The sequence below is a fragment of the Chenopodium album genome, chromosome 1 (genome assembly GCF_948465745.1).
Source record: "Chenopodium album chromosome 1, dcCheAlbu1.1, whole genome shotgun sequence".
Lineage (NCBI taxonomy): Eukaryota > Viridiplantae > Streptophyta > Magnoliopsida > Caryophyllales > Amaranthaceae > Chenopodium > Chenopodium album.
In genome coordinates this window covers 35826190-35898278 of record NC_137834.1, presented here as the reverse complement: position 1 = coordinate 35898278, position 72089 = coordinate 35826190, and the positions used below count along the sequence as shown (strand labels likewise).

Genomic DNA, 72089 nt, shown 5'->3' with positions numbered 1-72089 from the left:
TTGTTTGGTTACTCTGCATTACTCTTTCTCTTCTTTGTCTTGATTGAAGCAATTTGTATGCCTGTTATTTCTTTCTATGCCATGGCTAATCATTTTAAAATGCTTGTCTCCCTGACAGAATGTTGGTGCTGTTACGTCAACATCTACTCGTACTCCAATTTACAAAGCATTTGCTAAGGGTGAGAATATTGGAGATGTTACTGCTAAAGGCGAATGTGTTGGCAACATTGCAGATCTGGTATGCTCTGTGCTGTGGTTCATTTTAATGCTTCTTGCACTTTTATAATCAGAAGTATGGGAATATGCTCCAGTCCTTTTTAGAGATATGAATACGAAGTATATATTTGTCATCATACCTGCAGTTTGTTGCTTATGCAGTTCTTTGATACCTTTTTATTTTTGCTTTCAGACCTCAATTTGTTTTATAAAATTACTGCATGCAGCTCATATTGTGCAAATTGATCTATTATATTCTCCTGTATCAAGAGTTGGATAAATCTCTTTGAATAACTCCATGAGCTTTATTGTATCTTACAAAGAGATTATGTACCACTCGGAGGAGCAGCAACATTCTTTAAAATTCCATGTAGATAGAAACCCGATTTAGTGTTCAAATATACTTAAGAACTAGCAGCTGTGAAAAGTCTTGCTGCATGAGCCTAAAACTTTAAAAGTGGAGCCCTGATCAAGGTGTTATTTTATATGGACAAAATTATTGGGTAATTATTGTTCAAGTTATTATGTAACAGGATCCTGTCATTATGGAATAAATACAGAACTGCAAAGCTACATTAATAGCTATGAGAGTTACATAGCAATATAGCATTACTTGCTGATGACAGATTTTGAGCCTGAGCATCTAAGAATGCGAAGACCAGAGTTTCCATGTGAGCCATGAAGCTTTTAATTTCTATCTAATTATCGTATTATCATATTAATCAGTCAACTTGAAGAATTGTTGTTGCTGAGCCTTTCATTGTGGTGTTTGCCGAATTTTTTTAGTGACCTGTTAATTGTGAAGACAAAGTAAAGGACAAGGGAGAGAGAAATCTGACGCTAGATTGCATGACAAAATTCACTGCTTTACCCAGAAAGAGTTGAAATGAAGCATTAGCTATAGTAGGAGGGGACTCTGGATGTTTTGGGCAAGTGAAGTCCAAACTAGTCTATGAAAACTTGCTGTGAATTTGGTTATTGGTGCCATGCATCCATAGGTTAGAAACTCAGCTGCATTCCACATATCGCCTGATATGAAAAAGAAGAACAAAGATCTATTTTTGTGGAATTTTTGTGAGTTTTTGAGAGCAAGAAAAATAAAGATATGATCTTGGATCAAGATCTAAGCTAAAATAATCAACACAAAGTACGATTATCTAGCAAAATAACTTGATTCACTAGTCACATAGTCTAGAGAAACAAGGGTTTCAATCTAATCAACCACAAAGTTTGATAAAGATTGAGATTTTACCACAAAGGAGAGATCACAAAGAACTCAAAGAAGAGAAAAACTCTCATAATTTCAATATTCAAAACAAGTCTCCTCTATTACATCATAAAGTAACTCCTTTTATAAGGAGGCACTAGTACATGAAATAAAACCCTTAACTTCATTAAATCTAAACCATACAAAATGGAAGGCTAGGATTAATTACAAGATAATAACTGATAAAAAATACTACCTAAGTCACATCCCACATACGAGGAAAATCATCTAAATAATTCAAATCAAGCTAAAATATTTTCCGATCTTGATCAAGTCAACAATAGTCAATTTGGCCCAAAAGTAGTGTCCATGCTCTCGCATCAAACTCCTCCTCTTCAAAAGAAATTGTCCTCAATTCCTAGAGGTAATATCAATCCGACATGATCAAGCGAATGGAGATATTATTTATTGAAAGCAAATAAACATCACTCATAACCAAGAAGCATCATCAACAAACCTCCCGGATCAAACACCCAAATAACAAATCCAAGAGTGTAATAATATAGAACCAAGGAGTACATCACCCAAACAAAGACACAATTAAGATGTCCAAGCGTACTTCTCCACTCTCCCAAAATGAAATCACCATTCTTAGTTAAGCCCAATGTAGAAATGAATTCACATGTTCGCTTGTTAGTACTTGCTCCCGCATAGTAATAACAATCATTGAGTAGAGACACATGCGATGGAAAACAAGGTAACATTTGAAAGGGAACATTAAGTTCAAATTCAATTTCTTCATAAAAAATAGGGGGTCCAACAAAATCAATTTGATCATCAAAGATGGAGCCAAGATTATCCCTTTCTACAAACAATTCCAATCCCATTGTCCAATAACTCATATGAACAACTTGCAATCTCAAATGATGACAATAATAATAAATCCAGAATAAATGTCGAAATTGAGCACGTTTACCAAACTGTCTTGTCAGTATCTCTGAACACCCGCTCCTACAATTGAAGCGTCCGCTCCTCACTATAGAGTGCTCAAAACTGCTGTTTACACTATAACTGGTAGCGATCTGATTTTCAGACTATCACCAATCATTCGTTGCTGGTGGAAGAGCTACGAACAAGGGCGTTATAGGTGGCCTTGAGGGCGGTGCATGAACACAACTGCTATGGGATTGTTCGAAAATGGAAGAGTGGTTCAATATTTTTGCAGGTCTTCGAATTTCTGGGTGAAATCAAAAGAAAATGGTGATTGACGATGGGTTTTCGCTGGAAATAATGGATGGGCCGGGCAAAAATGTTAAATGTCGTAGCAAAAGAAGGAAATATTGGAATGTTAGATTGGTGGGTAATGATGATGATAATAGATAATTGATGAGATAATAATGAAAGTGGTTTTGCTAAAGAAAATGGAAGAAGCAGCAAACTCACTAACTTCTGGGGTAGTAAATACGAACAGCAACAAGAGGGTTTCCTTATTTTTTTTTTGGTTGGATCAAAAGGTTAATAACCTTTGGCTCATGATACCAAATCCAAGAGTGTAATAATATAGAACCAAGGAGTACATCACCCAAACAAAGACACAATTAAGTATGTCCAAAGCGTACTTCTCCACTCTCCCAAAATGAAATCACCATTCTTAGTTAAGCCCAATGTAGAAATGAATTCACATGTTCGCTTGTTAATACTTGCTCCCACATAGTAATAACAATCATTGAGTAATTTTTTAGGAACAAAGATCTATTTTTGAGGAATTTTTTTGAGTTTTTGAGTGCAAGAAAAATAAAGATATGATCTTGGATCAAGATCTAAGCTAAAATAATCAACACAAAGTAAGATTATCTAGCAAAATAACTTGATTCACTAGTCACATAGTCTAGAGAGACAAGGGTTTCAATCTAATCAACCACAAAGTTTGATAAAGATTGAGATTTTACCACAAAGGAGAGATCACAAAGAACTCAAAGAAGAGAAAACCTCTCATAATTTCAATATTCAAAACAAGTCTCCTCTATTGCATCATAAAGTAACTCCTTTTATAAGGAGGCACTAGTACATGAAATAAAACCCTAAACTTCATTAAATCTAAACCATACAAAATGGAAGGCTAGGATTAATTACAAGATAATAACTGATAAAAAATACTACCTAAGTCACATCCCACCTACGAGGAAAATCATCTAAATAATTCAAATCGAGCTCAAATTTTTCCGATCTTGATCAAGTCAACAATAGTCAATTTGGCCCAAAAGTAGTGTCCATGCTCTCGCATCATCGCCTGTGTTATATAATTTTAGAATGTCGAACTGAAATTTCTAGACGTGATACAGGGTGAATTAGATAATGGCACTTTGGAGATTAATTTCACCTAAGGAACCTCTTTGTTCTTAATCTAATTCACCCTGTATCACGTCTAGATAATGAGCCCTACATCTCTATAAAATTGATTCTTCAAATGAAAAATGAAACTTACAGTATCCTTGACTTGCAAAGCACATGCAAGAAGCCTATTAATCTAGGTATGCATGTCCGTGCAAAGGTGCCTCTAATTTTGAGCCCTATCTCTTTGATATGTACCACTACAGCCTTCGGAAGAATATCAGCCTTTGAAGTTTCAGAAAGAACGATTTAGATAATGGCACTTTGGAGATTGGGCACAGAGTTGGGGGGGGGGGGGGGGGGGGATGAAGAAAGCATACCGGGTTTGTCTAAAGATCGAGTATGGGGATCAATATGAGAAAAGTTTGACGTGTGCTTGAATTATCAAAGTTATCCCTGTATCTATTTGAACTTCAATCAAATTGAAAATAAAGCTATCGTTGACCTACAAATTTGCAAAGCACATGCAAGATGCCTATAAAATCAAGTTATGCAATATGCCTGTTCCTGCACTGGTGTCTGAAATTTGGAGCTCTAACACATCTCTTGGATATGTAATTATGTTTCAGTTCAACCATGTCTGTGGCTGACTAACATTACAGTTGCAGCTGTGGAAGAAGACAAAGATAACTTTGCATTCTGCATCCTTCTAGCAATATGCCAGTGGTAAAATCGTGAGCCAGCTGCCTTTATCTCATTGGGGAGGCAATGCTCTAGGGTAGATTAATTTCACCTAAGGAACCTCTTTGTTCTATCTCCTCTTTAACTAATATGAAGATTTGTTCCCTTGTGGCGATCATGCTTTTTTTTTTTTGTTTTTTGTTTTTTGTTTTTTGTTTTTTTTTTCTTTTCCCTTTTTGTTAATGAAACAATCAATATAGGAGCTATTTGGCTCACACAAAAGAAAAGAAAAAGAACAATAAAGGGAAATAAAATAAGGAAATATTATACAATATGATAGAGGAAAAGAAACAAGAAAGACGGTTGAATACTTTTGTTTAATTTGAGTGGAAAAAAAATGATTATATTCTTATATTTGGTTTGGTGATCTAAATATAAAAAAAAATAAATACAATTGCCTTTCTCCAATTTTATCTACCTCAAATTCACTCACAACCTAGCTGCTCTCTACATTGTCTCCCCCACGGTCTTACCAAAAGTCACTCAACCCACCCATAACCTTTACTTATTTTCTCCCTAACTTCTCTCATCTCCTCCCAACTATTTCTCTTATGTCCAACACCACTGATTGTTTCATTCTTTGTGGTCCATTCTAACCATTGCCATATCCAATTTTAGCAAGAACATGAAGCTGGTATTCTCTCATAGACTTTTTACACCAATCATATTTTTAGTAACTGCAGTTTGTTCTTGAGAACAATGGTTTGGATTGTTCTCTTAATGATCTCTTTAACTTTTGAATTTTCATTCAATGAGCATTCATTTAATTTGGTTGCAATACATTTGTGTTATTGCATTTATGAATGGTGTATGCCACTTTCTTTTTTTTGTTTTTGCTATTCCACAAATCTTCTTAGCACATTGGGAACTAAATGTTTGCTATGCAGTTGGGAACTGGACTGAGCATCATGCTATCAAAAAGGAACCCATCTTTGGTTACAACATTTGCCTTTCTTTCATGTGGTTATGTTCTGAGCTCTTATCAAGAGGTTCGGTGGCTCTCCTAGCTTAGTTTTGTCCTTGTCTCTTATACGAGAATTTAAATGTCCTCACAATTATATTTTGGCTTTCTAACAGGTGAAGTCTGTTGTACTACACACGTTGAACAGGGCAAGATTTACTGTGGCAGTGGATTCTTTCATTAAAACTGGTATGAATTAGTCATGCTGTTTTGTTTTGATAATTTGGTTCAAGTATATATTACTCAAAAAACTTATTCAACCTAATTACTACCAAGTTCCATCAAACCTTCTAGTAAGGTCTCACTGGCACAAGAGAGAAAATACAGCTCCATCGCTGACTGTTATGAGTCTTATGACTATGCATCGAATGTACAACCAGCAATTATCACTATCTGTAATCACAGATCTTGTACTTTTTGCTAAGTATAATTTATAGTGGGAACTTTCTTTTTTCAAAAGTCAAAAGCCTTCATGTATTGCAGCCCATATACTATACGTAGCAGCGGCTACAAGCCTACAATAGCCAACTGCCAACCATATACCCTTTTGAATTTACCGCTGCTTCTCTTTTGAATCTGCCTCACAAACCCTAGAAAAAACATTTCTTTACTTGACATGCCAGTCCAGCTTTTCAGCTTCAGTCAGCTCTTCAGACAATGTCTCATCACTCCTGCCACAAACCAAACACACCTTGTCCACAGAGTCCAGTCTTGAACTATCTAGCTTTCATTTGTAACCCTTGTTGGACAAGCTTCCAACTAATTATTCTGTGTTTTGTTATACTCGTCCTGTTGCATAAACCTCTATACCATTACACCAAAATTGTTTTATCAGCTTCCTGTAGACATCCTTAACAGAATAAGACCTGAGTATTCAGAAGGGCATTTCTATCATTGAAATCTCTCAACTCTCTCAATAGCTCTTTGATAGAACATTATTTTTTTTTGGAGCTCCATCCACTTTCAGGCTTGGGATGGTACTACCACTCGTCAGAATTCTTATGTAGATGGCATTGACCCATCAAAATCACATTGAATCTTGATTGGTGGCAATGGCCTACACATAATTCAAGGGCTGCAATATTCCAGGCTTGATTTTTTGTAATTCTGAGTCTACTATCCCCCTTTTTTTTTTGGATAAGTCCAAACCTCTGACCAGGCAACATACCCAGGCTTTGAACAAAAAGGTAAGCACCTTGCCGTAAGAATACAATCATAGAATTAATGTAATCTATCACATGTTTAGGAAAAATACCTGTGCTCAGTAAACGTGAAGCCTCATGAGCTCTAACTTTTTATGTGGAAATCTTGCAGCGAATTATATCTATAAGACTATAACCCTACACTTTAATCCTACCCATCATCTTATTTAGTAACAAACTGATATCAAACATTAGCTGTTAGCTTATTGTATCAGCTGTTTTTGACTTTTTGATTTTGTGTTTGGTAAATGTTGGTTAGCTAATAATATCTTAAGTGTATAATGACATCAAAATAATTTGTTTTTGAATTGTTTAGTGTATTTATTTTATTTTTACTTTTTTTGTTATTGATATAGACTCATATGGAGATGTATTAGTCTATTATGTATTTTAAAAATTATGTACCATATTTATTTAAATTTTTTTCTTATATATTTTATAAATAAGAATCACTTTTATAAGGGAATAAAAGGACATATTTAAGATTAATTCATTTAACTCTTACTCCATATATAAAAGGAAGAAATTAAAATTGGCACTCCCTATCATTCAATTCCTTGAGACTTTTAACCACTTCTCTAAGCATGTATATTATCTCTACAAAAAAAATGAAAAAAAATAAAATAAATTTTTTTTTTATTTTTTTATTTTGTTTCTCAATTTTTAAATTCCCTTAAAACCATTTCCAATTCCTATCCTCCTCTTAATATTTTAGACCTCTTGGTCTCATGCATGCAAAAATAATTTGAGTATTTATTTTATGATTTTGAGTTGTTCTTATAGTATAATTTAAAATAAATCAACATATTTTCATCTTATAGGATAAATTCTCCCCTTTTCTTGATGAATGTATTTTTACGATGGTGTAGCTCGAACTCATTGCTATAGAATTTGACTTGATGTAAAAAAAATTATGATTGTTTTGGGGCTGTTATGAAATTTCTTGTTCTAATCTTGAAGTATGGAGCCAATGGAGGAACAAGGTAGATATTTGGATAAACCTGTAATTTCCCCCTCAAACCTCCAAACCTCTTGTTTCAAAATGCTGCTATAATAAGCTTTTTGGTACCAAATAACTCTTGCAAAATTATTTTAACCAAATAGTAAAATGAGCTGTTTGACGGTTAAACCATTTATTTTGGCATAACCTCTACTTCTACCCAAAACACTTCTATTCAAACAGGTCCTTAGTCGTTCCCCTGGAAGCAAACTTTTGGGATGTTTTGTGTATTGTTATATTTGCTAAACTGCAGTTTTTCGGTGGTATATTCCTTACCTTATTAAGCAATGGTACAATATTATTTCTAATCATGTACTATGTTCCTGTAGGGCGTGTTCCTTCTCTGAAAGAAGGAAATTTAAAGGAAAGCGTTTTTTCATTTCCATGGGTACATGATAGCTCGGTTCAACTTGGTATGATGAATCTTCATAATTTATAGTTGGGTTTTTCTATATAGTAACCTTTTTTTTTTCCACTTTTTCTACGTTGTGCCCCAACATATATCACTTTCTACACTGTAACCCCAATATATTTTTTGTTTCCATACGGTAACCTTGCCGTTATCCTACCGTTATAAAATTCCGTTAGTGGGGCCCACTCTCCATTATTAATATTTTTTTATCGATTTGCGCGTTGAAAAATAACCCGTCAAAGGTTTCGGGGGCTATTTTGGTTCTTAGGGGTCCAAATTGAGCTCAGATTTGGCAAACAAATAACGTAAATATCTCGTTTTGCTTATTAAGAAATGTCTCAATTTACGTGTTCACATTTTAACACACAAAACAACGCATTTACGTTATAATTTTTTTTTTGTGAAATTTGAGTTCAATTTGGACTCTTAAGGGCCAAAATAGCCCCCAAAACCTTTGACGGAATATTTTTAAACGCTCAAATAATTAAAAAATTATTAATAAATGGAGAGTGGGCCCCACTAATAGAATTTTTTAACGAGAGGATAACGACAAGGTTACCATATGTAATCAAAAAGTATATTAGGGTTACAGTATAGAAAGTAATATATGTTGGGCCACAATGTAGAAAAGTGAAAAAAACAGGGTTACTATATAGAAAAACCCTTTAGTCTTTGTCCCTGTAATTTTCCAACTTATGGTGGAAACTTGAGCTGTCGAATTTGATAGGTTGTAAATTCAAGGATGCATTCCAAGATCCAGGTTTATATATTGCACTAGAGCCCCTCTTTGAGGTACATATTATAACGCACTTTTCTTTGTGGATGATTTGTTTATTAATATATTAGTTTTCACAACTTTTTTGGGAATCCTTACCTACATTCTCAATTACTTTTGTGCAGAGGGAGAGATATGTGGTGACCTACAATCCTGTAAAGAACAAAGTATGTGCATTGCTCAAGGATCAAGCAAAGCCTGAAGACATCTTAAAAGCGGCATTCCATGTAAGTGACTCTGAGGGTTTCTTTATTGTTGCATTACTTCATTCCTTTAGGTATACTTGAAAATAATCTTCTGGAGTTTCACCTTTGCAGGGTTATGTACTTAACTATTCTATTCGATCATCAGTAAAAAAGCAGAGTGCTTCTGGGAAGAATTGTGGGCATGATTACGTAGGCACTATAGCCATGCCTGGAAATATTGAGTCTCTTGTGGCTGAATCCTGCAAGATGGTTTCATCTACTTATGGTCTGTTCAAGTATAAAGCTGCTGAACAGGTAACTTGAAGGAAACTTCATCTTGATATATTGTGTTATCTGTTTCTATTACTTGTATTGGATTAAGAGCATTTATTAATATATATGTTGTTGAGCACTTATATTTTTCTTGCTTTTACTTTTACTTTTACTTTTGACTTCTGTCGAATTTTCTATGCTGCTTCATGCATGCAATTGTCTAAGGATGTGTGTGGTCTCTAATGATGCATAGTTTTATTGTAGAATCTTATATGGAACTTTTGGTTCATTTTGGTGTATCGGTGACAAAAATTATGTTCTAGAATTTGTTTGTGTTTCCCTGATAATTTTAATTTGTGTCTTAAGACTTGCGTAGGATATAGATTCCTTGTAAGATATATAAAAATTTCATATTGAGAGTTATTCATCTAATTGCATCTCATATTGGCTGTTAAAAGTGATGTGTTGCGTAGTGCTTGTTACTTTGTGAGTTGTTACCCCTACCCTATTTTAATTGCTTCGGACATTGATTGGTAGCTTTATCTATGACAGGGATGGGTAATGTCCGAATCACTTCTTAATCCTGGGCGTGCCCGGTTGTGTCCAGAGTAAGGTTGAACCACTTGTTTTCATGAGATGGAAACTAATTGAAATCTTGGCTCGGAATAAACCTTGTCATGATAATGGGTGCTTGCATGACAGACCAAGTCCTCATGAGTCATGACCAAGGTTCAAGGAGAATCTGTCGCTGCTAACATTGTGATTGATGTTGCAACCTATATATAATGGGTTTTGTCATTGGGGAAATGGTTGTGATCTGTTGGAAGATTGATCATTCTGATCTAGTGGAAGTTCGTAGATTTCCACATTTCAATATGTAGACGTGAGGCCTAAAAGCAGTAATATGGTTATGAAAGCTGTTTTAGAATGTATATGTTTTAAGCTCGTCTTTCTTCCTCACTGTATCTATTGCTTAGTTTGGTCTGCTGTGTTCAAATTTAATACACAAAGATGTTGCTGGAGGGTGGGAGGGCGCACGATTTTGACAGCACTGAACGTGATGACTTTTAAGGTAGACATTTTGGATTGGCTTTTCCTTTTTAAAGAACTTTCAACGTGAAGCAATTGTAAAGAACGATCATGATGGAATTTGGGAATAACGGGAATAAGGAATGCAACCAAGATGATTATATTTATACAACCAAATTTTGATTCCTGTATTGTTGCTTTCAGTCCAGTCTATTTACTTTGGCATAGATAATGTAGTCTATTTACATTGAATATATTGTGAACTAGTTTTGGCTCTCTTTAATGGTGCAGTTTTATCTTCCATGGATTTAAATCTGTCTGAACTCTGAAGTACTTCCTGCGTTTTCTTTTACTTGCAACACTTTCCTAAAAAGGAAATGTCACAATACTTGCAACACATTATAAAAGGAAAGTTATTTTAGGGAAAAATTATACTATATCCCTTATTTAAAGCATATGACCCACTAAATTACACTCCTAACAACAACTCATCCTATTTTAAAGTTAATTATATCATGTAAATCCCACCTTTCTTAATTACTGCGCTAAAAGGTGTGTTGCATCTAAAAGAAAACGGAGGAAGTATAAAGTTATTCCAAAACCAATGCAAACTTAATACATCCTCGTTCAGCTAGAAATTAGGCGTTTTTTTATTTTATTTTATCTAGGGAAGGAAAATGAATGTTGTGGCCCAACATTATACTTATATATCACAAATTATGTTAAGATTTTTTTAATGTTTTCTTTGCTTAAGTTAATAATTGTTAATATGTTTCTTTTTTTTTTTTTTTGGAAGGATGTATCAAATCTTCTATTATACTCCATAAATAATCATTATTATATATATGTAAAGTTTTTTTTTGGAAAGAAAATATATGTAAAGATTTGTTTCTCAAATAAATAATAAAAAAAAAAACTAAGGACACACCAGGAGATGACACGTGTCATTGCTGGTGTGTCTTTTAGTATATAACTAGTTTAGTTCCCGTGCGATGACGATTTTAAACAAATATATTATGCGATTTGTTTATAATACGGAGAAAGAAAGTTTTGTACTTCGTTAATTTTTTGTGTACGTGATAAGTAATTTCTAATATAGCATAATATTTGTAAAATATTAAAAATTAAATTTCACAATGAACACTTTTGAACATTGAAATATCAACATACTAATAAAAAAAGATATCGGTGGGGACAAAGGATAAATCATATAAAATGTTTACTGTATTAGATTAAAAAAAAAAAAGGAAAAAAAAAATTAATGACATCATCAAAGAAAATTGGCGGGAAAAAATTTTATGTCATAGTGACATGTGTACACTTTGGAAAATACATGATGTCAACAATATTTTGTTTTAGTATTAGTTAATAGACTAGATTAGATTAGTCCCGTGCGATGCACGAGTTTCTTTAAAATATAAATTATATATTTTTATGTATTCTTACGTATAAGAAAAATTATTGAGACATAACCATTAGTTGTAAATATTAATTTTATAAAATAAATTTTAAAGAAAAACACAATCGAATTTAAGCATATACATAAAAGTTAGATTATTAATGTACGATTTTAATTAAGAAAATAAAAAATGATTTTAAACTTGTAATATATAAAGGAAAATAGAAAAAATATATACATCAAAGTATTTTGTTCAATGAAACATAAGGGAAAGATGTATTAGATACCAATAGTTGGTGATAGAAGAAAAATAAATAAATTAAAGAGTATAGATACATTGAGAGGAGGAAAAATTAAATTTGAAATTTGAAACCAAAGAAAATATAATGACGTCAGATTTTTATTTAGGCGGGAAAATTTTTCTTACTTCCTCCGTTACACATTATGTGCAACAAACCTTGTTGCACGTTTTCCAAGACAAAATTTGTTAATGTTGATTAACAAAGTGAAGGGTTTGGGATTAAGGGTAGGAGAGAGAAAAGGGGAAAATTAATCGACCACCACTACCACCTGCCACGGCCTCTCATCGACACCACCCACCATAAACAACATCCACCACCACCTACATCCACCCTCTCTTTGACCCAACCGCCACCACCACCACCCTATCTCGTAACCACCTTCTCACCACCACCATGACCCGAAACCCCACCAGCCAAATCAAACCAACACCACAACCATAACCCAATTACCCAAAACTCACCCCTCCAAATCGAACTAACCAACTTCGCAACCGTAATCCAATCACCACAACCAAGATCTGAAACCCCTCCATAACCACCAAAACCAACTAACCTCGCCCAGCTCACAACCACCACATACCCAAATCAATTTAGGGTTTGATTATGAGGAGAATCGGCGACTATAACAAGGGAAAAAGGAGTCGGCGGCGACTTTGACAAGGGAAAAGGAGGTCGATGATTCGATCGACGATGGTTGTGAGAGTGAAAAGAAGAAAGAGATCGAAGCAAAAACAAGGCCCGTGCCTTCGTGGTGGTTGGAGGATTTCTAGAAATTTCAAGCGGAGGTGGTGCTCAGGTGGATTCGGTGTTGGAGGTGGCCGACCGTGTGGGGGATTTTGGGTTGGGTCGTGGTTATGAGTGAAGAGTGAGAAAAATAGTGGTGGTGGCGGCGGTGACTGCTAAGAGGGAGGTAATGATGGTGGTGGATGTGGTTGTGAGGGAGGAGAGAGATTGGGATTATGGTAAATCATGAATGAATTAATGTAAGTTAATATGTTAATAACATATAATCTTATTCATTTAAGGTGTGTTATTGAAATTAAGTAAGGGTAGATTTGTCCTTTTACACAAAAAAATTTACCATACATAGAAATATTTACTTTGTTGCACATAATGTGTAACTTCCGTTTTTGAAAATTGTTGCACATAATATGTAACGGAGGAAGTATAAAGCTGCCAGGTGGACAATATGATGTCATCGGTTGTTCCTTTAGTTTATTTATAGATAGTGTGTGGCCCGGGCGATGCACCGGGTTTGTACTTGTTTAATTAGTTATTAAATTCAACTATTTAGATAGGTTCACTTGTTGGTTTCGAGTTTAAGTCTTGCTATAAACATTTTTAAGTTGTCAAACTCAATCATAACATAATGGAAATAAATAGTTAAAAAATCTTAAATAAATCTGGTCCACAATAATTTATTATGGACCACTGCTTGTCACGTGTGTAAAGAGTTGGTGCAGTTAAACTACTGTTTTAATTTTCACAGAATTTCTTTCGTTACCTTGTTCTTACCTTTTGTTTTCTCTCTCTTCGCCTGATAAGTTCAGTCTTCTCTTCTTCAAAGCTCCATTTTATCTTCTTTCAAAGCTCGCCCATAGAAGTTTTCTTTCTCTACACTTTCAAGATTTATTAGCTTCTTCTTCAATGGTGAAAAAGAGAGGCGGCAGAAAGATTTAGATGAGAAGAGGCCGTCGTTCTCCAGCAAATTATGATGATGAACATAATCGTGGTAAAAATTCTGATTTTCGAGCTGCTATTGAACTTTTTAAGCTTATTATGTTGTTATTCTTCTTAAACTGAAGCTCTTCGAAGCTCTTTGGATTTTTTGTTTGAATTTTGTTCAATATTAATGATCTAGGGTTTCAATTTGTTCAATTCATGTTTGATTTATATTTAAATTGAATTTTTTTGTTTAATGTTTATACATTATCTATTTAATTATGGTTTTGATTTCGTATATTATAATCTTTGCTCTCGTATTTAGTTTAGAGATTTTAATTTTGGATACCAGTGTGTAAATTAACAATGATGGCCTCGTAGCTTTATCTCTAACCTTTACTTTCAGTAATTATTGTTGACAGTGAGAATTTTGATGATAATAACAAGGATTATTATAGTGTTATAATCGCAAGGGTCAGTTATAATTTTATGAGATATGGGGATGACTTGTTTTTAGTCAAAACGTCAATTAACTGAAATAGATTAATAGGGTAACTATGAATTAGAAATGGTTACTATATTTGAAAAAAGAGTGTTTTATTAGCTTGATAACAGACAGGTCAATCACTGTGTGAATAAGAGAATCACTATATGTTGCTTTTCTAATTTTGTGAGATATGCTAGCTCTTTAAGTAAAATAGGGTTAATATAGATGAAATTTGTTTAGTTTATTTAAGAGTCATTATATACTTCAGAGCTATTATTCACTTAACTATGCATTTATATTGACTAGTGTAGTGAGTTGGGTGGTGTGTTTATTGGTCATACTAGAGTTGGACTTTATAATAGAATCCTCGTTAGCATTATGGGATTTTCTCTCAGATGGGTGGTCAAGGCCAGGGGAAAGGCAGAGCATATATGACTTTACTATAATTGTGAAATAAGTTTCGAACCTAATACCTTGACTAAAAGTAATAACATAAGACTAAATGACCACTGAGTTGCTAAACAAATTTGATAATATAGTTATAAGATTTTTTTTTTTTGGGTAAATAGAGAATTTTATTACCAAAAGGGAAACCAGTTACAACTTACAAAAGCTAAGTAATAACTGACAACAAACACTACAAGACCCGAACCAGGCCAAACCACCACCAACAGCCCCAAGTACCAAGCCTAGCCACCTTCTAGGAAGGTCTTAGGACAACTACTGGACTCAGGTTCCCAGCCACCTTCTAGGAAGGGTTCTGGGAACCAGGACCAGACAAAGAACCTAAAACAAACAAGCAGAACATCACTGCAAAACACAAAGGCCAAACCAGCCAAAACAAAACAAAACAAAACAAACAAAAAACAAGACTACAGGATCAACAGAAGTATATCATGCTCAGAACATCTGCAAGCTACATAAAACATAATATCGCTAATAATAGTATCAACAGGTAAAAAGCACAACATTACTTTGTAACCAGATATGGTAAATAGCTTCAGCAAAGCACATCCCCAATAGCTTATTCTTAGGTCTAGACTTTCTGCAGACCTTAGAAACCTAAGTCATCTCTTATAATCCAAGACTTGCAACCATACAGTATTCAAAGAACAAGTGCTGCACAGTTTCAAAACTCTAATTGCAAAGAAAACATACAGGGTCACAGTTGATGTTCCAACTAAGCAATCTGTCCTTAGTCAATAATCTGTGCTTAATAGCAAGCCAAGTGACAAATATGCTTTTTGGAGAAGTTGCATTATTGCATAAAATTCTTCTCCAATCAGCTTTAGGAGCTTGTATGCTAATGCATTGATAAATTTTCTTAATCTTGACTCTTGCCACCTTGCATTACAGAATCCCAGTTACCAATAGTATTAATAATAGTTCCGCATTTCAAGATTCTTTTAAGCACCCAAGAGCATTTCTTAGGAGCAGCCATACCCCACCATAATTTTCCTTTGAAATAATAAGTGTGAACTGACAGGGTAAAGTCGTATCTCCTAATCAAAAGTAATTACCTAAGTCCTCTAATTAAATTAGATAGTGAAGTAGGGTCGAACTCCACATGGAAACAAGTCTTTCTATTCTTAATTAACTAATATAATCTAGATTATGAAGTAACCAATATTTATATTTGAATAATAAACTAAACTACGAAGATTGAGAATAGAGAGAAAACAATATATAAAAGGATCTAGGGCATAGGTTCACCAATAAATAATACTCCAAGGTAAAACATAATAATCAATCATTGACATTGCATAAATAATATGATTAACAGGCTCTCGCAATTTATTAATCAACATAGATCTAACAGGCTCTTGCAATTTACTAGATCTAAGTTCATATTGAAAATAGCTTTTAATATCAAATTAACATATGCTCGATTCATCAATTTAATATTGCTATACTTTTACAAGCCGTAATTGTAAAGCGTTAAAACAATTCAATAAGAAATTATCATGCAATACCAAAAATCAATAATAGTCCATTATCAATGCATCAATTAACCAGATCGTAAAGGGCTTTCGCTACGTATTACAATCATAGAATTAATCTACCGGTATTAAATCTCATCTCTTGAATCTCGACTTAACCATTTATAAATTAATTTGCCTATTGAAACTAGACCTAAACATCAATTCTCATCTGTCGAATCTCGAATCAATATTGTCAAACTCATGCATAAAAGATCAGGCCTAATCTAGTCACAGAGCATTAAATCAATCAATAGGAAATTAATCTAGCATTGACAATCAACAACAATAAATTACCCCTTCATATTATTTATGGATACCCATAAACCCTAGAAAGAAAACTATTCACACATAATAGAAACTAAACTAATCAAAGCAATAAAGTAAGACATAATTAAAGGAATAGAATAAACAACTAAGATTAAGAGAAGAGAAATAGTTACCAAACAAATCTGGAATTAAGAATGGATTAAGAACAAAGGTTTAAGAGAAAGAAATCTACGAAAACAATTAAGAGAGTAAATAAAGAGTAAAAAGAAAGAGAGAGAGAGCCGTAAAATTGTATTACGGAGGAGTATTTATACTCCGTACAAATCCTAAATTAAAACAAACTAAAACGACGTTAATCGTCTCCTAATAAATACACGCGCCCGATCGGGCGAGGCACCGCCCGATCGGGCGCGCCTTTTTGCTCTTCGGGTAAATTCTTGCGCTCGACCGGGCGCGTCATCGGGCGCCAGCCTTAGCTTCTCCCGCCCGGCCGGGCGCGCCTTCGGGCGCCAGCCTCTTTGGTCGGGCGGCTCTCTTGGGCCACTATTTGGACTACGATTGGGCTCCAATTCTTCGGGCCAATTTGGGTTTCCTCTTCCGGTCTTGAATACTCGGTCCAAATGCCCCGGTATCACCTATACCGAGCCCTTAGTCACAGGTTTGATGACTCTAACCGGCCCTGGGCTATAAAATCTGGTTGTGCTTCTCCAATGTTCGTGATTGCTCCAAAATATCTCGGGAAAATACTCCAAAAGTATAAATCTCTGCAAAAGTCAACCAAATCTACGAAAACACCAATTAGTAATAAAAGTGGCTCTAAAGAGCCAAAAACACTACTAATTATGACCAAGGGACGGGGGTAAAATACTATATAAAATAGACACATCAAACTCCCCCAAGCCAAACCTTTGCTTGTCCCTAAGCAAAGATCTCATCAATGAATCAATAAAAATGCTTCACCCCAAAAAGTAAAAATCAAGCACAAACGATCCAGGGTAAATTAAATAAACATGCTTCAAAATCAACCATTCAAATCCTTCTAATTACCAATCTTCCCTAACAATTGTCAAACAGAGCAAACCACAAGATCATATAGAATTCAAGACTAGTGCTCACGCACTCAACTCTCATTTTTGTGGCGAGTAAAAGATGTACTCGATCGCTCTCCATCCAACCCCTTATGTGAACAATGCCCTCCCAACTCACACTCTCGTGTGTAAAAAACGATGAACGCTCAATCCTACTAGTCGACTGGAAATATGTCAAATCATAACTTGCATTGATAAACAACACTTTCACTTTCATACAATTCTATGCACAAAGGTCGGAAGGTCTTTAAAGCTTGTAATGTAAGGCTAGGGTAAAGGGTAGGAATCATTTGGGAAAATGTGAGAGAAAAACTATGCTTAAAGGAGCAAATACTAATAAAGCCCATGATCAAAATAAATAATGATCAACATCTTTTACATAACCAACTCTAACATCAACCAAATGTACTCCAATCATAATAAATAATCCCAACACTTACAATTTCACTCATAAAAATATAATAATGAAGAAGTAGAGTGAATAAACAAACTTTATTTTCCAAACTTGAATTTTTTCATTGTAGCTCTATTTGTTTCCTTTGATCAACCTCCAACTAGAACATTTGAACATTTAACATTTTTTCCTTTTCTTTTGAAGTTCACTAATTTTTTTACAACAATTTTTTTTCTTGAACTTCTCTTTTTTTTTTTTTTTTTTTTCATAACATCATGCTTTATTTTTTCAAGAAAATATAACTCTCAAACTCATCAAAAATTTACATGATAAAAAACAAAACAACTTTTCAAAAACCCACCCAAACTGTGCATATAATAAGCACACTACAAACTCCCTCACCTCACTCACTAATAGCTCCCCCAAGCCAAGCTTGAGACTAGTAACCAATGGGGCAAAATAGGCTTGTAATGTGGCTAATAAAACAACAAAAGTTAAGGCAACAACATGGGTAGCAAGAAGGGAACAAATGTATCTACAATATCTGGAGGCTACCTAAAAGAACAAATGCCTTCGTCCTCCACAATGTGCATAATAATGAATCATATAAATATTACTAATAGTTGCAAACCAATACTCAAATTCATTGACATACCAGGAATTATGGAACTATCACACATTCCTAACCGAATCAACTAGTCAAGCACTATATTCACAAGTAATTGGACAAAATTGACGCATGTTAAGGTTTCAGGGCAATCAAACTTCACATCATGATCAACTAATCCACAATATTTATCATCAATAACCAAGAATCAAAACAATTTCGAAAAATTAAAAAGGGCACATGGAAGCATGATTCATAATTCATTGGAATAAAACTAACCTAAGAAAGCAATAAAATCTATACTAAGAAAAATAAAAGTAAAAAGAGAAGAGAGAGAGTGAAAGATGTACCATACGAACACAAGAACCTCCCCCCAAGCTAAATCAGACAATGTCCTCATTGTCTTAAAGGGAAGCTAGTAATCAAGGTGACTACTCTTCATCATCACCACATCAATTCACCAAAGCCTCGAGGATTGCAATGCATCTCTTTGGAACAAAATTGGGCAAGAAAGAAACAAAGTGTTATTGGAAAAAAGTTCAAATTTGAGTCAGGTGCACTATTCTGATCATAATTTTTGATATATAAATAATAATACAGTGATTCCAATTGCATTGGAAACTAGACTTTAAGAGCTTTCCAACGACAGGTCACACGTAAAAATCGAATAAGAAACGCAAAAGTTATGGCATGTCGAAGTTGACAAAGTTTGCTGACGCATATGCGCGCCCGATCGGGCGAGCTCTGCCCGATCGGGCCCGTGCTAATGATTTGACGGGGCAGCTTGCTGCTGCTAATTGCCCCGGGATTCCTTTAGCCCTTCGATCTTTTCTCAACTTTTCTAGTATCTCTGCACAAAATCACACTCCCACAAATATAAGATATACTCTCCTCTACCTCTCTAAAACAAAACAAAAAGAAAACACACAAACAAATAAATAAATAAAAAACTAAATAAAAAGCAACAAAATACGGGTTGCCTCCCGCAAAGCGCTAGTTTATCAAGGTCCCGCTGGACCATACTCCTTCTCTCAATCGGAAGAATTCAATGCCTTAAGTAACTTATCAAACGCTCCTGCAAACATTTCATTAAACACTATATAGGGCTTAATTGCAAGCACATTAATCCCTACAAAGAAAAGGTTAGGAGCGCATAAAGAGAACTCAAGGTAGAAGGAAAAATCAAAAGAGAGATGAAAATACACCACAACCTTCTATTTCCCCCGTTAAAAATTTAGAATTAATAGAACGAACATGGAGGTAGTCATCGTCTTTATCATCCAATAATAACTTGAAAATTTCACCCTTACGAATAACCTTATCATCAACAAAGGAATTTTCAACCACCATTTCTACAACTAATGATTTTTCAATCACCGATTCGTCAACCAATGATTTTTCAACCACAAATTCTATAACCGACGGTTCTTCATCCTCAGTAACATTCATATTATTATAGTGCCCGTAGACTTTTTCATCAAGATCCTTTCAATAACTTTCATTAGCAACTAATCGTTTCTGAATATGATCATATGTATATGGAAAGACTCTAAAATCATCCGGAGCACGCACAAAAAACTCACTATAAGGGCATTCAGGATTTTCATGACAAAGACGTTGACAACTACAGTAGTTAGGTGCTGCATAAAAATTATATAATTCTTGTAGTGACATAAGCATGGATATTTTCAACTCATAAAAAAAAAAAATTAAAAAAAAAAAAAAAAAAAAAAAAAAAAAAAAAAAAAATAATAATAATAATAATAATAATAATAATAATAATAATAAAAAATTAAAAATAATCTAGACTCTAATAATAACTAGAAATAAAAATAAAACCGTTTCCCCGGCAACGGCGCCAAATTTTGACAGGGTAAAGTCGTATCCCCTAATCAAAAGTAATTACCTAAGTCCTCTAACTAAAGTAGATAGGGAAGTAGGGTCGAACTCCACAGAGAAACAAGTCTTTCTATTCCTAATTAACTAATATAATCTAGATTATGAAGTAACCAATATTTATATTTGAATAATAAACTAAACTACGAAGATTGAGAATAGGGAGAAAACAATATATAAATGGATCTAGGGCATAGGTTCACCAATAAATAATACTCCAGGATAAAACATATAATCAATCATTGACATTGCATAAATAACATGATTAACAGGCTCTCGCAATTTATTAATCAACAAAGATCTAACAGACTCTCGCAATTTACTAGATCTAAGTTCTTATTGAAAATAGCCTTTAATATCAAATAAACATCTGCTCGATTCATCAATTCAATATTGCTATACTTTTACAAGCCATAATTGTAAAGCATTAAAACAATTCAATAAGAAAATATCATGCAATACCAAAAATCAATAATAGTCCATCATTAATGCATCAATTAACCAGATCGTAAAGGGCTTTCGCTACGTATTACATTCACAGAATTAATCTACCGGTATTAAATCTCATCTCTTGAATCTCGACTTAACCATTTATAAATTAATTTGCCTATTGAAACTATACCTAAACATCAATTCTCATCTGTCGAATATCGAATCAATATTGTCAAACTCATGCATAAAAGATCAGGCCTAATCTAGTCACAGAGCATTAAATCAATCAATAGAAAATTAATCTAGCATTGACAATCAAAAACAATAAATTACCCCTTCATATTATTTATGGATCCCCATAAACCCTAGAAAGAAAACTACTCACACATAATAGAAACTAAACTAATCAAAGCAATAAAGTAAGACATAATTAAAGGAATAGAATAAACAACTAAGATTAAGAGAAGAGAAATAGTTACCAAACAAATCTGGAATTAAGAATGGATTAAGAACAAAGGTTTAAGAGAAAGAAATCTACGAAAACAATTAAGAGAGTAAATAAAGAGTAAAAAGAAAGAGAGAGAGAGCCGTAAAATTGTATTACGGAGGAGTATTTATACTCCGTACAAATCCTAAATTAAAACAAACTAAAACGACGTTAATCGTCTCCTAATAAATACACGCGCCCGATCGGATGGCCTTTTTGCTCTTCAGGTAAATTCTTGCGCCCGACCGGGCGCGTCATCGGGCGCCAGCCTTAGCTTCTCCCGCCCGGCCGGGCGCGCCTCCGGGCGCCAGCCTCTTTGGTTGGGCGGCTCTCTTGGGCCACTATTTGGACTACGATTGGGCTCCAATTCTTCGGGCCAATTTGGGTTTCCTCTTCCGGTCTTGAATACTCGGTCCAAATGCCCCGGTATCACCTATACCGAGCCCTTAATCACCGGTTCGATGGCTCTAACCGGCCTTGGGCTATAAAATCTGGTCGTGCTTTTCCAATGTTCGTGATTGCTCCAAAATATCTCGGGAAAATACTCCAAAAGTATAAATCCCTGCAAAAGTCAACCAAATCTACGAAAACACAAGAAAACACTAATTAGTAATAAAAGTGGCTCTAAAGAGCCAAAAACACTACTAATTATGACCAAGGGACGGGGGTAAAATACTATATAAAATAGACACATCATGAACCCATTTGACCCAAAGACTATCAACTTTATGGGCCAAATTCCATAGGAGTTTGGTGATAGCAAAAAGGTTCCACTCAGGGAGAGAAATGACATTCCATCCCGTAGTCACCTTAGGGAGACAAACTTGAGACCAAGAGACTAAGGATTTCTTTGAGGGGTTAGCTTTCCCAGTCTAAAGAAAGACCCTAAATCAAGGGAAGGACAAAAATTTGAGCCCAATAGGTTTGAATACCAAAAAGGACACTCTTTACAAACTGCAATCTACCAGCATAATAAGACAGAAACAGACAGAAACCTGGCAGCCCACCCATTGATTCTAGCAGTCACCCTGTCCCCCAAAGGCATACATTGAGCAATAGTAAGTTTCTTTGAGGAGAGGGGAACTCCAAGGTATCTAAAAGGAATAATCCCAGGAGCAACACCCACCAAAGATCTTAGGAGAAGCCTGCTTATCTTCAGATAAACCATCAAAATAAATTTCACTCTTATCCAAATTTGCAGAGAGCCTTGAAGCTTCAGACAACTTAGTGAAAGCCTGGAAAAGAAGAGAAACAGATTCAGAATATGCCCTAGAGAAAATGAGCAGATCATTAGCAAACATAAGATGAGTCAAGTTCATCATTTCACATCTAGGGTGATAGTTAAAATCAGGAATCTGATGTAACTCAGATAGACATCTAGACAAATACTCCATTCCAATTGCAAAAAGGAAGGGAGACATAGGGTCACCTTGTCTGAGCCCCTTCTTAGCTGGAAAAGGTTTGGCAGGAACTCCATTGATCAAGATTGAGAAAGACAAAATAGAAAGGCATCCCCTAATCCACCTAATAAACCAAGCAGGAAAGCTCATCTCAGCCATAACAATCTCAAGAAAAGTCCATTCAACTGAGTCATAAGCTTTTTTAAGGTCCACCTTAAGCATACATCTTGGAGTAATATACTTATGATTGTAACCCTTGATTAACTCAATTGCAAGCAAAATATTGTCTCATATATGTTTACCAGGGATAAACCCAGCTTGAGAATTATCAATAATCTCATGGAGAAGATATCAGCTTATATAAAACTGTACAGCAAGCAATTGGTCTATAATCCTTAGCATAAGAAGAATTTTGAACCTTAGGAACCAAGGTAATAGTGGTGCAATTCCAATGATTCACCATTTTTCCAGTGCTAAAGAAATGCAGAACACTATCATAGACATCAGATTTCACAATGTTCCAAGTTTTCTTGAAGAAAAAGGAATTGAAACCATCAATTCTTGGAGACTTAGTGTTGTCAATACCCTTGAGAGCCAAATCAATTTCTTCAACAGTAATAGGAGCAACAAGGGAATCTTGAGCAACTCTAGACAGATGTCTTCCTTTCCTCATTGTACTCAAATCAACCCCAGGAAGAGCAGAGGCCTTATAACCAAGCAACTTCTTGTAAAAACCAGTTATCTTAGCTTCAATGGCAGCAGGAGTCTTAAGCAAATCACCTTGCTCAGTATAAATAGTATCAATTCTGTCCCTGCTTTGTCTTTGCTTCATGATAGAGAAGAAATAATGATTATTCCCATCACCAAGTTGCATCCAGTAAATTCTGGATTTTTTCCTGTAAACACTCTCCTGAATGCTTAATCAATACTTCACCTTTGCAATAGCTTCCATTTCTAAAGTATAAAGATCAGTATTAGAATTATCATTACTAATTTGCTGCTGAATCTTAGTGAGGTTGTTCTGAGCAGAGTCAAGTTTAGCATTGATATCACCAAATTTCTAAATGTTTAGGGTCTTCACTGCTTGAGCTTACACCAAATATCACTAGTGCTGTGCCAAGCATTTTCAACAACAGATAAAAAGCTATCCTGCCAGTAAGACAGTTAAGAAATCTAAAAGGTCTTCCTTTTCCAGGTAGAGCATGAAAGACCTCATACACCAGAGGGTTATGATCAGAAAAGGATGGAGGAAGATACACGGCTTCAACATGACCATAACAATCAATCCATTCCTAACCCCTATCAATCCTAGAAAAAGTTATAGGACCCACATGAGCTTTATTACACCAAGAGTAAAAAAAGCCCTTACTCTTAATTTCAACAAGAGCCAAATTATCAATACATTTGCTGAAAGTCTCTTGTTTCATACTTAGAGACAGGAGCCCCATTTAACCTATCTTTAGCAGATAAGATAGAATTGAAGTCCCCGGTACACAACCAAGGCAAGGCAGAAGAGTTCCAGGCAATCCCTTAAGACCAGCCCACAATTGCAATCCGTCTTGAATAGTATGAAGAAGTAACCAGAATATGAGTCTGCAAATCCCTAGTACTAAGAAGACAGTGAACAGATTGTTCAGTAGAGATAAGGATATCCATAGTGACACACTCAGCTTTCCACCCAACCCAAATTCTGCCTCTAGGAGAGTGAGAATAGTTACAGTACCATGACCAATGATTACCAATTTTCTTCTGAACAATATCACTATTCTTTTGCTTAACCTTTGTTTCTAAAAGACACATAACATCAATCTTCTGATCTGAAAGAAGCTTCATAACTGAAGCTATCTTCCCAGGGTCATTAAGACCCCTTATATTCCAAGATAGAATTAACATGGAACCAGAGAGGGATTCCCATCACCCCCACTAGGTTCTTCAGTTTCATCATGTATATCCAGCACATCATTATTAGCAGATTCCAAAGGCAAATAAGTATTTGAACTAGAAACAGGAAAAGTGATTTGTCTGTTAGTCTTCTTCTTTGATTTCTTACCAGGGACCTGCCATTCATCTAGTTTCTGGACCTGAAGTGTTGCAGCAACATCCTTGACAGGTTTAGAAACTGTTTTAGGTTCAGCATGATTGGTTTTCTTAGGAACCTAGACTTTCTTAACCTGAGCTTGAGGTTTAGGCCACCAGACTGCTTTTTCTTTTGAATAGGTTTATGAGGCATAGCACAATCATGCCTAACCTTGTTACATTTCTTACAAAATGGTGGTGTCCATTTAAATACAACTTTAATCTCAATCATCTCACCGGAAGGGCTTTTAACCCAAACAGACTCATGCAAAGGCTTAGTCACATCTACTTCAACTAGAAGCCTAGCAAATGAGATTCTGAGTTGCCTGGAGTGGAGATGCATTCATCATCACAGACTGGAACTCCAATTAAACTAGCAATTCTACTTAAGGTATCAGCACCCCAGCAGTTCAAAGGCAAATTAGGCAATTTAATCCACAAAGGAACATTTCTTAAGATTTCAGCATTAAGATCAAATATGTTAGACCAAGCTTTGACAATTGCAGGCTTGCCAAAGAACATGTGAGGGCCAGAACACAGAATAACATTTTTATCATCAGCAGATTGCAGGTTAATTATGAAATATCCCTCATCATGCCAAAAAATGTATGGCTTAACTATATTACTCCAATTATCAGCAATGTATTTATGCACAGCAGATATAGTAGGGGAAAAACCAACAACATAGAAGATAAGAGCATTACCTCATTTCTTGTTGCCTTCCAGAATTTCAGCAGAATGAAGCTTTGCAATCGATTTGCCATCCTTAATTAGAGGAGCATTGAAGGACAGAGCAGTTCCTTTAGTATTGAGCTTCCTCTTGAATAAATCCTTCCAACCTTCAGTAGGAACTTCAGGAGCTTGATTTAATCCATCAGTACTCTTAGAAGTATCAGAATTAGTAGCAGAAGGAATATCAGAGCTTTGATTTCGTGCATAAATAGTTACTGTTCCATTGGTTTTAGCCTGAGTTTGAGCAATTGAACCTCTGAAGGAGCTTTCAAGCATCCCCAATTCACCTATGGATATCATACCACCAGATGGATGCACCAGATGTGGAGGAGGAGTGACCAGTTCATCTTCTTCAGTAATTGGTTCAGTTGAAGATAGTCCAGATTTTCGCAGATTGTCCAAAACCTTGTCAAATGGAGCATGATTAGTGTTTTGTGGGAGTGGAGTTGATGATTTGTTCTTACGAGGCATGATGATGAAGAAGCTAGATGAAGATCCCGACCTAGCAAGCCAAAATCGCCATGGAAATCGCTTAGAGAGAAAGTCAACAGATAGTCAACGCTCCTAATATAGTTATAAGATTAATTTTTATAATAGGTAATTTAGAGCATTTCAATAAAAATGGGCTTTTGGTTTGGCCCCGCTTGCCCTTGTCCAGCGACGACACTGGTTATATGTTGTTCTTTTGGAAATTAGTGGAAATTAATTGTCAACTGTAAAGCCTATTAGCTCAATTGGTAGAGCTTATGCAAGTGCATAACGATGTAGGTTTGAATCCTACATAGGCAATAAAAGGATAATTAAGTAATTAACTAACTAACTATATATACAATATATATATATTAAAGGTGACCATAACAACGGTGACTATGTATTACTACTACAAAAATCTTACTTTCTCGACACTATTGGTTCTACGCTTGGGAAGACCGTGAGCTATGTTTGATGGTTCATGTGTTTCAGCGACACTTTTATATGTCAGTTAAATTCCAGACTTCATTTCGCGTCGAGAATTTGGCAATAATCCACGTGCTTCACATGTGGTTATACTTTATAGCGAGCTCTGCCTAATTTTTGGGGAAAAACCGCCCAACTCTCTATATATATTGGGTTCACTATATGTGTCAATATGGTAGTTATATATATTTCAATAAGAGTCACCATGTGTAAAAATATTTTAAATAAAAGATGACTATATTTAAATAGGGGTCACTATAGGTGAAAAATGGGTGATTATATTAAAGTAAGAGTCACTATATGTAATAATTCGGTAATTACAAAAATGATAACCATAAGGGGTCACTATATGTTAAAAAGGTTCCCTGAAAAAAAAAATGTAAAAAGGTAACTATATGTATATAGGGGTCACAATATGTGAAAAAAAGCAACTATGAAAAAAGGTAACTATTTTCTAAAAAGGGCTAAAATATAGGATTTTTACACGCAGGAATTTTGAGGAATATCTTTCACAACTAGGATCGAAATAATGCTGCGTGAAACTTGAAAATTTTATCGAGCACAGAAAGCTGCTAAGGCATGTAGGAATTGGCGTCTAGAAAACAAAGCCTGTCGCCGAAGATATGGCTCTGTCGCCGAGCGACAATTCTGTCGCCAGGCGACAGGGATATATCGCGGCGATAGTCCTTGTTGGCTGGCGCTGCGTTCTTCCAATACCGAGCAAGAAATATGAGTTCTTATTTCGACCAGTTCTAGCATTGTTGGCTTGATTCTACTTCCTGATTGAGTTTTTCTCACTTTTCTGAAACCCATATGTGTTCTACATTTGGATATAACCCCTTGGGAATTCATGCTCCATCTACCTTATTGAACGCTCTGAGAAACAAATTATACATCCGAGAATGTTGAATTCACCAAACAATAGAAGCGAGTTTAACTCGCGGGGTCCCATCCACTCGCGCCAACCCTTCCAAAGGTAAGGCTTCTGCGCGGTGCATCCGGACTCATAACCATGGACTCTCTTTGACTAACCTATATCCTGAACTTTAGAGAACTAGAGCCATGGTTAGGTTACAAACTCATTGAATCATATTGTGAATACTTGACTACTTGTGCATCTTATGTGGTTAAACTAACCGTTTGGTTTACCTTGTGATCATAAATATGCTTAAAGAAACTAACCAATGACTAATAAAAGACTTTGCTTAATTAATTGATTAATTAATTGATTAATTAAATTGAACAACTGAATAAACTTAAAATCGAGTCAATTTGTCTTCAAAAAAAAAAAATAAAAAAAAAAAATAAAAAAAAAATCCAGTCATAGTTCCTTTGAGTCAACCCGGAATTTTATTCTCGTATACTGCACAAACGTCAACTTGTTATGGTCATATCCGGAGTTCTAGAAAGATCTATGAGTCGTACAACCTATGGATCTGTAGCCCCAAGTTTTATCTTTTTTTTTGGCGTTGGTTTCATCCCAATCAGAGTCACAGATCAAAAGTTATGACTAAAATACCACAGCCTGTCCAGTTTAATGCATATACATGAAGTCTTAACTTAGTCTTTGCTTGACTCTAGTCACATAGCCTAGCCACATGGTCATGACATGAGTCTTAACATGTCACCTACAATCACTAGTCGTAGCACACACTTTGTGTATATGTCACCATGATCATGTCTTAGGTTCATGCATGAGTCGGTTTTTTCCGTCATTTGAGTTGGGGATACATTCTATTCCTAATTTTTTCATCTGTCCATCTACATCATCTTTCTATTCTGTACATGCTTTCTCCATATCACAATCTTCATTCTTCCTACCTTCTTCCATCCATGCATGTTGAATCGAGTTTGAGTCAAGTGATTGACAAACAAAAAATTATGAGAGTAATGATTAAACAAATGCACAAGGCAAGCTTCTCACAAAGATTTTATGCTTTCTTTTTTTTTTTTTTTTCAAACCCTTTCCCCAATAAGTCTAGCATAGGCACCCTTCATCCTCCTTGAAGTTATTTCTTAGATTTTGATTTTTACCCTTCACATTTTAAATAAAATGAGCATTTATTTCCTTACATATGATCATTTCATTACATCGCTTAAAAATAAATTAAAAAAAATGTCAAACTTAGCACAAGGTATACCAATGGTTTGAGGCACCCCTTGTAGCTATATCATATCACCTTTCACCCTTCAAATATGCAATCCTTTATTTGATAAACCACTTTGAGCCTCGTCTAACGATAGACCGTTTATTTTTCAACCCATATCTACCAAACCTTGGGATGGGATGGTGTGCAACTTATGCAATTTTCAATTTCATAAAAAGCTTGAGTGACTTCAAAAGATTAAAATAGCAAAAAATAAGCATAAATAAATAAATAAAAGTGTACAAAAGGGCAATTGTTCCAATTTCTCTGACATGAACATGTCTTTTATATGAACGTGTCTCAGATTGCGTCTCTTATCAAGTGCTTGGTACCATGCATGAGAAACATGAATGTCAAGGGAGTGATAGACCGCATGATCGGGATTGCCCACACTTATAAAAATAAAATAAATGCTAAAGCAAAAGATAGAGCAAAATATAAACAAAAAAAAAAAAAAAGAGAAAAGAGAGCTAAAAAAGAGTTCAAAGCCTCAAGCATAAAAATATAAAGATTCAAAAGCAAGGTTGCACACGTTGGGGGCTTATGTAGGGTCTTGAGCTTTTATTCCTTTCTTCTATAACCTTTAGCTTAACCATGTTACAACCCTTAAAAAGACCTTTTTGAGGTATACACACTTGTGCGAGGTTCGGCTAGAGCTACGTTCGGCCTGATTCCTAACGGATACGTAGGCAACCTCACATCGAGGTGCAACTGTAATAAAATGCATTCACATTCACACATCATGATCATATCAAGGGATCTCCTATGCTCATCCCTATCTACTTAGAGCTAGACTTGGGGGCTTGATACATCATTAGCTTACCTAGCCTAAGAGTCACCATCTTATGACTCTTCTCAAAATAATATCTTTCCATACACTTAGCCTTTGCGGCCTAACCTTAGTGTCACTTTCACACACTTCACAGATACATGACCAAATATACTTTCCTTAGGAACCCTTTGTCATGAAATCTTAACACAAAGTAGAAAGTGCCTAGCCTCCGTGCCTAGGTTACCCAAATACTTTCATCATTGAGTCAACAATCGAGATAGCCTAGGATTAATCCTTGCACCTTGAGAGATAGTATAAAAAAACATTTGACTAAGCTCACTCAACATGCATTCAAAAACTTCGCTTCTTTCTTTTTTTGCGTCTTTCTTTTTCGGGAGAAAGTCGGTACCCTCCACAAAAATGACGGAAAATTTATGCTTTTTTGCATTTTCGAGTCACACGATCACATTAAAATGCACACACGAGTCACGTACACATTGAGTCGTGTCGTCAGTCACATCGAGTCGAGCCAACCTTGAGTTAATGAGTCAAGCAACACTAAGTCTTAGGTCAACTCTAATTACATGAGCAAAGTCCTAGAGTCAAAAATACAAATGCAGGTGCATCCCAGCAAGCAAGAACATTCCTGGATTTCATGAGATATTTCCAAGATAAGAGGAGTTACATGGATTAGTAAATTAGAGATGAAGAGCTTTCATTTACAAAAGATTTGAGCGGATTTGGTTGAAAGGAAATGACCAAGTTCAAAGTTCGGAGTGAAACCGAGCAGCAGCGGAAGTAGAAGCAAAATAGGGAAGACCCGACTCCAGCGCCAGATGACAAGGCTGTTGCCTGGCGACAGAAGAAAAACGCGGCGCCAGAGTCTTCCAGAAGGCGCCAACGAGGCGACACAATCCGTGGCCCCCATATTGGATTATGCAGACCTCATACAACAATTTTAGGGTTCCTTGGCATGCCAGTTAGCCCCTATAAGCAAATTAACATGATTAGTAATTGGCTCAATTACAATCGCAGTACGACGATCGTCTCACTTAGCTTAAGCACCTAAGCATTGTCTCATTACAAACACTAACGCATCGGTTTAAAAGCAAGCATTTATACGAGAATTATTCCAAGATTGGATTGTCATCCCCAACTAACAATATTTCCAAATGTCGATTGTCGCGCATCTCCTTCAACAACAATTTTTCCAAGATTGGCTTGTCATCTCTAGCAAAGTTTCCAAGAGTGGATTGTCGTACTCTTCTGTTTAACAATTTTTTACAAGTTCGGATTGTCATCTCTGGCAAGTTTTCTGAGATTAGATTGTCATACACATAGTTCTCTATGGAAAAATTTCCCAAAGGTTTGTCGTAGGTCTCTACTCATCATAAATTTTGGCAAAGGTTGCTCAACGTGGATTGTCATTCATTTTAGTAAGAGGCAAATTTTCCCGAAGTGGATTGTCGGTCAACTCTTTTTTGCAAGACGTGGATTGTCAATAGTGGCAATATTTTCCTAAAAGGATTGTCGCATAACGTTGACAAATTTCCAAGGTGGATTGCTTTCAAGAGTATATTCCAAGATGTGGATTTTCGATCGTAGCAAAGTTTTTAAGACATATTGTTACAAAGCATTGGCAACTTTTCCCAAAATTGGATTTTGGCAAATTTTCCGAGATACGGATTGTCGCTTCATTGTAGCAACATTTCCAAGAATGGATTTTTACGAAGCATTGACAACTTTCCCTAAATCGGATTGTCATACATCATACAAGAGTTGTGTTGGCAACTATTCCTAAAGAAAAGAGGATTGTCATCACCCAAAGCATCAATAGAAAAATACAAGCAGTGGTCTTTCGAAGACTATCACAGCGGAAATTGGAGGTAGTTACAGGCGTAGCAGTCTTCAAGCGGTATTCCCTAGCTTGAGGAAGATCGTCAAAGCTCTATTGTGAACATCAAAACAGCAGGATGGCAATCCCTAGCTTGTGGAAGGTTGTCACAACTAAAAATGTAGCAACAAATCGGTTACTTCAGAGACGTATGCTCGACGGTGCAAGATACGCGTTTCTTAACTCTCTCATCTGTTTTAACTAACGCTAGTTTGCAGGTATCAGTGTTACAAGAATGATTCAGGATCGAAGAACGTTCTGAATCATTCTCTGTCCCTATCGATACTTTGACTTTTGTTTTCGAAACTTGCGTTTCTCCAAACTCAATCAAAGTGGGGGCTTCTGTAGACACCCATTTGTGTCTCCCCAAAACAAAACCCAGTTATGAGTACCTTTCACGTCAAATCATAATTGAATGAAGTGAAAGTGTGGAAAGTCCAGTGTTGCGGTTAGTTTTATTTCTTTTCTTTCTCTCTGTTTTTGAAAACCTATTTTAAGAAAACAACCTATCCAGTTTGGTTTTGTCCATTGAAAGGATCCAATAATAGTGTAGTTGGGTTAGGTTTGAAAAGAGGTTTTCAACGATATATTATAAGCCCAATTCCGATGAATAATGAGGAAGTTATGACCAAATTACTAAACTGGGCCCGGTTTGATTGTTATGTGCGGCCCAATGATCTTGAGGAGGGCCTATTATGATTTAACATTCCTAATGCAATAAGAATTGATTATAGTCTTCTATAATCTTCTAGAAGGTTCTTTTGAGTCCTAATTTGATTAGCATTTATAAATTGACTTTAGTTGACTTTTAAGATTTTTAATTAGAATAAAAGAAGTGTTTTTTTAAGGAAAATACAGTTTTGCCCTCTCGTATGCTTAAATTTTATCAAAATAAGAAAACGCGTGGAAAACTGATTGCAGCGCCATACGACATGTCTAACAGACCTGGCGTCTAGCAACACGCGCAACGTCTGGCGACAGTTATATCGTCTGGCGATAGGCACGTGTTTGGCGTTGCAGTCGTGTTTTATTCTTTTCGAAACTCTAATTCATTTTTTATCATATCCGGTCGATTTTCTCTATAAATAGTCTCCTAAAACCTCCGTTTTCAATCACCAACTGTCATCAAGAAATTGTTGATTACTCTCTCTCTCTCTCTTTTAAACTGGCTTTTTACAAACAAAATTCCTCATTTATAAGATCCAGACACACCTAGCCAAGTTCAAAGTTGCTTTCGCCCTAGACGTGAAAGGTTTTGATTTCTAAGCGTTTTTAATCACCAACTCTCATCAAGAAATTCTTGATTACTCTCTCTCTCTCTTTTTTAAACTGGCTTTTTTCAATCAAAATTCCTCATTCATAAGATCTAGACACACCTAGCCAAGTTCAAAGTTGCCTTCGCCCTAGACGTGAAAGGTTTTAATTTCTGAGGGTTTGGTCCTAAATCTCTTTTTCAATTATTTAATTTAATTCTTTGATTATTATTTTCCTTGAAGTTACTAACGCGTGTATTTTGTTATTAGAAAGAGATACGAGACATCCAAGTAAGTGGTTTAATTGATTTATTGATATTATGATATAGAAATAATGTCTAGGTTGTTATTATGATTTCTAGTGTCATGTTAGGATGTTTTGATCTTCCTAGTATCATGTTTAGGGAAAAAGTTATAATATTAAATATGCTTATTATGATTCCTATGCTGCCTTTTATTTTCTTTCCTAATATTCATGTTAGTATCATGTTAGGGCTAAAGCTTTGATCTCTAATGCTTAGTGACATGCTAGGGTTTGTTATTAATCTAGTTAGTACCATGCCTAGGATCTTACTATTAACATTATGCTTTAACATGATTATTATTTCATGATTATGATTTTGATTATAATTGTTATAATTATTTATTTTGATTATTATTATGTTGCTTGATATGTTTATTGTTATTGCTTGATCACACCTTTTATGCATGTTTAAATGGAATTGGTATTTGTAATCACGCTTAATAAGATAATTAATAATCTTGTTTAGGGTTAATTTGATTATAATTCAAATGATCGCCAATAATAGTTTTGTTTGTGCATTAATATTCAACCAACATAGATTAAACAGGTTTAGTATAAATCTAATGATTGCATGTTAGTTAGAAAGCGCACATGAATACGATCAGAATAAAGTAGAGGCCTATTATTAGGGCAGATTCAATCTCTTTTAGGTTGGATTTGTACCTTCATCCCCGAACTTCCAGTCATGGTTCCAGACCTATTGGAGTTGACAATCTCCTGGATCGTTAAGGGGTGTAACCTTCACCATGTGAACGGTTTACTAGTTCCTAAAACTTTTTGGCGACTATTTTGCTCTAGCTTTCTTCCCTTCGGACGCCACCATGCTTAAGTGTATGATCACAGTGGGGTTCAAGTTTGGGGTAATGCTTGAAATATTCCCTACAGTTGCCTTAAAGGCAATAATAAAGAAGATGTTCTATGGAAAGTTCGTTGTTGAACGTTAATGATTGTAGGTTGTCAAGTTGAAGATCTCAATCATGAAAATGAGTGGGAGCCATCACTTGGACAATAAATCCTAAATCACATATAATCCATGGCACTCTCAAATTTTATATTATGAAAGTGATCATTAATGAAGATGCTAAAGTTAGCAAAATAATTATAACTAAACCTATGCAATAAGTTAACAAAATTATTCACAATTCCATGAAAGAAATCAAGCATATTAGATATGGGTGTGATTTCTATAAATGTTTGATGAATCATATTTATATAGGATTCTTAGGCACGTTTATGTTAGTTTTTATACCTTTTTCTTAGTCTTTTTGGTCGATTCTAGGGTCTTATTTTCATAAGTCATCATATATCGCTCTATTACGCTCCATTTGTGTATTTCTTAATGTTTCAGGTGATTTCGTAGTTATTTGGACGCTTTCAAAGTGTTTGGAGAAGATTCGAATGATATTTGAATGGAAATAGATGGATCAATTAGTTCATTAACCGAGGGATTTATGCTCGTGGATGTTGTCTCTAAGGATTATATGCATGGGAATTGAAAATAGCATCAACAAGGATTGATATGCACTTTTCGGAATTGAATTTAAGTTAGGAACTAAGGAAAACAAAGGCTTGCAAAGTATCAAAAAGGGCCTTTGTGTATTGTTTCAGCCATATCTTGAGTTTAACAGATCGGATTGAGGTGATTCAAGTTGGGTTGGAAACTAGACTTGAAGTGCTTTCCAATGATAGGTTGCATGCCTTCATACAATTCATAGATTGTGAGTCACATCCTTCTAAAATTGGTCTTGCAAATATGCCAGCAAGCGCCCAGCCATCGGGCAATGGTTTAGCCGCACAAACGACCCTTCAAATCTGCCTAGCCCGATGGAAATCCATCGGCCGATGGTAGTCGTTGCAGCCCTTGATCACTTGACCATCGGCCATCTATCGGGCGATGGGTTTGGCGTGCGGGAAACTTGTTTTCCGTCGATCGTAATTCTCACGATTAATTAAAAGACGACCTTTGTTATTTTTATTTCCTTATTTTATTTTATCTATTTTATTTTTACTTAGGATTAGGCTTTAATAATAATATAAATATTTGAGAGGATTTTTTTTTATGCTTTATTTTCTAGGTTAAACGCTTCTTAGTTTTTTTTTTCTCTCCATTGATGAACCCTAGCTTTTCATTCTCCATTAATTTAATCATTGAGGTATTTTCATTCAATCTTTTGTTCTTTATTTATTTTATTAATTATGAATTCAAGTTTATTTATCTCTTTTTTTTTTTGTTTATTTCAATTATGAGTGAGTAGTCGTTTTCTAGGGTTAAGTGAGGAAAACCATGTTTATACCATGATTATTTGTGCTTAATTATTTATATATTTATGAATTAGGGTTTGAATAATTCCAATTGATTTGTGCTTTATCGTTTGATTCATGTAATTGGCCAATATCATGAGTTAATTATTTAGCTAATAAAAATTAGAATTGAAAGATCATATTTTTAGAGGCTTAATTACAATTGGCGAATTCGATTATGTTAGCGACCGAACTACATATGTTAATTCGTAAGTGTTAATTCCCGACCGTAGGATTAATAAGTGCTTTAATTATTCGACCTAGTTTGTTTATTAATGGATTGTTTGTATTTCTTGGTTTGGTATAAGCATGGTGGACCGAACGTATGCCCTAGACTTTAATTTATCTATGAAAAACCTTATTTTCATTATTGTCATTCTTTAGTTAATTAATCATCAAATCACTCTTCGTTAATTGAAATAGTTTATAATAATTAGGCAAAAACTAATAGAACATGTCTCCTTGTGGGATTCAACCCGTATTTGCCAAGTCTCTGTTAACAACAGACACCGTGCACTTGCGGTATAACTTTTTATTCATCAAGTTTTTGGCGCCGTTGCCGGGGAGACGGCTAGATTTTATTAGTTTTAGTTTGATTGTTTGAACTGTATTGTTTCCATTGTCCCATTGGAACTTCTAGTTTTAATTGGGTTCTCATTGCTTTCTTTTCTTTTTGTTTATGCCTAGGTCAAAACGAACAGGTGATTTGATCCCTACGGATCCGGACTTGGACAAGACCGTTAGGCAACTCAAAAACAAGGGAAAGGAAAGCAGAAAAAGACCCACTCACAGAAGAGCTCTACAACATAGTCTGGCATTCTCAAAGAGATGACTAATAATAGGTCTCGTAATTCTTACGGGGTACCACCCCAAGATGGCATTCCAACGGGTCTTAAAGTGCCAGCAATCACTGCAGAGAACTTTGAAATTAAACCCGCATTGCTCATAATGGTCCAACAAAATAAGTTTAGCGGCCATCCTACTGACGAGCCAATTAATCTCTTGCAATGATTTCAGCAATTGTGTTCCACTGTTCATCACAAAGGAGTCACTCAAGATCAATTGAGAGTGATGTTGTTTGGATTTTTCCTTCGCGATAGAGCTCAAAAATGGTTGAATACCGTTAAGGAGACGGAGTGGAGCAAAATTTCTCAAGCATTCCTCAAAGAGTACGTATTTCCCTCCTAAAAAAACTGAAAAGATTCAACATCAAATATCAACATTTTCTGAAGAGTCGGGGGAATCTCTTAGGGAAGCATGGGATAGATTCTTAGATTTTCAACGATCATGCCCGCATCACAATTTTGAGAAGTGGAATCTTGTTCGTATTTTCTATAACGGGCTAGAACCCGAGACTAAATGTATTGTTGATTCTGCCGCAGGTGGTGTTTTCCTTGACAAGACAATCGAGGAAGGGTATGATTTTCTTGCAAATCTTTCAGATAATCGTTTCTCTTCTCCAAGAACGCGAGCAAAGAAAGGGAAGATGGAAGTTGAAGCTTGTTCAATCTTGACCTCTCAGATGGCTCAATTAACTGCAAAGATTGATGCATTACAGGCTACTCAGGACTCCTCTCTTGTATCTGTTAATGTTGTGTCTTCTCAACCTCTGCAAACTAATTTTTTTGTGAATTGTGTGGTATACAGGGTCACTTTGGATATCAATGGGCTCAGAATTCTCAAGATACCAATCAGATGGAGCAGGGGAATGCCTTTCAACAAAGGCAACCAAATGACCTATATTCTAACACATTCAATCCAGGTTGGAGGAATCATCCCTACTTCTCATATAAAAGCAACAATGTTCAAAATCCTCAACCTCAGCAAGAGTGGTCACAGCCTCAGAACCCTTAGCCTCAACAATATGCTACAAGGCCTCAACTCAACCAACAAGGAGCCTCTCATCATGCTCCTCCGGGTTTCAATAGACCACCTTAACAACCTACTCATGGAAATGCTAGCACTCAAGAGCCGCCTATGTCTGACCTCATGAGAATGATGACATCCATGAAGCAAAACACTAAAGATAGCATCAAGGAGTTGAAAAATACGACAAAGCATTTGGAGAACCAAATCGCACAAGTCACAGGTACAAATATTCAAAGGCAACCTGACCACTTACCAGGACAGCCTGTCCCTAAGGAAACCGCTAATGCTATCACTACTCGTAGTGGTGTTAGCTATGAAGGGCCCCAAATGCCTATTGATGATGCAAATCTTGAGAAGGAGAAGAGTGAGGTTGTAGAGAAGGCCTTGGATGATGTTCCCACCTCGAAGGATGGGAAGGCTAAAACAAGTGAGGTTGAGAAAGAGAAAAAGAAAGGTTCCGAGCCTCCATCCGTCGAGCCAAAGCTACCATTCCCACATCGGATACAAAAGAACAAGGTAGATCAACAATTTGGTAAGTTCTTGACTATGGTCAAGAACCTTGAGGTAACTCTTCCTTTTACTGATTTGGTCTCTCTAGTTCCAATGTATGCAAAGTTATTAAAGGAAATGATTACTAAGAAGAAAGACTTTGGTGATGTAGAAACAGTTGCTCTAACTGCAGAGTGTAGTGCAATATTGCAAAATAAATCCCCACCTAAGCTTAAGGAACCTGGTAGTTTTTCCATCCCATGTCATGTAGGTGCATTATTCATCGCTAAAGCTTTATGTGACTTAGGTGTTAGTGTGTCTGTTATGCCTCTTTCTATCTGTAACAGGTTGAATATAGGAGCTTTAAAATGCACACATATCACTTTGCAAACGGCGGATCGTTCTACCCTTTAGGTGTTTTGGAGGATGTCCCCGTTCGGGTTGGGAAATTCTTTATTCCAGTTGACTTTGTAGTTTTGGATTGGAGGAGGATAGTTTTAGGTAGACCTTTCATGTGTATTGCAGGTGCTCAGGCTCCGTTTATGTTAGTTTTTAGGCACGTTTATGTTAGTTTTAATACCTTTTTCTTAGTCTTTTTGGTCGATTCTGGGGTCATATTTGCATAATTCATCATATATCACTCTATTACGCTTCGTTTGTGTATTTATTAATGTTTCAGGTGATTTTGTAGTCATTTGGACGCTTTCAAAGTGTTTGGAGATAATTCGAATGATATTTGAATGGAAATAGATGGATCGAGTTCATTGACCGAGAGATTTATGCTCGTGGATGTTGTCTCTAAGGATTATATGCATGGGAATTGAATATATCATTCACAAGGATCAATACGCACTTTTCGGAATTGAATTTGAGTTAGGAACAAAGGAAAACGAAGGCTTGCAAAGTATCAAAAAGGACCTTGGTGCATTGTTTCAACCATATCTCGAGTTCTACAAATCGGATTGAGGCGATTCAAGTTGAGTTAGAAACTAGACTTCAAGAGCTTTCCAATGATAGGTTGCATGTTTTCATACAATTCCTAGCCCGATGGAAATCTATCGGCCAATGGTCGTTGTCGCAGCCCTTGATCACTCGACCATCGGTCATCCATCGGGCGATGGGTCTGGCGTACGGGAAACTTGTTTTCCGTCGAGCATAATTCTCGCGACCAATTAAAAGATGACCTTTGTTATTTTTTTTCCTTATTTTATTTTATCTATTTTATTTTTACTTAGGATTAGGCTTTAATATAAATATAAATACTTGAGAGGATTTTATTTTCTTTTTTTATGTTTATTTTCTAGGTTAAATGCTTCTTAATTTTTTTTTCTCTCCATTGTTGAACCCTAGCTTTTCATTCTCCATTAATTTAATCGTTGAGGTATTTTCATTCAATTTTTTGTTCTTTATTTATTTTATTAATTACGAATTCAAGTTTATTTATCTCTTTTGTTTTGTTTATTTCAATTATGAGTGAGTAGTCGTTTTCTAGGGTTAAGTAAGGGAAGCCATGTTTATACCATGATTATTTGTGCTTAATTATTTATAAATTTATGAATTAGGGTTTGAATAATTCCAATTTATTTGTGCTTTATCGTTTGATTTATGTAATTGGCCAATATCATGAGTTAATTATTTAGCTAATAAAAATTAGAATTGAAAGATCATATTTTTAGAGGCTTAATTACAATTGGCGAATTTGATTATGTTAGAGACCGAACTACATATGTTAATTCGTAAGTGTTAATTCCCGACCATAGGATTAACAAGTGCTTTAATTATTTGACCTAGTTTGTTTATTAATAAATTTTTTGCATTTCTTGATTAGGTATAAGCGTGGCGGACCGAACGTATGCCCTAGACTTTAATTTATCTGTGAACAACCTTATTTTCATTATTATCATTCTTTAGTTAATCATCAAATCACTCTTCGTTTATCGAAATAGTTTATAATAATTAGGCAAAAACTAATAGAACCGGTCTCCCTGTGGGATTCGACCCGTATTTGCTAATTCTCCGCTAACAACAGACACCGTGCACTTCCGGTATAACATTTTATTCATCAATGTTTTATAGAGAGTGTTACTCTAAAAACATTTGGAAAAACCATTTATCATAAGATGAACCATTCAGGTATAAGAGTAATTTAAAATTTCATGCAATTTTTTAACACTCCGTTTGATATTTAATTGTTGTTTAGAATTAATTAATGAGTCCATTCGATCCTTGGAATATTCAAAATAGTGTATCAAGACCAGTCTTGGTAAGGAAACACCTATTAGGTGAACGTTGAATATTATAATCGTAAATTATCCCTAATTGTGGTCATTTAAACGATGGAAGATTAATGACCATTTAGATTAGTGTGTAGTTTGATTATAGCACCGTTTCTTGTGCTACAAGGAAATGATCGTCATGAATCATTTGCACAGGTATTGGTTTAGAACCATACTGGATCGACCTATGAGAATACATTAAGAGATTAAAAATCGTCATAAGTATACTTTTTATTATTGCTATCAGAACCTTTTTCCTCGACCATGAGTATTGTGAGCTTTCTTGTTTGAGTACTAGTCCGCTTTGATGATTGTCAAACGTATGCCGTAATAGGGGATTATAACGGCATCACTCGGGCGGCTAGGTCCTCTCAGTAAGAGAAGCTACATTACAAGAGTGGAAATGTCCCCCAATTAAAATAGGGAAGATGTCTTTAATGTTTACAAGGCCTCTCGAATAGCGAGATTGTGAAAAAGCATGGTCATGCTCAGATGGATTTTAGAAATCATTTGTTTATTAACAATCAGACTCGGTATCGAGAAACACTTATGGACGTAATAAGGATGAAAAATAAATCTTACCTTATAGTTCATGAAGAGGCATTAAGCAACATAGGAAAAGGGCTATACACTAAAAGCACACTTGTCTGGAAGGACAAGTGGGAGATTGAAAGGAATAGTGTCTTTCGAACAAGTGTATTATTCTGATAGTGGGTTCTGAATTATTAGAAAGCTAATATATTCAGTAAGGTCAAGTGGTCTGAATGACTAGGTGGAGGCCGCTTCCGATCAGTAATATTAATTACAGCTTAATCTTGACTGTACCCTTCGGGTCACACCCAAGCAACCAACGAGCCAAAGCGACGAATTAATTCAGAAGGAATTAATGAGTCGACCGAGTAATATTTATTTAGACGTCGGAAATTTGAGCTAAGAGCGTCGAAACCGAGCGTCGGAAGTCGAGTCAAAATAGTAAAAGACGAGATGTGAAAATAGTAATAAACAGCGTATTTCCCAAAATACCCCTAGAAATGGAGTGCCCCGAGCAAACCGAGTGCTAGGGGCACAATGCGTAGCATGGTGGCTAGCATGCACACCATGCCGAGCCTTGGCTGGCTGGTGCGTGCTAGTAGCCAAGTGCACACACAAAGCAAGCCTCGACACCAAGCCTCGACAACAGCCCGCACTTGGAGTGCGCGGCTTGCTGGCCGAGAACAGCAGCAACCCGCAACACTTGGGTGCGAGGTGGCTGGGCTAAGACTAAGGAAGCAACAATGAGAATTCGACTTGGGTGCCTTGGTGCCCAAGTGGGAGTTGACATGCGGCGCAAGGTGAGAGAGAGAGTAGGGAGCAAGTTTGGTCCCCCCTCTCTATGTGGTCCTCACTTGCTCTCTCATGTATAGTTGATACTTGTTGATTTATTACTAGCTTGCTTAAATAATTTTATTTTAGCTTTAAAATAAAATGTGAAAATCTCACTATCCCACATTGATGGGAGAGACAATCATACTCTCATCATTTCCTATAAATACCCAAGTAGGGGCATTAAAAATGATGCTTGAGTAAGAGTTGGAATGGGGATCACTAGTAGTGAAAACCTTTGAACTCAAGAGTTGAAAAAGGTATCACCTTTTTGAAAGCCTTTGAACTCAATTACTCGGGTTTTTCGGTCGGGTCTTGCTAACCCTAAGAAATTGGACCTAGTCGGTGATCGTGTTGCTGGTGGATCATCGTTGGAGGCCTTCGTAATTTCGAGGCTAGCTTTCAAGTAAGAGCCCTAGTGGTCTGGCGAAGTACGCTCCAAAGGTAATCTTATTACCTTAACCTTGTCATTAAGTTAATTTTTTTTTTTATTGTTTTATTTATTGCGAGTGCGGTTTTGTTTTTGTGTTTGTTTCCGCGGTGGGTCGGACTCACCAAACCCCAACACAACTTAGGGTTTCATATTCATGTAGTAGAACAAAGATGAACAAAGAAATAGATATTATACCTAAAATGAGTTTGAAACCTTGGTAATATGAATTAATAGTGGGAAACAAACAAATAAAACACTCTATTGCAAGTTCTTTAGCCAAAAAAAAAAAACACCCAAAATTTTCAATGAACAACAAACATCATCACAAAAAATAGATATATGTGAAAAGCAGGGCCGTAGCAAGCCCAGGGCAGGTGGGGTAACTTCGCTGGACCTTGGGACCAAAAGCCCAACTTCAGTTTAATACAAGGCCCCAAAAATAATATTTAAAAAAAACAAAAAAAATAAAAGAAAGCAGGTTGAAGCGTATATAGAGTAAAGCAATTGAGTTTCAGAATTTCAAACGCCAAATTTTCACTATTCAACTTTCTTCTTCCCTAAATTTTCTCCCAAAATATTCACTTTCCTAAGTGAATTTGATAAACAAAAAAAACTGTCATCAATTCAATTTATCCCTTTTTTTTTCGGTAATTAAATTTTCTCAAATGTAGTATCTCTTTTCATATTTTAGTCAGATTAATTCCTTTTCCTTTGTGATTATGATATACGGTAATTTTATCATTCATTTTCAATTGTGTTTATCTAATTATAATCTTCTTTGTATATCATACTTTAATTTTCAAAATCTATTTTTTATATTAATTTTTCATAATCGGCACAACTACTTTCAATCAAGAATTATGAAATTGGTGAAAAATCTAATTGCATTGATTGGCTGTTCGTTTGAATATTCTAATTGCTTCGACCATTCGACGAGAGCTACAAGCCTACGAGTTCATCCTTTCATAAAAAATGCTAGTATGCTACTTACAAGGTTAATTCTTTTTTTTTTTTTTCAAAAACAAAAAGGTTAATTCCTATTTAATTTTGTAATTTTATATTCTTTCATTCATAAATCATAATATAATTATGTAATTTAATTTTTCATTTGGTTAATTTACCAATTTCGTACCAAGTCATTTGTTTAATTGCTTCAATAATCAGGTGTTTTTGTTCTTTTCTATACTTATTACAGTAATTTATTACTCCCTCCATCCCCTTTTGATAGTCCCTTATGGTTTTTTTTTCACGGGAATTAATAAACACAAAAAAGAATAGTTAAATACATTGAAAATGTAAATTGACATTGGGTATACAAAAACGTAGAGAGATAAAGTAATAAAAGTACATGGGAAAACAAAATTTACATGGGAAATTTAAATTTGCACAAATATTGTTGCAAATTGGAGGAAATTTTGATAAAAAATTAATGTTAATGGTTGTTGGAAAAAACAATTGGAGTGAAAATTTTAGGACTAAAATTTGTCCATAAGGGACTATCAAAAGGGGATGGAAGGTGTATTGGTTTTGTACTTTTGTTTGATAGAAGGTTGCCTAGAAAATATTTATCTAGTAATGATAAGAGAATAGAATTTTTTTTTTTTTCACATACCCAATATTTTTTTAAAATAAACTATGTGAATTAGGGCTCAATTTATGACATCGCCCCGGGCCATAGAAATCTCTGAAACGATCCTGGTGAAAAGTACAAGCAACGAGTATTTGGTGGTGAAATGAACAACAAACATCATCACAAAACACAGGGGAAAATACTATGTGGGGCCCACTAACGGTTTTTTAGATGGCGTAATTGGTGGTGAAATCAAAATTTTTGGTTTTTTTGTAGTGTAAAAAAAAGTTTTAAATTTTGTGGTGTTATAATCAAATTTTTGTGCTATTTTTTGGTGTTATTTTCTAAAATTTCCTTATATATTTGTATTGATGATCATATACATTTCTTAGCCCATAATCATAAGCTTGACGTAATTAACTAATCAACATGACAACATTATATAAATTTAAAGTCGATAAATCAAACTAACATAAATAATACTACGGGTAATCACTTTTTTAGAGGTAAACTAAATACAAAGAATAGGCAATAAGAATAATGCAAGTAGTTTAATCTTTTATTTCTTTTTTTAATTTTTTTTTTTGACAAAAGCAAATTATATTAATAAAATAAGAGTTTACAATTACGAAATAAAAATTAAAACTTACCACTACATGGCTTTTAACATTTAAGCCTTTACAATTTTTAAAACTAAAACAAAATTATATAACTGGGGTTGGCCGGATACGTTGCAGATTAGGTACTCCTTATAGAAGGAAGAGTGGATACCTACTTTAAAACACAAAGAGAGCATAGAGTACAAAAACTGTTCGATCATGGCTAGATTAACCTTACTTGATGGGATCAGCTTATTACCAAGTAAGGCCTTCAAGGAGATCACTTGGACATGTGACCTTTCATTCATAAGTTGTTCTTGGTGGCAAGAAAGCTTTGACAACGTCGAGGCTCGAGAAACCCCAAAACAAAGTTTGGGCGCCTGCTTCGGATAGAAAATTTCAAGAGTAATGATCACTACAAAGAAGGGGACAGAATGACAACAATAATTCCAACATAACACATACTTCACTCTAGCCATGGTCGACATCTTGTTCTTCCCCCAAAAAACAATTAATAACGCTCTCAACACTACAACAAAACCAAATCCTTAAACAAGGGATCCAAACTCCCTCCGCACACAACTATCCAATAAACTATAGCCAATACAACCAGGGATACATGACAACAATCAAGAAATGCCAAAATAAACCATACACAAATTAAAAAGGTAAAGCAAACTCTAAATAACACCAAGAAAAAACATACTTAGGTAAGAAGACCAGATCGGAGAGCACCTTTAGGACTGAAGTTCCAAAATCATAATAGCAAAGAACCTCAAAACCCTAACCCTAACTTCACTGTTTCCATCAAGAACCATTCCTTACGGCGGCGTTAGGCCTAGCCATCCAGCTCAAGGATCCATGAAACCCTAACCCTAACTTTCGTGTTTCCGTCACAGGTCAAAATTACCAATGACATTTGACAGTGGTGTTAGGACTAGTCCTTAGACCTCTTGTTTTGCTGGAAAAATCCTTTGAACGTGAACCTTCCACTCTAAGATGGGTAATACCAGGCCTCTTGAATTGAAATCTTCTTACCCGGGAGAAACTCACAAACACTTTATAACCTGAGCTTGGCGTCGGCTCGGATTTTATTTTGTGGTGATGAAGACGCCTAAAACAAAGAAGAGGAAAGAAGACGAGGAGAAGGGAAGTAAGAGAAGAAGAGAAGGAGAGGAGGTGGAAATTCACCGGAGTTTCGGCGCCGCAGCCGATCTCCTACAAGTTCCTAGGGTTCTATGGGTTGGGGTTAGCAGAAGGCAGAAAGATTTGAGAGAGGGCAGAGAGTTTAGAGAGAGAAGTGTCAGTTTTCCGCTTGTAGAAAAAAAGGTTGTTTTACAAGGATCATGAAATTCATGTTTCATCATCTAGTTCATCACCAACCTCCAAGTTAAAACCCTAGTAATAATTCAAACTACATCACACACAAATGATCTCATCTTAATATTATGATCTCTTTACATAAAAATACATAATACAAACAACTACTTATAAAAAAAAAACCAAAAAAACACACCCAAAAAATAATACAAAAAAGGATAATATATTAAAGATAAATGCCTTCATTAAACATGATCGATTAGTATTTATATAATAATAAGAAGAATTTTAAGCAAACTATAAGTAGTAGCTTAATTAATTAATGATTTAAAGGAATTGTTGATATCATTATTGTCAATGATCATGTCATTCTTCTTGGCGAAACTATGCTTGTTGTTATGCATCCAAACTTTCAAAACTATCCTTTTAATCCCAATTTTTTCACAAAATTGTTGCACAACATTCTGCTCTTATCTTTGAATTTTCCACCCAACTTTCTCAGCAAATTCCAATATTTTCTCCTTTTGTTCTTGACTTAACTTTGTCCTAAACCTCTTCTTAACCCCTTGATTCAGATTATGATTATGATTATGATTATAATGATGATTACTATGATCATAAGTAGTCATGTTGTTGACTCTTAATGACCTTGGGACAATTTGCCCTGAAATTATAAGGTACCCTACACCATTTCCCCCAAAATGACCTTTCTACCCTTATTGTTAAGAAAGTGTGGAGGAGTGGTAGAAGGATAAAATGGGGAATATGATGAATTATGTGATGGAATCATCACATTCATATTCATGTTAATGTTATGTTCACCTTTAAATTCTTTTCTATGGAAGTTTCTATGACAGTTACAAACAGAACAAATGAGAGACTCAATACTACCTTCTTCACCACTACTTGGCACAAACTCTCCACATCCATCTCTTGCATTTCCTCCCATACATGCTGCATGATTCTTTTGGCATTCTTTGTATCTTACCATCATCATCTCCTTCTTCTTCATCGCTTTCGTGCTTGAATCATCATCATCGTTGTCGTTGTTGTCGTCGTTATTACAATGTGAATGATTTTGTCCATGGAGACTACGATCATCATCTTCATCTATAACCGCGGTAGTAGCCGTAGTAGTGGTTATAGTACTATTGGTTGTAGTACCATTGGAATTGTTTGATGGAAGGATTACGTTGTTGTTGTTGTTATATTGGTTTTGGGTTGATGATGATGATGGGTCATGGTTATGATGATGATGGTAGCGATGATGAGCCGTGGTACCATGATGATAACCATGAAATTCAACATAAGCACTATATATAGGCATTGGGATCTCCACTTCTTTCTCATGACTTAGTTCCATCTTTTTAATACAAGGATTTTTAACTAAAAGGAATTAAAAAAGAAAATAAAAATTTAAAACAAAAAAGGGTCGAAGAAATAATAGAAAATTTTCTTTGAAACTTCCTTTTTTTTTTTTTTTTTTTTTTTTTTTTTTAAACCTCTAATTTATGTAATTGTACTCCCTAAATAGGGGGGGGGGGGGGGGAAGAAAAAGTATATGGGAAAATTAATTGGTTGACAAAATGCAAGATCTTGTCTTGAATGAGGTATTCAAAAAGGGTATCTAGCTATCTTAGGTCTCAATTTCACTACTATATTTCATGTAACCTATCACATTAAAAAATAGTGGAAAAACTCCATTTTATCTATTTCTCTGTTACAATGTAAATAGAAAAACAATTTTTTTTTTTTAAAATACATATTATTTTAGTAACATATAGAAGTAAATTTTTCTTTAATGCAAAACTTTAGAGAGGATAGATATTATGTTGTACTTGAAAGAAAAGTTTTTATGTAAGGGAATAAAAAAAATAAAATATGGGCATGCTAAAATGAAATGAATAATATAAAATATAGTTTAAAATAAGTAAACTTACTTTATATGTTTAAACTAGTTGCTAAGGAAATGAAACAAAGAGAGGTTTTTAGAGAGCGTTTAGAGGAGAAGAAAATAGTTTTGTAGTGAAGCTCAAAAATAGTTGCTAAGATAAATAGTGTTGAATGAAGTGAATGGCCTAAAAAGGAGATAGATGAGAGAGGTTGAGTTTTTAAATTTGTTGTTTATTATTGTCTTTAATTTATACCAAAGTTTTCTTAGAAACAGAGGAGAATAGTGATTTTCTATATTAAGGGTGAAAAATAAATAAAAATAAATAAAAATAAATAAATTGTCTTTGCTTTGCTTGCAAAATCAGACATCAAGTTTACGCAATTTCTTCCATCAGGATTGTGTCGGTGAATAGTAGAGAGGACAATAATTTTTTTTTTCAATTAATAGAAAATACATTAGGGATGATATTTATGCTTAATGATTATGGGCCTGTTCACATTTGCTGAACTGAAATGATTGGAGCTGAACTGAACTAAACTGAGCTGAATTGATTGGAGCTGAATTGAACTGAATTGAATTGAGCTGAAATGAATACTTTATGAGAGAGGAAAATTAAGAGCTGAATTGAACTGATTGGAGCTAAACTGAACTGATTAGAGTTGAACTGAACTGAAATTAATTAAATGTGATCAGACTCTATATACAACCTCCGTTAACTTTTAGTTGCAACTTTGGGGTATTATTTGTGAGATATAAAATATTTCAAATTTGCAACTAAAAGTTAACGAAGGTAGTATCTTTTTTACCCATACATACCTAATCATTGAATTTAATATTGGAAAAATTGAAATAAACAATCCCACCTTTGCTTGATCTGCTCAAAACGAGCCCACCTTTGCATATTTAGGGAACAAGCCCACCTTTGCCCTCTATTTTCTCAAAACAAGCCCTTGACTGGTTTTGTAAGTTAGCAACCGGTTTTAGAAGGTGACTGCCACATGTCACCTTCTAATTGGTCCAATTTTATTATTTTTTTAATTTTAAAAAATAATTAAAAAAAAACTTTTCTCTCCTCCCCCATATCTCAACCACTGCCACTGCCGTCCATCCCTCCTCCGACTGCCGCCCCTGCGCTTCCCCCCCAGTCACCGCCACTGCCACCTTTCCCCCCTTCGGTTGCTGCCCCTGACCTCCCGGCAGCGACAACCACCCCTCAACCACCTTCATTCACCCTGAATCCCACCCGCAACCTCCCCTCATTCCCCCTGAAACCTTCACCCACCCCTATCACACTGGCTCGCCGCCCTAACTCACCCAAAAAACCACCAACCCACCCCCCTTAACTTACCTCCACCACTTAAAAGTCCCACCTAAAGAACCCACTCAATTGGAGCATTAATTACTAATTGCTTCTGCTTGTGCGCCAAATTGGTGATTTGGGGGTTCGCAAATTGTTTGCAAGTGACTTGTGGTGTTGCTGCTGTTATTTGGTGCGATTATTGCAGCTTGCGGTGTTTGGCAGAGGTGGTGTGTGCGGTTCGGTGGTGGTGCTGGGTGAGTGCAACAGGTGAGTTGTGGGTGTGAAGGTGATGTGAATGATTGCGGTTGATGAAGGTCGGAGATGAGAGGTGACGGTGGTGGTTGATGTTGTTGTTTGGAGGTGTATTGTTGCTGAGAAGGTGATGCGGTGGCTTTGGTTGCGGTGAGGAGTGGTGAGAGGAGCAGGGATGGTAGTGTTGGTGGTGACAGGGAATGCACGTGGCCTGGGAAATGGGTGGTGAGGTGAAGCCGTGGAGGAGAAAGAGTTTTCTAAAAAAAAAAATAACCTGCTCAATAGGTCATAGGTAAAAAGGCTTGTTTTGAGAAAATATAGGGCAAAGGTGGGCTCGTTCCCAAAATATGCAAAGGTGGGCTCGTTTTGAGCAGGTTGAGCAAAGGTGGGATTATTTATTTCAATTTTTCCTTTAATTTTTTTGCACTAAATGGTTGCACCTAATTTAGAAACCATAGGTTAAATAATCAACCAAAATTGGGATAAATAAGTAGATATACATAACATGTACTCTCTCTATTTGTTTTCGACATTTAGCATTTAACACTTGTTAATTTATTAGTATTTTAATTACTAATAATAATATATGAACTTGTAAATGTTAACATTATATATATATATATATATATATATATATAGGCTAATAACACAGGATGCGGTACTATTAATTATTTTTTTTTAACATGAAGTAATAATATCATTAAATAATAGTCATATGACATCTATAATAATAAAGATTTATAAATCACAGATTTTGTGAAAATATCATAACTTTTACAATCAAAATCATAACTAATTTGCATATATGACATAGCTCATACTCAACCGCTACAAGTTGAGACCTCCGCAATCTGCGCTGATGTTTTGATCGACCGGTTGATGACAAATCCCAAACCCATAGGAATCCAAACAACCTTCCCAATTATTATAAGAACCCTACAAATAAAATTCTCATCCATGGATGAGAATCAAAATCCCAAAAAATTTGAAAAACCCAAAAAATTGGGACTAACTCTTACAGATGGAAAGAACAAAACAAACAAACCAAAACAAAAAACTAAATTGAATTCAAGAAAAAGGATCGGAAATAATCTAATTTCCGGATAAATTAAACTGTTCTGGCCGAAACGGCGAAGAAAACTAAAACCTTAAAAGAGAGAGAAGAGAGAAAAAAAAAGAAAAATTCAAAATATGAATTTTAACATTTTTAAAATTTGAACTAATGACCATGTATTATCGCCAATGTATAAAATATATATATGTGACATATTATTAGATTTATTTCACAGTCTAGTTTTAAATTATTAATTATTTTAATATTTTTTAACTCATATTTTAAAATATTAATATATTAAAAAATGTAATTGTTCAAACTAATGTAAAGTCAAAATTTAATTAACAAAAGAAAACAGAGAGGAAGTACAATTGAAAGCTAAATTTAGAATAAATGAATAATATCATCATTTAGCTGTTACATTACATGCCATGCGACAAAGAAAATGAAAGGTAAGAAAAGCAACATGCATGAAATTATGGATAATACAACCATATATACTACAATTGTTGCATTTTTAGCTAAAAAAATTAAAGTGTAAAGATGTAGTGGTGGAATTATTTATACTTCAAATGCGTTGTGGTTGGATTCATACTTTAGACTCTAGATATACTAACTAAGGAATTAGTTTTTAAATACTTGCTCCATTTCTTCATGCGCGGGCTTTTAGGAGAAATTGGAGAAAGAAATAAAATATGAAGGTAGTGGGGTTGGTGGAAAAATAAAAAATTGTAAAAAGCAAAAGTAGTGGAGAATTGAAGGAAAGAGAATATGAAATAAATTAATATATGTTAAATATTCACCGATAGGAAGCCTTTTAATCAGTGAAAAGAAAAGCAAAGAAGGAGTAAAATGGGATGAGTAAAATTGTAGTGTAGTAGTATTATTGCATCGTAATTCTTGCATGACATCCTATATATATATATATATATATAGCTAAGACTTCTATACTAAGAGTACAATCAATCATGCTCATATATTGCCATATAAGTTCACAAGACTTTGAACTTATATGGACATTGTAAAATCAAATCAATAATTGGTAATTTGGCATTCACCTTATTTTCTAACACTCCCCCTTGAATGCCCATACTCATACAGAAAAGGTATATGTTGCCTCATTAAAAACCTTGCTAGGTAAAACCCTATGGGATAAAAAACCACAGCTAGGAAAAAGAGTACCACGATATTGTATTTTATGTTTTGGTATACTGCCTCGTTAATAACCTTGTCAGGAAAAAGCCATTGGGATAAAAACCTGATCGAAAGGAAAAAGAGTGAAGTACATATAATACTCCCCCTGATTTCAGCATAGTTCACGAAGATGACGCATTCTGATTTTGTGAACTAAATGCTCAAATTTCTTCGAAGGAAGTGATTTGGTGAACAGGTCGGCAAGATTGTCACAAGACTGAATTTGCTAGATATCTATTTCCTCGTCCTTGCAAATCATGTGTGAAGAACAGTTTTGGGGCAATATGTTTTGTTTTATCTCCCTTAATATATCCTTCAGTTACTTGAGCAATGCATGTTGTATTGTCCTCAAATATGATGGTTGGGTATTATGTTATTGCGTTCATTCCACACTCATTTTGGATATTACTAATCATCGACCTCAGCCATACACATTCTCGTCCTACTTCATAGAGGGCTATTAATTCTGCATGAATTGAGGATGTCGCGGTCCATGTCTGCTTTGTTGATTTCCATGATATTGCAGTGCCGCCATAAGTGAACACATATCCATTTTGTGACTTGGAATTTTGAGGATCCGATAAGTATCCAACATCTGCGTACCCAATGAGAGCAGCATCTTGTTTTGGTTGATAATATACACCACGGTCTTGTGTCCTTCGTAGGTACCGGAATAAGTGTCAAACTCCCTTCCAATGCCTATAATCCTATATGTTGGTGCATTTCTGTCCCTCGTAGGTACCGGAGAAAACTATGTCGGGTCTTGTGTTGTTAGCTAAGTACATTAAGGCTTCATTTTCTTCTCGGGGTCTGAATGGATCATTTTTCATATTCATTGAACGAACAACCATTGGAAAGTTTGTTGGAGTTGCTTTGTCCATGAAGAATCTTTTCAAAACTCTTTCCGTATAGTTTGATTGATGGACAAAATTATCGTGACTCAAGTGCTCAATTTGTAGTCCAAGGAAAAATTTAGTTTTCCCAAGGTCTTTCATCTCAAATTCTTTCATCAAGTATTTTTCAGTTTTCTCGAGTTCACTTGGTGTTCCAATGATATTCAAATCATCAACATAAACTGCAATGATAGCGAATCCTAATTGTGATCGCTTTATGAAAACACAGGGACTAACTTGGTTGTTCTTGAATCCTTCTCTCATAAGGTATTCACTGAGACGATTATACCACATCCTTCTAGATTGTTTCAATCCATAAAGTGACCTTTTTAGTTTTATGGAAAGCAATTTTCTAGGCTTGTGGTTTTCTGGTAGTTTTAGTCCTTCGGGGACTTTCATGTAAATGTATGTATCAAGTGATCCATACAAATACGCAGTCACTACATCCATTAATCACATTTGTAGTTCTTTTGTGACTGTCAAACTTACCAGAAATATTAATGTAGTTGCATCAACTATAGGAGAATATGTTTCTTCATAATCAATCCCAAGATTGATTTTGAGAAAATCCTTAGGTTACAAGTCTTGCCTTGTATCTAACTATCTCGTTTTTCTCATTACGTTTCCTCACAAATACCCATTTGTATCCAATGGGTTTTACACCGGCTGGTGTAAGGGTTATTTTTCAAAAAACTTCTCGTTTTTCAAGTGACTTTAACTTAGTTAGCATTGCCTCCTTCCACTTTGGCCAATCACTTGTGTTGACATTCTTCTACTGTTCCATGTTCAACATCATTTTCATCAAATACAATGCCGATTGCGATGGAATTTGCAAATATTTCATCAATGATAACATCTTTCCTATTCCACTAAGTCTTTGTAGAGACGTAATTCATTGAAATTTCATTGTTATCGATGTTTTAAACGTCTTGTTCATTCCCCGTAGGGTTGTCTTCTTGTTCGTGCCCTATTGGATTATCATCATTTTCTTTACTTTCATCCACATTTGGTCTTTAATTTCTTGACCTTCTGACGGGGGAACATCATAAGTCTCATTTTCTATTCCATCCAAACTTTTCAACTTTCTTTGTTTAGAATCTTTTGAACCAAGTGGTCTCCCACGCTTTCTGCGTGCTTTAGATTCACTTTCTATGACCTTATTACCAGTTGGAATCTCAATACGTGCAGGGGCATTTTCTGCTGGTATATGTGATTTCGTCACCTTCTTTGTGTCTACATGTAGACACCTAAAAATGTCTCCCCAAAACCAAACCCGATGATGAACAACCTTTCACCGCCATTATTGGTCGGGTTGTGTATTTAATATTGGAGTGCTTAAATACATATTTCCATTTCATAAACCAACCAAAATTCTATCCCATTTCCCTAAACCATAACTTATTTTCCTCTTTTCGAGCCTTTAAACCCAAAATAATTCATTTCGTGTCCTTTAAAATCATTCATTTCGTGTCCTTTTTATAAAAACGTTTAATCCAGTTGATTTTGGTTCATAATCTGGGTCCAATGATTTAATAATTGGATGGGGCTTGAAAAGAGCTTTCCAACTATATATTATAAGCCCAAATCCGAGTTATAACGAATAAGTTATAGCCAAAATATTAAGCCGAGCCCAAACTGAACCTAAGCCCACCTTACCTACGACCCAATGATCATGTGGAGGGTCCAAAATTATTTAATTCCATTTCTAAACCAATTAGGATTAATTAGAAACTTCTATAAGTTTCTAAAATATCTTAATTATCCTTTTTAAAAAGATAAGATTAAAGAGTTTGAAATTGAATAAAACTTTTTCTTTTTGAAAGTCCTATTTCTATCCGAGTTGAAAGACGTTCAAAGATAATCAGATATTATTTTCGTGCCTTATTTTTTTTATCCAAATTTTATATGTTTGGATATTCCTTGAAATTATCTTTCCAATGATATATTATAATATCAATTCCGAGCTATAACGGAAAAGATATGAATAAAATGTCAAACTCTATCCAAAACTGACACTGTCTCACTATTTTGGCCATATATTTTATTCTACAAAATATTTTTATCTGATTTTAATTGGGTTAGAAAGTAGACTTCAAGATATTTCCAACTATATCTTATTTATCTTATTCCAATATCTGGATCAAAAGATATGATAAAAACAAAAACCGCAAAAACTGCAGTCTATCGAGTTTTATTCCGATTTAATTCGGATCTTATCTTTTTTTTCGACCCTTCTCTTTCTCTATAAAAAGAGGTCATATCTCCCCTTTTTCAATCATCAACAAGCTTGATCATCAAATAATTCTCTTCTCCCTCTTTAGCCTAAACACTAGCCTCCCGATTCTTTCACTATTCCTTCCTTTAAGAACTCCAAGGAATCCATATAATAACCAAAGTTCTATACTTAAACCAAGGCGTGAAAGGTAAAACTGACTGAGGGTTTGGACTAAATACACTCTACTTTTTATTTAATTTAATTGTTTCAATTTGATTTATATTTTAATTGAAGTTACTAACAGTTTATTCATGATGTAGCAATTTAAATGAACGTGCGGAATGTGAGTAATTAATTAATTTAATTACTCTTATTTTATTTTAATATTGCTAGTATCATGATTAGTGTTATTTTATATTTTATTTGACTAACGCTATTATTGTTAAATTTCTTTTAACATTAATGTTTATTCTATTGTTATTATGATCACTATATTGCATGTTTAAAGGGAATATGTAATTGAAAATCACGCCTAATAATATAATTTGGACAACCGGTTTAAGTTCCTTTTTAATCTTGTTATTAATTCAAGTGATCATGATATTTTAGAATAATGTGTTACATTAATATTTAACCAATTTAGCTTAATAATAGTTTGGAGCAAATTGAATATTTTGTTTGTATGCTTTTGAGATCGCAGGAATCATTTTTCACCATAAGAATCGAGTAGAGGCCAATATGGACGAATGTGACTCCATGACTCACTTCATACCATCATTACCGATCCTCCTTTCGTGTTTCCAAACCATATGGAGTTAGTAATCTGATGGATTATGAATGGGGTGTAACCTTCACGGGTCAATCGTTGTTGCCTATCGTTGTCCCTTAATCGTGGTTGCCTTTTATGATCCGTGAACGGTTTACAAGTTCCTTAAAAACTTGTTGGCGGCTCCCTACTTTCCTTGTCCCTAACCTTATACGTCAATTCCCACTTCCTAAGAGTGCCAAGCATATTCACAACATGATTTAACGTAGGTGCACATCGAACGACGCCTACACTACAAATGCATCAGGCAATTGATTTGCAACACTTTGTAAATGAACAATTTTCTTAACTTCTTGTTCACACATGTTTGTTCGTGGGTCTAACATCAACAATTGTGTTGCATTCCAAATAAGTTTAATTTCTTTCTTACGTGGGTCCACTTTCTTTCCCCCTAAGGCTGGGAATACTGTTTCATTAAAGTGACAGTCGGCAAATCTAGCCGTAAATAAGTCACCAGTGGTTCAAGGTATTTAATTATAGAGGGGGATTCAAACCCGACATAAATTCCCAGCCTTCTTTGTGGACCCATTTTCGTTCGTTGGGGTGGAGCAATGGGAACATATACAGCACAACCAAAGATTTTTAGATGTGAGATACTTGGTTCTCGACCACAAACAAGTTGTAATGGTGAGAATTTGTGATAAGCTGTAGGTCTCAATCTAATTGGCGCTACCGCATGTATTATAGCATGTCCCCAAGCAGATGATGGCAATTTTGACCTCATTAATAATAGTCTTGCAATCAATTATAATCTCTTAATTAGTGATTCAGCTAGACCATTTTGTGTATGAACATGAGTTACTGGGTGTTCAACATCAATTCCAATTGACATACAATAATCATTAAATGTTTGGGATGTGAATTCCCCGGCATTGTCAAGCCTTATTTTCTGTATTGTATGATCTGGAACTGTGCTCTTATTTTGATAATTTGGGCAAGTAATTTTGCAAATGTAACATTTCTACTTGAAAGCAGACTGACATGTGACCATCGTGTTAAAGCATAAATTAAAACCATGAAATATCGAAATGGTCCGCATGCCGGATTAATTGGCCCACATTTGTTTCCCTGAATTCTTTCTAAGAATTTTGAAGATTCAGTAGCAATTTTGTTCATAGATGGCCACATTATCAATTTGCCAAGTGAACATGCAGAGCATGTTAATTCATCTGATCGAGGAATTTTGACATTTCTTATTGAATGTCCAACTGAATGTGCTATTATTCTTTGCATCATCCCAGTTGCTGGATGCCCCAAACGATCATGCCATAAAATAATCAAATTTTGTCATCTAACTTCTTGTTAGATACCATATTGATTTCCACGGGTCGTATGTTTATATGATATAACCCCGAAGAATATGCTGGCAATTTCTCATATATATGTTTCTTTCCATGTTTTTCTGCCGTGAGGCATATATAATCCCTTTGATTTGTTGTCATTGTTTCTAGATGATAGCCATTTTGGCGTACATCTTTAAAGCTTGTGAGATTTCTTCTAGATTTACTCAAATATAAAGCATTATTGATTATTAATTGTTGTTCCATTTGGAAGCATTATATAAGCCTTTCCAGATCCTTCAATAAATTTAGCTGACCCGGAAATAGTATTAACATTTGCTTGAAACAACTTTAGTTGTGAAAAATATTTTATATCCTTCAAGATAGTGTGTGTTGTTCCACTGTCCAAAAGACATTGATATTTGGAACTAACTTCAGGCAGATCCATATCTTCATAAAATAAATTTGAGATTAGTATAGAATAATATTATACAAACTTTTATTGATGATAGAGATTAAAAGTACATGACTAGAAATTTAAATTACTGGACAAAAATTAAATATATTAAAACATTACATATGTTACATTAGTAGATGGGAAACCTAAGCATTGTTGTTTTCTCAAAGAATGAAATCATTTCCAATTTCAGCATTATCCATGAAATAATCAGACACATCAAGGCTGGGACAAGGAGCATTTTCCTCGTTCACATAATTTGCTTCTGCATTTTTCTCTTTGCCTTTTTATAGAAGCCTGGTAAAGGTCTACCAAATGTTTGGTCGTACGACAAGTACGTCCCCAATGTCCTATCATGCCACATCTGTAACATGTGTCTTTTCCTTTCGAAGGTGTTTGTTTGTGGCTTCCAGATGACTGTCCCTTCGGGGTTTCAAAATTTTTGAAATTACTGTTTCTTTGAAAATTATTTCTACCATGACAACAGCCACGTCCGCAATAATTTCCACGGTCTCTTTCACGGCCATTGTAATTTCCACGTCCACCTCTTGGTGTAGCATTTGACTCGGGTGGATAAGAATTTGTTGCATTTGCCTCATGATGAGTGGCCAAAGACTCAGTTGGTATAAGGTTATGATTTTTCAACAAAAGTTCACTATTTTGTTCTGCAACAAGCAATACACTCATTAATTCATTAAACTTTTTGAAACCTCTTTCACGATACTGTTCTTGCAACAGTATGTTACTTGCATGAAAAGTAGTGAGTGTTTTTTCAATCATTTGTCCATCCGTGACTGGATGATCACAGTATCTCAATATAGATACTATCTCATGTATAGTTGTATTATAATCAATTACAGATTTGAAATTCCGGAACCGTAAATTCGTCCAGTCAAATAATGCCTTAGGAAGGAGCACCCTTTTGTGGTGTCCAAATCTTTCTTTAAGGCAATCCCATAATTCTTTAGGATCTTCAACCATAATGTAAATGATGCCTTAACAACACTAAGGCTTTTGCCTTATCTTGTTCAGTGATAGGTTTTACAACTGTCATTGCAGAAGTGGTAGCATCAGTTGTTTGACCAGATGGGCTTTTATTTTCTTTAACAGTGTGCTCCAAGCCTTGAGCTTTCAAATTCATCATTGCATCCACTTTCCATTCCAGGTATTTCTTTCCAGATAAATCTAAGATGCTGAACTGTACTGTCTTTTCATAAGGTCTCCCATTTTGGCTACAACAAATTAAGTGATAATTAGTTTTTAATAATTTTTATGTACAACACATATGTTTAGTCCCTCCATAATTATAGTTAGGTTAATAAAATAAGTAATAATTAAATTTAACAATAATAAACCATAAGTAATATAGTCTTTTTCTCCCCCTTGGTTTATTATAGTGAGTATTTAAGCAAAAATTAATCGTTTTAGTTGTAAAAAAAACCGACAACAATAACAATAGTAACAACAATTTTAATGATAACGGTAATATAATACAATGATGATTTATAACAACAAACCAACATAATAAAACAAAAACAAGCTTTTAATATACTAAAACGACAAAATAAATGAGTTTTTCTTGTACACATAATGACAAAAATTAATATTGCTACTAATAAAATTTCAAGCGCCATAATTAGAAGGAAATATTGTTTTATCTTCATTAAATCTTCCTCAAAAGTGAAGTTGTGGGTGTTTTGGTTGCCGTCATCGGGGAACATGTCGGAGAAAAAGGGGGTGATAAAATTTTTAGGTAATTTTTGGATAAAAAGTAGGAAGGGATAAGGGATTTGTGATGAAATCGAGGGAAAAATCTGCCTTTTATAAAGGTAGGTTTATCCATTACTATTCTGTACAACTGTAAAAATATCATATAATAATCTAATATACTGACAAAAATTATGGTCCAAATATATATATTTATAATTGTAAAGGGTTATCACACTGGGAATGCAAGCCATAGTGGTCCGGGAGCCCTAATATCTATAAAAGATCATGGGTTCGAAAACGGAAAGAAACACAAAAAGTATGTGAAAGTAAGAAAAATAATAAGTACAAAAGGCTGCATCTTTTTGTTAATCTAGTAATTAATATGCATGCAAAGTTGCTACTAAGAAATTATAATAACGAAGATCAAATTTTACGTAAAACATGGGCATGTAATATCAACATGCATGAATCAAACAAAGAAACATCAACATGAATAAAACAAGAAACATCAACGTGACAAACAAAAGAGGATAGTAATGAATTCATAAGTAAGAGATTTTTTTTTTCACCGTTGTTTTTAGGTATATATAATACAGTAAATGTTTTGAGTTTCTGGTATAGAGGATCCCAAATATGGGCAACTATAGATCATACTCATCAAAACATTTTAGAAGTAGATAGTATTACTTGTTATAAATTTTTAGAAGTAGGTATAAATATACCTGACTAGAAACTGGTGCTGATAACGTGTTAAATATTTACCGCGAAGTCTTTTAATCAGTGAAAAGAAAATCAAAGAAGGAGTAAAATGGGATGAGTAAAATTGTAGTGTAGTAGTATTATTGCATTGTAATTCTTGCATGACATCCTATATATATATAGCTAAGACTTCTATACTAAAAGTTCAATTCTATCATGCTCATATATTGCCATATAAGTTCACAAGACTTTGAACTTATATGGACATTGTAAAATCAAATCAATAATTGGTAATTTGGCATTCACCTTATTTTCTAACAAAATATGATTTATGTTGGGTCCACTAGTTGAAAGAAATGAATTAATTATTGTAAAAGTTTTCCAAATAAGGAAATGGAACACGTATTTAAAAACGGTCGCAAAAGAAATGTGAAGCAAATATTTAAAAACGGAGGGAGTATCAAGTAGACTTACAAGATCAGTACAAAAATTAATCCCTATAATACTGAACAAGTACGTAACCCCTCTATTACTGACCGAGTAACATTGTTACACTGCCAAGTAACCCCTCTTACCAAGTAACCCCTATAACCCTAACGAAGTAACGTAATGGCTGGTCACAGTGTAATCATCCACAAATAAAAAGAATTTGTGGTTTTTATTTTTAATTTTTTTAAGAAGAAATAAATAAGAAAGGGATAGGATGAGGTCCATGGGTGTCAGAAAAATTGAAATGAGAAGATGAGCATGCTTCTGAAGTGTTGGCATTTACTTTAGGTGCTGTAATATCATGATGGAGATGAGGGGTTACTTAGTAGGAGCATTACTCAATGTGACAATGGTGTAATATTATTTGAAAATACAGAGAAATCAGTATGTGTTACTACTACATTACTACTACACTCCTTCACATTGGTTTTTCTCATAACTCTTTTCACATGAACTTTGCCAGTAGATGATCCCACTTTAAATCAATGCTCTTTTGGTAACATCATGTTGGTATTTTTTTGTTTCATCCTTAAGTTTTTCTATTGGTTGTTGTCTTGTTTGAAAGTAACTTAAAATATTTTATACATTTTGCACTTTCTTTATAACGACATTTTTATTATTATGTTTGTTGATTAATAATTTAAATTTTTTTTTTTCCATTTTTCATATTTACATCACTTTGACGGTAACATTTATCCATGTACACTTTGATCATTTATATGTTTAAGCTATTAGTAAATATTGTAAAAAAAAATTAAATTATAAAAATTGACATTGTAACTAATCCAGTGATATATTAAATAATAACATAATCCATGTTGTAATAATAGGATAAAGTATGTGAATAATGCACAAGTCAATATGATGCAAAATTTAAATGACGGAGCGAGTAGTTGATATCTTTTTTCAAATGTAATTAGACTGTACTTAAACCAGCTTGAATGTAACCAGATAGTAAAATGAGATATTAATTCTTTTTTTCAGTTTTAATAGTCCCATACACTACACCTACCCTCTTTGTTATGGAGTATTTTTTTTTCGTCTAACATCTTTTATGCGCGGAGTTTTAGGAGAAATTGGTAAAAAAAAATATATATATATGGAGGTAGTAAGGTATGTGGAAGGATAAATGTAAAAAGCAAAAGTAGCATAGAGAATTGGAAAAGAGAGAATATGAAATTAATAAAATATAATTTATGGTGGGTTCACTAAGTGAAAGAAATTAGTTAAATAATAGATTAGATCCCGTGCCATGCACGGTTTTTCAATCTTTATTACGGAGTATAATTAAAAAAAAAAATTTATTTATTTTATCTCAAATCAATCTACTTACAAATTTTAAATTTTTTTTTTTTTTATCTTTTTTGAATACATATTATATTGCTTTCTTCTATTTTGAACCTTGATAGCATTTTTATTTATTTCAAATATGATAATTTTTCATTCACCAACTATGTTAAGTTGGCAAATATACATTCATGATTTTTTATTTTTTTATTTTTTACTATAAATAATCATTATAGATTAAAAAGTAATTACTAATATAAGAATTTATTTAAAAAAAATATGGTTAGATATTTAAGTTTATAAATAAATTATTCTACAATTTTTTTCCTAAATTTTGAAATTAAATATTTTGCGTATATTTTCTATCAATTTTCTTAAAAATTTATTTTTTTGGATTTGTATATTTATTGATGTATTTTGAGAAGTATATTTTCTATCAATTTTCTTAAAAATTTATTTTTTTTAAAAAATAATAATACTAAGGACACACCAGGAAATGACACATGTCATTGCTGGTGTGTCTTTTAGTATATTATATTATATATAGGTTAGATCCCGTGCCATGCACGGTAATTATCAATAAAAATTATCTAATTAACAATATATATAATTTGTTTAAGTTATTACTTCATAAATGAATTTAATATGATTTATGAAAGAGTCTATTATTGAAAAAATAGGTATTTTAATAAACGCATATATGCATGTTTATATCCAGTATATTTCTCCAACAAATTTATACTCCGTATCATTTTCTTCTTGTTCCAAATGAGTACAATAACATTACGTATTATTTCATTCTATCTCTTATGTAATATTTTCTTTTTCAACTGACTTCAAAGATTTTTTTATGTCTTTCCTAGCAAGCTTTTCATACATAATTAAACACAAAAATCTTATTTTTTTTTTTTTTTAAAAAAACTGTTGTAAAAATGGACTAAATGATAGAGTAGTACACAATATTATGTATAACAAATTAGGTTAAGAATTTGATTTTATTTTTCTTTTCTTACTTAAATTTACGGTATCAATATATATTGTACAATGATACAATAAATCTTTTTTATGTTCTTTTATTTATGTACAAGAATTGATTTTTTTTAAACAAAAAAAACTAAAAAACACATCAAAAAATGATACGTGTCATTGTTGGCGTGTCTTTTAGTATATTGTTATTGATGATTGTAAATAACTTTGCATATAAGGAAATGAAGCAAGTATTTAAAATGGTCAGAAATGGAAAGTGGAGCAAGTATTTTAAAATAGAGGTAGTAATTTTTCAAAAAAACTAATAAAAAATCACAAACTTTCATATGTGGTTGACTACATTGTGTGGCCGGAGTTACTTGATCGGTCAAGAATTACTCGATCGATCATGAGTTACTCGATCGATCAAGGATTACCTGATTAGTATTTTGGTGTGTGCCAACTAACCACGAAGAAATATATCAAGATTCAAGATATAAGGATTGGATTCTCAAAGCGCAAACAGTGGATGAAGGTAACTTGAAATAGATCTTCATTTTTATCAAATGTCTAAAAACAAGCAAGTACACATTCCCGTTTCAATTTAAACTAAAATTCACTTTATATGCATAGTTTACTACTACAATATGTGCATAAAAAGATGATATTAATGCAATAATCAAGTGAATTTAAGTGCACTAATAATCCTACAACAATCCTTACTAGTTAGTAGTTACTGTAGTATGCACGTAACATATACACCGTGAAAGACAGTTGGCCACCACATAACATAGGGTTACACGTTCTGTGACTTCATTTGTACGTTGCCCCCATATCTTCATGCTTCAACCCTTTTACAGTTTTACTTCCCTCATTTTTTAATTTTTATTTTTTACTAAGAGAACTATTTAAATAAAAGCTGAATTACAATTTAAGAGAGCTTAGCAACACATCTAAACAAACCATCACATTGGGCTTGCTACTAACTATTATAGGAAGAATAAAGAGAATAAAAAACTTAAAAATACTTGCAGTACACCAATAGCTGCGGAGCTTGTATAACCCAGAGGATCGTACTGCTGGGTTTCGTGATGTCCAACGCCACGTAGAGTCAAAACCCGACCCCAAGACACGCACGTAAATAAGTGCAACTAAACATAAGCATATTAATTAACATAATTAATAACATATTAACAAGATAAAAGGAAAGATGATTTTACCCTTGTAGCGTGCTTCGCTCCTTAAAGAGCTCGTACTTGAAAAGCTACTCGAGTTTCTCAAATGCGAGAACCTCCTACAAAATCCACCCGCAAGCACGACCCATACGACCTCTACCTTGTAGCTTAGGCGGGGCTAGACCAAAAGAGCTTAGAGTATTACGAGCGAAAGTGTTCACACTTTTGGTGATCCTTTCAAGCTCACAACTCAAAGTGAGTTTTCTCAAATCCCAAAGCTTGGTATTTATAGAGAAATCCCATGAACATTCCTCTCTCCCATCAATGTGGGAAAGTTGGTTAAATCCCTTTTTTTGTTTTAATTTAAATAAAAAATCAAAAGAAAAAGGCAATGCAATCAAGAATTAACAAGTAGCATAGCAAGAGAGAAGGAGTAGGTGAGGATCACCTAGAGGAGGGGACCATTCCTTCCTCCCCAAGCATCCTCACCAAAACCACCCACATGCTCGGCCCCTATCAACGCGCACCAGTTGACACGCCTAGCCTTGGGCGCCAAGGCTGCCTCGCTTGCAGCCTTGCCCCTTGGTTGGGCCTGCCAGTTTGGCGCACGCCAGCACTCTTGGCCCGGCAAGTCTCGCATGCTTCCGGACAAGTGCGGCTTTTGTGTATAGCCTATTTCCTATGTCACTTAATGACTCTTCATGAAATGTAAGGTAATATTATTTGTCATCCTTTTTACGTCCAGAAGTGTTTCTCGATATCCGAGTTTCACTATCACTAAGCAGATGATTTCTAAAATTCATCTTAGCACGGCCATGCATTTTCATAGTCTCGCTCATCGAGAGGCCTTGTAAACAACAAAGACATATCCCTTATTTATTCAATAAGGGGACATTCGCAGTCTTGTACTGTAAGATTCTCTAAGTAAGAGGACCCCACCCGAGTGTTGCCGTTATAATCCCCATGTACAGAAGAATTTTGTCATAAATCAAAACGGACTAGTACTCAAACAAGAGAACTTGCAATACTCATGGTCGAGGAAAACGGTTCCGATAGTCATAATGAGAAATATACTTATGACAATTTTTAATCATTTAAAGTATTCTCATAGGTCTATCCAGTATGGTTCTAAACCAATACCTATGCAAATGATTTATGACAATCATGTCTTTGTAGCACAAGAAACGGTGCTATAAACAATACTACACACTAATCTCAAGTGGTCATTAATCGTCCAACATTAAAATGACCTTGATTAGGGATAATGTTCGATTATAATATTCAACGTTCACTTAATAGGTGTTTATTTATCCAAGACATTGTCTTGATACCCTATTTTGAATATTCTCAAATCAAATGGACTCGTTGTTTAATTCTAAACCACTATTAAATAGAAATGGAGTGATAAAATTTGCTTAAAATTTAAATTACTCCAAAAACTGAATTGTTTAAGATAGTGTTTTACAATAAATATCCAAAATTAATTAAAACATATAACTAGGGAAATAAAAGCCAATCTCCAACATGCCTGATTCCTATTGCCTCAACGTGCTTGTTATGTTTCACTTGAGGCAAAGTTTTAGTGAGAGGATCCGCTACATTGTCGTCCGTTTATATCTTACAAATTCTGATTTCACCCTCGGACTTCTATTTCCTTATCATATAAAATCACCTTTTGACATGATTGACCTTCTGATGTTCCCTTGGATCTCTAGCCTTAGCATTAGCTGCATTATTGTCACAATGGAGGTCTATTGGACCATTGATGGAGAATACACCATTAAGTTTACCAACGAACTTGCGAATCCAAACTGCCTCCTTAGCTTCTTCATAAGCTGCCAAATATTGACTTCACTTGTAAAATCTGCAGTCGTGCTTTGCTTAGCGCTCTTCCAACTAAACGCTCCTCCATTTAGACAGAATATATATCTTGATTGCGACTTGAAGTCGTCTTTTTCTATTGGGAAGCTTGCGTCGGTGTAACCTTTAACAACCAAGTAATTACTGCCACCATAAACCAGGATTTTATCCTTGTTACTTTTCAGGTACTTTATGATATTCTTGACCGCAGTCCATCCAATCCGCCTCTTCTGGGTCTAATTAGTATCAGCTCGTAGCACCTAAAGCATATGAAACATCTGGCGTAATACATATCATGACATACATGATTGATCCAATAAGAGAAGCATATGAGATATGGTTCATCCTTTCTCACTCATCAGGTATCTTTAGACACCAATGTTATCAAAATCGCGATCCGGATCGTAGGATCGTACGATCCTACGATCCTAATCTCATCAAACGACTTAGATCGTCCTTAAGATCGGTTTTGCAAAAAATCGGGCATAGGATCGTTGGGATCACGATCCTATGTCGATTCCAACGATCTTACATTAAAGCTTATATCTGTGAAAATTTAGTCAGCCAAATATATTATGGGCTGGCCCATTAATTCTAGCCTTAAGAATCCAAGATATCATTATCTTATTTGTAAAAAAAAACCCTTTTTGATCACTTTTTCCTATCCATTTCACCGACATTCAAGATTCAAGTCATTCAACACCAAATCTCCATTTCACCATTATCTTATTCACGCAAATCGACACATGCATGATGCATAAAATCCATTTTTTGGCTCCAAGCTTGCAAAGGTATGTTCTTATATTATGAAATTTTCAATTTTTCTTTATTTGCTTAGTAATTTAGGGATTGTTTTGGTAAATTTGCATGTTTTTGTTCGATTTTCTACTGTTATTCAATTTAAGCATTTTGTTTAGACTTTAGATTTTGTTAATTTAACTTTAGTTTTTAGAATTTATGTTAGGACTAATAAATTATGTTGATAATCTAGAAATATTATTAAGTTTAAATTGATATTTGAAGATTGAAGTGCTCAATTTTTTTTTCCTCAAATTGAAATTCCCTGTCTATATGTAGGTAGGTATTATTTATGCGACTCTATTGAAATTTATCATTCGAACTTCAAATTATGTCAGCCTCTGCAAGCTCTGTTAAAAAGAAAAGGAAAATCTTATCTTCTCCTATTTCACCTTTTTAATTATTTTTGCCACATATTGTGTAGATGAAATCGTTGAAGTAACAAATTTGACCGACAATGATGATGACATTGCATCAACTTATATGGGCTCAAATGAATTTAATGATGATGACGATTTTGGTGATGGAAACAACTTTGAAAATGAGCCAGCTAGTACAGGAGAAACTAATGTTAGAAGTGATGATGTTGTGTATGGCAATTTGAGTTTTGGATATGATGATTGATGAATATACTTAAATTAAAACTAAGATTTTTGTAATTAAAACTACTTTATGTCATTATGTGTATTATTTTGTCATTGAACTCATAACTATTGCCTTGTTCTCAAGATTTTTATGTACAAATTTATTGAGAAAGATGTCGAAATATTCACTATAATTAGCTTTTTAATGAAGTATCGCCTTTTCAATGAGTAAATCACTAAATATTAGCATTATTAGTGTTGTTTTTACATAAAATATGATCCCACAACAATTTTATACATCTACTATGTCTTAAAACTGAAAATTGGTAGGATCGTGCGATCCTACGATCCGATCCTGCTAGGCCTTTCCGATCTAATGTAGAATCCCGATCCTGATAACATTGTTGGAAACTATTTCTTGCTTAGGGTTATGCCATGTGACATGGGTAGGTGATGCGGGTGAAACTTAGTTCGTTAAATTCAAAGATCCCCCGATTAAAACAAAATTTATAAAACCAAATCCAACCCTAAGTATAGGGGTAAGTTCGGGTCAATCCCAAGGGAATGTGGTATATGCTAAAGTCTCTTGCTATGCTATTCCGAAACCTAGGTGAGGATTTGTCTAGAAAACTAAAAAACGCAATTAAATGAATACAAGAACGATATAAAGGATGTTGATAATTGCCAGAAGAAGGGTAAGGAAGCCTTTTATTTCAAGTCGTTGTGGTTGTCACATGAAGATTTTCAAGCTACTGTGAAGAGGGCATGGATTGGGAGTGTTGACCAGAATATTAGTTACAGGATTAATTTGTGTGCTGCTAGTTTGAACAAGTGGACTTGTAACACTTTTGGAAATGTCCATAACAAATGGGGCTAAAAGAAAAAGAGCTCCAAGAGTGGCAGCAATGTGTCCCTGATGCAAAAATGTTGACCCGTTGTAAAGAACTTGTGTCGGAACTGGAAGAACTTCAGCGTGTTAATGAATCTTATTGGCATGCTCGGGCTCGTGTGAATCAACTTAAAGATGGTGATAAAAATACTTCCTATTTTCACCATAAGGCTAATTATCGGAGGTGGCAGAACTTTATACATAAGCTTGAGGATGAGCTTGGAGTGATGTGTGATGAAGAAGAGAAAATAGGGAAAATAATTGAAAGCTACTTTACTGGAATTTTTTCTTCTTCCGGGCCCTCAGACTTTGATGCGGCTTTGGAGGGTTTAAATCCGATGGTGACTGATGAGATGAATCTGGCTTTGATTGGGGTTCCTTCTTCGGATGAGATCTTTAGAGCTCTTTCACAAATGCATCCAAACAGCATCCGGGAATTGATGGTATGCATGCTGTCTTTTTCCTGAAATGTTGGCACATTGTTGGTGGTGATGTGGTCTCCTTTATTCAACGATGGTGGAGGGATGGGGGGGATTTGAGATCGGTAAATAAAACTTGTATTGTTCTAATTTCGAAGTGTGAGGAGCCGCAAAGAATGACTGAGTTCTGACCTATTAGCTTATGTAATGTAGTCTATAAAATTATTTATAAGCTAATGGCCAATAGACTTAAAATTATTCTTCTCGGGCTTATATCACATCACCAGAGTGCTTTTGTTCCAAGTAGATTGATCACCGATAATGCAATTATGGCATTTAAAATTTTTCATGCCATGAAACGGAAAGGAGATGGGAAAAGAGGCACGATGGCGTTAAAACTTGATATGAGTAAGGCATATGACCGTGTCGAGTGGTCCTTCTTGGAGCAGGTTATGTGTAAATTGGGTTTTGCGAAAGGGTGGATTTCCTGAATTATGAGTTGTTTATCGACAGTGAGCTATTCTTTCAAGTGGAATGGGCATATAATGGGGAAGGTGATACCTTCTAGAGGCCTTCGCCAAGGAGATCCTATTTCTCCTTATCTCTTCTTATTGGGTGCTGAGGCTTTCTTAGCTCTTTTGGTTAAGGCTGCAAATCAGAAACTTATTTGTGGAGCATTGGTATGTAGGGGAGCGCCGAGAGTGTCTCATTTCTTTTTTGCGGATGATAGTATTCTGTTCTCCAGAGCAACATTGCAGGAATCTTCGAAAATTGCCGAGATCATTAGCATCTATGAACGAGAATCGGGGCAAAAAATTAATTTTGATAAATCGGAGGTGTCCTTTAGTAAAAATGTTGATGCTGTGAGGAGACATGAAATTATTAGCATCCTTGGTGTAAAGAAAGTGGCAAGACATGAGAAGTATTTAGGGCTCCCTACTATAATCGGAAGGTCGAAGAAGGCGGTGTTCTCTTGCCTCAAGGAGCGGATATGGAAGAAGATGCAGGGATGGAAGGAGAAGTTGTTATCTCAGACGAGAAGGGAAGTGCTCATTAAAGCGGTGGCCCAAGCCATCCCCACATGTATGATGGGTTTGTTTCGGATCCCGGAAGGGCTTATTAGTGAAATTCATAGCATGATAGCTCGTTTTGTGGGGAGCAAGGGGAACGGAGCGCAAGCTTCATTGGTTGAGTTGGGAGAAGTTGTGCTTGCCGAAGGCACTTGGTGGAATGGGGTTTCGTGACTTGGGAACTTTTAATCAAGCCTTACTTGCTAAACAAGGCTGGCGTTTGCTTTGCAACACCGATACTTTGGTGTATAAAGTCTTGAAGGCAAGATATTTTAAACATGAGGATTTTTTTCGTCTTGTACAGGTTTCGATCCAAGTTATGTGTGGCAGAGTATTTAGGGAGCTAAGGCTTTGTTGCTTGAAGGGCTTAAGTGGCGGGTTGGGGATGGCAGGAAGATAAAAGTATGGGAGGAGGCGTGGCTGCCAGGGGAGAGTGCTTATGTTGTTCCTACTCCTAATGTTGAGAGCCCGAGGGATTTATTGGTAGCTGATTTGGTTGATTATGATCGACATTGCTGGGATATGGATGCATTGCACCTGCACCTGTCAAATGATGATGCTAAGCTTGTGCTAAGGCTACCCTTGAGTGTGAGGAATGTAAAGTATTCATTGTATTGGGGGCCTTCTGATGATGGGGTTTATACCACGAGATCAAGCTACTGGTTGGGTAGGATTGGGCATATACGGGGATGGGAAGCAAGGATGGGGGGTGTGCGGACTGATGTTTGGAGGAGGGTGTGGAATATTAAGGGTCCACCTAAGCTACGCAATTTTTTATGGTGGGCATGTACTAGGTCCCTTGCTACTTTTGGGAGGTTGAAAGAGAGGCATGTTAGAAGTAATGGTCTGTGTTCATTATGCGATGGTGAGGACGAAAGCATTGTTCATGCCATCTTTCTGTGCTCGAATGTTAGGGGTATTTGGTCTCATTCCCCTTTTGCTAGCTTATTGTCTGATGCTCCTTTAAATTCTTTTGAGGATTTGCTGCTGTGGATATGCTCGAAGTTCGACAATGATGACTTGCTGCTGTTTGTCGCTATGGCGTGGGGGGCTTGGTCCTACAGAAATTCAGTAATTTTTAATGAACCGTGGCAGAACAAGGATGTTGGGGTTTTGGGTTTTGTGTAGCTTGTTCGTGACTACTCTGGTTATGTGAAGGCAGTCTCTACCCATGCTAGTGGTGCATTTGTGAGGTCCTTGGGTAGCTGGGTGCCCCCTGCTACTGGCTGGGTCCGTATCAACTCCGACGCCGCTCTGCTTGATGGTGGGGTGGCTGGTCTTGGTGCAGTGCTGCGTGATGAGAGGGGAGATATCGGGGCTGTTATGGTGCGAAGGGTGAGGGTACTGGTGGATGTGGTTGTGGCCGAGGCTATGGCTGCTAGACTTGGTGTTGAATTGGCGAGGAGATTGGGCTTCAAGATGGTTAAGATAGAATGCGACGCTAGCAATGTGGCTGCTGGAGTGTGCAAGAAGCGTCAGAGTCGTGCTCCTATAGACCTTCTCTTCGATGATATTGATTACATTAAGCAAGCTTTTGATTTATTTTCGTGTAATCATGTGAAAAGGGGGGGGGGGATTGTGTAGCCCATTTAGCAGCTAGGTTGTTACCTTTGGATGGAAGGGAGCAACTATTTGTTGATGACATTCCGCAAGGATTAACTTCCTTGGCGGAGATCGATTTCCCTACTTGATTTAATCTAATGGCACTGTGAGCGTTTTTCCTTTCAAAAGAAAAGAACGATATAAAGGATGCTAGGGAATTAGGATCCACATGCACTCATTACAATCACACTAATTGGGTAAGAATTCAAAAAATCAAACAATGAGAGGTAAAGTAACAAAGGCAATCAAAATTACTTCAAAGGAAAATTGCAAAACAAGATCAATCGATAATAATAGCTTCCAAATCAAATTTTTGTATCAATGAAAACTATTATGAAATCTAGCTTGATAATTAAGGTTGATCACTCCTCAAAATATCAAACACATGCACAAATTTAATCAACCAATTTAATCACAATGATGATAAATCAAAATCCCCTAATTAGCCATGAATTATCACTCATACATGCTTTACCATATCCCTAACAAGTAATCTACCCACTATTAGGCTAGTATCAATGAGCATTCATGCGTATAACCAAATCAGCAGCCACGCACCAAGGCCGCACCACCCAGCTGCCCTTCAAGCAGCCGCGAGCTGGCTGCGGGTGCGGGTGGCTGCACCTCAAAAGCAGCAGAAACCTCAAAAGCAGCAGAATCGAGCAGGAACTCACCGCGGGAAGAACACGAGCAACCCGCGGGCGTGAGCTTTGGTCGCAGGCGCAACTTCCCTCGTGCCCTGTTCTCATGCGTGGGCGCGGTCGAGTTCTCCGCTGGCGCAACTTTTTGGGTTTTCTTTGCAATTTCTTTTCTTTTCTCCGTTTGTATAAATATTGTACGGCCTTCATTATTATTCATACATGAAATTCTTTAGATTAGAACTCTCTTCTCTAAGGAGGATTAGGTTAGTTTAGGAGTCTCTCTCTAGATTAGGAGTAGTTTTAGAGAGAGAAAGTAAGGGATTTTAATGGTGATTGAGAGATTGAAAATACAAGGGTGACAATTTTGTTGATGATCTTCTTTATTATCAATGAGCATTCTTAACTCTATCTCACCTTATTGCTTTGTTTAATTTTATGTTTGTTTGGTTTAATTTTGATGTTTGATGCTTGATTAGTGTAATTGTTCTTGATATATTGTTGATTCTGGATTTCCTTTAGTTGTTTGTTGATAGATGATGATATTTGAGTAGTTGTTTGGCTAGGAATTGGGTGAAACTTGTATGATTGATTAATTGTGATTAATTTGGGAATCGTGTTGATTGATTGTTGAGATTAAAGTGATTAATGAAGGTTTATTGCATGTGTGTAATTCGATTAGGCCTTGAGAATTATGCTAGATTGCATTGTAATTGCTAATGAAACGAATAATTGATTTAGGAATTGCAATAATCGATTGGTTTTGATTGCGATTCTCTTAGTTTGTTATTCATAGTAAACCCTAGCTTAACAATTAGGAGATAGGTCTTTGATTCCAATTGATTGCTCTTTTCAGTAGACTTCACAACCTTTAATTGGCATGATCTTCCCAAGTTGTTGCAATTGACACGATTACTTGTTGATCCCCGTTCCTAGTGTTTTATTTCCTTGATTACTTATTTTGTTAGTTGTTAGTATTCTCTCTTTATCTTTGGCTTCGACCTATCTTAGGCACCCAAATCGAAAGTATTTGAACATTACCGTTCCTTTGGGTTCGACCCTTGACTTGCCTCTATACTCGTATTTATGTTTGTTAAGTGTTTACAAATTAGTTTTACCGAGGGAAGATTAGATAACGACCTAGTTTTCCTCTCGTCAAAATGGCGCTGTTGCCGGGAAACGGTGTCTATGTTTGAGTGTTTTTTATTGCTTGAGTCTAGGTATTTGTTTATACTTTTATTTTATTTCAATTTTTTTTTGTTTTGCAAAAAAAAAAAAATTGCATGTTTATCATTTCCTCAATTTGACAATGAGTCTTTTTGTGAATATATTTCAATAGACTTGAGGGGTTTTTGGACTATAATTGTTGTAGTCTTTGGGAGGCTTGTGAGATTTGTTATTTTGGTTTGATTGAGCAAACTAGGGATGAAGTTGAATGTATGCATAACG

The 72089-nt window shown here is 35.1% G+C and overlaps 4 protein-coding genes, 1 non-coding gene and 1 pseudogene across 5 annotated transcripts in view; 3 read left to right on the top strand and 3 right to left on the bottom strand.

Annotated features, from left to right (window-relative positions):
• The window catches only part of LOC145555419 (protein root UVB sensitive 6-like), a 15321-nt gene extending 4676 nt beyond the window's left edge, over positions 1-10645 (top strand). The window contains exons 6-13 of the mRNA XM_081617166.1: positions 119-238; positions 5383-5484; positions 5573-5645; positions 7988-8071; positions 8798-8862; positions 8971-9072; positions 9163-9345; positions 9856-10645. Coding sequence (XP_081473292.1) covers positions 119-238; positions 5383-5484; positions 5573-5645; positions 7988-8071; positions 8798-8862; positions 8971-9072; positions 9163-9345; positions 9856-9915 — 789 coding nt within the window. The 3' untranslated portion in view covers positions 9916-10645. The remainder of the gene's footprint in view (positions 1-118; positions 239-5382; positions 5485-5572; positions 5646-7987; positions 8072-8797; positions 8863-8970; positions 9073-9162; positions 9346-9855) is intronic.
• A 25725-nt stretch (positions 10646-36370) lies between these two features.
• On the bottom strand, positions 36371-36476 carry LOC145566136 (small nucleolar RNA R71). Its single transcript, XR_014095366.1, has one exon. It is a non-coding gene; the product is annotated as a small nucleolar RNA R71 (small nucleolar RNA).
• Positions 36477-37169: 693 nt separating this feature from the next.
• LOC145631300 (uncharacterized) lies at positions 37170-37943 on the top strand. Its single transcript, XM_081683384.1, has one exon. The coding sequence runs from the start codon at positions 37170-37172 to the stop codon at positions 37941-37943; it is 774 nt and encodes a 257-aa protein (XP_081539510.1).
• A 7197-nt stretch (positions 37944-45140) lies between these two features.
• Positions 45141-46452, bottom strand: LOC145581606 (zinc-finger homeodomain protein 4-like; annotated as a pseudogene).
• Positions 46453-56618: 10166 nt separating this feature from the next.
• On the bottom strand, positions 56619-57435 carry LOC145631290 (uncharacterized). Its single transcript, XM_081683376.1, has 2 exons — positions 56931-57435; positions 56619-56737 (listed from the first exon to the last, which is right to left on the bottom strand). Exons 1-2 carry the CDS (start codon positions 57433-57435, stop codon positions 56619-56621), a joined length of 624 nt encoding a protein of 207 aa, XP_081539502.1.
• A 9454-nt stretch (positions 57436-66889) lies between these two features.
• Positions 66890-67821, top strand: LOC145631280 (uncharacterized). Its single transcript, XM_081683368.1, has 2 exons — positions 66890-67354; positions 67618-67821. The coding sequence occupies exons 1-2, from the start codon at positions 66890-66892 to the stop codon at positions 67819-67821; spliced, it is 669 nt and encodes a 222-aa protein (XP_081539494.1).
• The last annotated feature ends 4268 nt before the right edge of the window (positions 67822-72089 follow it).

Bases quoted from the DNA above. Each gene is read 5' to 3' on its own strand.
- LOC145631300 (XM_081683384.1), top strand. From the start codon at position 37,170: ATGACATCCATGAAGCAAAACACTAAAGATAGCATCAAGGAGTTGAAA.
- LOC145631290 (XM_081683376.1), bottom strand. From the start codon at position 57,435: ATGGTTGAAGATCCTAAAGAATTATGGGATTGCCTTAAAGAAAGATTT. The intron at 56,738-56,930 runs GTAGAAATAATT...TTCTATAAAAAG, and splicing joins CGGACGTGGCTGTTGTCATG to GCAAAGAGAAAAATGCAGAA.
- LOC145631280 (XM_081683368.1), top strand. From the start codon at position 66,890: ATGGGGCTAAAAGAAAAAGAGCTCCAAGAGTGGCAGCAATGTGTCCCT. The intron at 67,355-67,617 runs GTATGCATGCTG...TCACATCACCAG, and splicing joins ACAGCATCCGGGAATTGATG to AGTGCTTTTGTTCCAAGTAG.